The 72,089-nt window shown below is 37.1% G+C and overlaps 5 protein-coding genes across 5 annotated transcripts; 3 read left to right on the forward strand and 2 right to left on the reverse strand.

Annotated features, from left to right (window-relative positions):
• On the forward strand, positions 2,545-5,238 carry LOC109227131 (junctophilin-3-like). Its single transcript, XM_019392164.1, has 3 exons — positions 2,545-3,670; positions 4,415-4,643; positions 4,864-5,238. The coding sequence occupies exons 1-3, from the start codon at positions 2,823-2,825 to the stop codon at positions 5,032-5,034; spliced, it is 1,248 nt and encodes a 415-aa protein (XP_019247709.1). The 5' UTR covers positions 2,545-2,822; the 3' UTR covers positions 5,035-5,238.
• Positions 12,320-22,347, reverse strand: LOC109227132 (putative prolyl-tRNA synthetase associated domain-containing protein 1). Its single transcript, XM_019392165.1, has 13 exons — positions 22,242-22,347; positions 21,496-21,572; positions 21,197-21,256; positions 21,067-21,120; positions 20,871-20,931; positions 20,589-20,665; positions 19,544-19,593; positions 19,355-19,437; positions 17,901-17,971; positions 17,634-17,790; positions 13,219-13,355; positions 13,018-13,116; positions 12,320-12,585 (listed from the first exon to the last, which is right to left on the reverse strand). The coding sequence occupies exons 2-13, from the start codon at positions 21,532-21,534 to the stop codon at positions 12,514-12,516; spliced, it is 960 nt and encodes a 319-aa protein (XP_019247710.1). The 5' UTR covers positions 21,535-21,572; positions 22,242-22,347; the 3' UTR covers positions 12,320-12,513.
• LOC109228301 (transmembrane emp24 domain-containing protein p24delta3-like) lies at positions 24,192-28,245 on the forward strand. The gene is made up of 4 exons (XM_019393454.1): positions 24,192-24,706; positions 26,308-26,520; positions 26,654-26,730; positions 27,817-28,245. Exons 1-4 carry the CDS (start codon positions 24,500-24,502, stop codon positions 27,959-27,961), a joined length of 642 nt encoding a protein of 213 aa, XP_019248999.1. The 5' UTR covers positions 24,192-24,499; the 3' UTR covers positions 27,962-28,245.
• On the reverse strand, positions 40,486-45,854 carry LOC109227134 (uncharacterized protein C57A10.07). The gene is made up of 4 exons (XM_019392166.1): positions 45,527-45,854; positions 44,746-45,356; positions 42,976-43,100; positions 40,486-41,105 (listed from the first exon to the last, which is right to left on the reverse strand). The coding sequence occupies exons 2-4, from the start codon at positions 45,341-45,343 to the stop codon at positions 40,788-40,790; spliced, it is 1,041 nt and encodes a 346-aa protein (XP_019247711.1). The 5' UTR covers positions 45,344-45,356; positions 45,527-45,854; the 3' UTR covers positions 40,486-40,787.
• On the forward strand, positions 48,442-49,211 carry LOC109227927. The gene is made up of 2 exons (XM_019393116.1): positions 48,442-48,564; positions 48,780-49,211. The coding sequence occupies exons 1-2, from the start codon at positions 48,442-48,444 to the stop codon at positions 49,209-49,211; spliced, it is 555 nt and encodes a 184-aa protein (XP_019248661.1).

A 72,089-nucleotide genomic window follows, 5' to 3' on the forward strand; every position in this document is an offset into this window, starting at 1 on the left:
TTCCCCTTCATCATGAGAGGGCATGACCACTAACAACGAAACTGGGTCGGAGGTCCCTTTAGGGTTGGAAGATGCACTAGCCATCTTTTGTTATATATGTGTGAAGAAATTGAAAGTGCAGAAGTGATAATGGCAAGAATTGCTGAAATTGGGAATATAGAAAGAAGAAGAAGAGAAGAAGATATGCAGGTTCAAAAGATTGGAAAGTGTAAAGTTCCGTTCAAAGGGTTTCCCCCCTTTATTTATAGAGAACATGGGCACACGGATCGAGAAATATAACCGTCAAATGCACTGTGATTGAAACGACAAGGACACAGGAAATGATGCAACGTATCGGGAAGATGCCTAATGATGACGCATGGGGCTGTGACATCATTTCTGACCCAACGTCATTAAACGTGGCTCTCAAAATGCCACATCATCAGCTCGGCCGCGATTCTTACTACTCGACCTCCCCATCCGAATCTCTCAAACTGTGACTAACGAAGTCCGCTCATTGAGGTCGACCAAAAGACGACCTCGATAAGCGGAGGGACTAACTGTATGGGTCAAAATTCGATCGAGGAAATCCAGCACGAGGAGGTGATTATCGTGAGAATTGTAACTTATCATGGGCAGTTCGGCCGAGGTCGATCAATGGTGAACAGAACGGGTCGTTGAGTGGCTCATCAGGGCCGAGGTCGAGCAGCAAGGGACAGAAGTAATGGCTAGTACAACTTTGGAACATACGAATGGAATATTCTATTGAATATTCCTTATGTTGTACCTTTTAGGGTTTTTTCAGGAATATCCCATATAAATAGTAGGAGAGATAAGGAAAAGGGTAGGTAATATTCCATTTGATAAGAACACTTTTGAAAAGTAAGCTCTCTAGATAAATACAAAGAATAATTTTCTGAGAGAGATTCGACCTTATATCCAATCCATTGTCACTTCCACCAGATTCGAGAAAGTGTATAATATATTCTCATATTCTTGTCATTCATCATTGTCAGAAGAAGGAATAATTCACCTCTTTTATTATTGGGTGAATCCTCCTCCTTATTTTACATTTAGTGTCATTCATTGTCATTTATTACTTGCTCTCATCACATTAATAACAGCAACATTTATTATATATTGCATTAAATCCACTTCAGTGTGGTCCCACGTTACCCACATAAACCGATTTTAGATCTAGGGTTATTATCTTTAACTAGGATTAATAACCTATTATCCTTTTATTAAATTAGTTTAACAAAGAGTTTCATATTTTTTTGTCAAACATCAACCATACTCCAGTTGCTGTATATGCAAATGGAGTTGGGGATGGACCTTTTGAAATTAGGGTAAGGTGGTTTGTAATTGGATAATTGAATACGATCTTATAGGACTTAATAATAGTTTAATATTGGTTGTTGTTGTATACTGTGTCTTACTTCTAAGAGAGCCAGACGATAATATATGGGTCTTCTTATTTTTATCGTGTTTTCTGCTTTGAGGTGTCACATTACTCTTACTTTTTTCCAAAAGATTCCTCAGATATTAATTCATAGTATTTGGGTATGGATCTTATGAGGGTACAAAATACGTGCATTACTTGAGTCGATTTGAGCAACACTGTGCAGTAGTTGTAGTAAAGGTCTTTTTCTTTTTCATTTCTTGCTTTATTTGATGTTTGGAGTGAACTCGCTCGTTCTTTTAAATAGGTCAAATTGTTGGCTTGACTAATTTTTCAATTCTTGGCAGCTATTTATTGTTGCTCCTTTTCTCGCTAATGAAAGAAAAAAAGAAGGAATAATGTCATTTCACACTAGATTAATGTTTATACAATCTTAAGGTTTCTCGCCCAAAAAAATAAAAAGTAAAAAGTTAGAATATTGTCTCCTGTAACAAGGGGCTGAAAATTCAACAAGTTTGAAAATATTTTATTGCAAATTGAAACAGTGTAACATGTGGCTCATATATTATCAATTCCATTATGCATCATACAATTTCATTACTTTGATTCTTGTAAATTGTTTGTTTTTAGTGTCTATTTAGACGTGAAACTTCAGTCAGGTATTGCAATATAGTAATAGCAGCATCTTCCATTTCTTCTCCTTTTAGTGAATGTATAAGTCCTACAAAAGAGTAAACTTAAAACATACACATACAATTTTTTTCGGTTCCAATGTGGTACCGGACACCGGGTGAAAACCAAAAAAGAAAAAAAATTCCTAGAAGTAGTTTAGTTAAGAAAACACTAAAATAACACAAGTATAAATATGTAAATTTTTGCAAACTAACTGTGTAATAATCATTACTAGAACAGATGGGGAGGAGGAATGTCTTAAAACTAGAAAAGCGAAGATACTTAAGTACATTGGTTGTGGCACGTACAAAATAAAGAGAGAAAACTAGATGCCAATGCCACGACCAAATCTTTCCGTCAAAGTCGGGAACTTGCACAAAGAAAACCACGAGCGCCTAGAAATATTTTCCTCTAAATCCATCCGTCCGAATATAGATCTACGGCTGAAATTAAATCAAGGTGGCTCCACAATTCACATAAAACCCGCTCCACTTTCACCTCTCCCTATTCTTCTCTCTCTCTAATTACACATACACACACACACACACTCTCTCTCTCTCTCTAGAGACAGACGCTCTCTTTTTCTCGTTTTTTTCTACTTCAAAAAACCTGCTTAACCTGCGCACTAGGAACTGCTTAACCTGCGCCCACCGCCGCTGAGAGATGAAGCAGTTATTCGAGTTTGTTATAAGAAGAATATCAAGATACAGGATGGAACAGTGAAGATCCAACGGCTGAGATTACAGATAATCATCGGGACCCACTAACAATGGAGCCGCAGAAAAGCCAGTCGAAGCTGACGAGGACCAAGTCTTCACTTCTCCGGTCGTCTCCTACTCTCCGGTCCTCGTCCCTCCACAGCATATCTGATGATGAACCGGACATTGAAGAGCAGAAGCCCCATAAAACCGGCTCAAATCCGGTTCGACCGGTTTCATATTCCGGTCCGGCCAGGGCAGCTCCTGTTATAACAATTTCCTTGCTCTCTATATACACACTGTTCTATTTCTTCAACAGGGATGGCATGTCCACGTCGGAAAATCTCCTCATCGCACTGATTTTCATTGCCGTTTTGCTGTTCTTCGCCGGAAAAAATAAGAGTTCAATTCATCAATGTCATAACGGTTTAAAAATCATGTGTAATGAGTACGGGAAGAAACTCGGTTTAATATCTAGTAGTAATAATAAGAGTAAAGTGCAATGGTTCATTGGGGAGCGAAAATTAGACGGGAAAGAGAAGCAAATAGTGAGAGAAGGAGTGGAAGTTTACAGCAATGGCGACATGTATGAAGGGGAGTTTCATAAGGGGAAGTGTAACGGGAGTGGTGTCTACACGTTTTTTGTGAAAGGGAGATATGAAGGGGAGTGGATTGATGGAAGGTATGATGGGTATGGGATAGAGAGCTGGGCTAGAGGTAGCAAATATAGAGGGCAGTATAGGCAAGGATTGAGGCATGGCTATGGAGTGTATAAGTTCTATACTGGTGATACTTATGCTGGGGAATGGTGTAATGGGCAGAGTCATGGCATTGGCGTTCAGAGTTGCTCCGATGGGAGCTGTTACATTGGTGAATTTAAACGCGGTGTAAAGCACGGCCTTGGCTGTTACCATTTCAGGTAAACATTATGTACTAATTTCTTTATGGATTTTAATTATATACACCAATGATATAAATGTTAATTGTAACCTGTGATAGTAGGTTAGTTACCATTTTATCATATTATCAAGATAGTTACATGTAATTTACCTAATAATTGATCTGATTATGTAGATTGATTTTTACACTGCATAGAGCTTAAACTCTTTCTTTATTTGGACTTTGTTTGTTATGAAGTATTTTTCTTCAGATCTGGAAATTTCCAGTTGTTATATGACTGGAATCTTTATTTGTTTGTGATAGCTTAGGTACAGTTCATTTTGTCAGATTCCTTTTTAATTGTGAGATTTACAGATAGGATCAGTGATAATTCTTGTGATATGTAGCTCAAGCTTGGTTGCATTCTTGTAGATGTTATATTGACTTTTCTTTTTGGACTGTGGTTTCTTCTTGCATAATGATGGATTTAGGACAGAGTTCTGTAGCAATATTAATGCTTACAATTTTACTGTTTGATGGCATTTTGTGAATTTATTAGCATCAAAATCAAGTCCTGAGTAATTATATAAATTGGATTTTTCTAACATTTCTTTCCATTTAGAGTGAAGTTCTTGTCGCTGTCTGGTTCTTGATTGTTTTAGTATTAAAATGAGTGGGAGTAGGTCATAAGCAACTGGGACAGCTGCTACTAAAATAATTTTTTTAGCAATCTCTTTCTTCATTTGGGATTGACTATGAGCTGTGTATCACTAATTTGGCGCAGGAACGGGGATCGATATGCGGGGGAATATTTTGGAGACAAGATTCATGGTTTTGGTGTGTATCACTTTGCCAATGGGCATTGCTATGAAGGGTCATGGCATGAGGGTCGTAAGCAAGGTTACGGAATGTACACATTTAGAAATGGTGACTCGAGGTGTGGAGAGTGGGCCTCTGGGAATCTCAATACTCCATTGCCCCAACTTACTGATGCCGTCCTCCGAGCCGTTCAGGTAAAATTTATGTTCTGGTCTAAGACGGTCAGTGAGGATTCATATAGTCGACTCCAATTTGCTTTGTGATTGAGACTTGTAGTTGTTGTTGACTTCTCATTTAATACCCTCACCCTCCTCCTCCTTGCAGTTAAGTCTCTCTAGTTATGCAACTGCTCAAACATTGACTTGTTATCATCTTTCTGATTTTTTCTCATGTGGTCTCTGGTTATTGTTGCAGGCAGCTAGAAAGGCAGCAGAGAATGCAATTAACATACGTAGGGTGGATGGCCAAGTGAACAAGGCAGTGATGGCAGCAAACAGAGCTGCCACTGCTGCCAGAGTTGCTGCTATTAAAGCAGTTCAAAACCAAATGCATGGAAAATTCTGTGACACTAACAATTACTACTGAGTCTTTACTGGCGCATTAAAGTTTGGTAAATGTAAATTTACTACTAGTATGCAAAGTATGAATGAATATTCCAAAGCCACCCTGGCTGGCAAAATGCCCGCTGGAGGTTGAGTTTAATGCCTTAACGTTTGGTTGACCACAATTGTAACTTGTATATACACCCTCTCAACCTACATTACATCAAAGAAGATGATTTTTTTCCAATTTTGCACTTCCGTTTTCCTTGCAAGAGTTAACATACTATTTCGCCTTCGCATCCTGTGTTCACACCAAATAATACAATTTAATCTTAGCACTTTAAAATCAAAGTGAGAATAATGGTTTAAGTGATAAATGCGCATATGAAAGACATATGTCTTGCATTTATTAGTTTGATTTAAACGCTGATTTCTTTTGTTTCTGGTTTGTTTAAGAAAAGCTATAAATTTGTTCGACTGCTTTTTGCTAAAAAAAAGGTGAAATTCCAAACCAGCTTAGATTTACATGCGATAATTGAAAAATATTTACAATTTCAAAAGTAATCGAAATTGGCCACTTTTCATGTAAAGATATATTTGAGCAAAAACACAATTCAAAATTTAAAAAATATTCCAGCATAATATACTGGAGTTCAAATTTTTTATATGTGAACTTCCAGTATATGCTGGAAATTCATATACAAGTGCTTCAATCTCCAGTATATTATGCTAGAACTTCCCGTGTTGCAGCAAAATAGTGGTTATTTTTCAGTGACTTCGCAAATGCTGACTATTTTTCAATTATCAGTCCGAAAACTGTTAAAATATCATGGTATAGCCTGTTTTCACACTGGTCAATGAAAAATAGCCAGCGTTTATCAAGTCAATGAAAAATAGCCACTATTTTGCTGCAACAGGGACCGGTCCAGTATAATATACGGGAGTTCTGGTGCATTTGTGTGCGAACTCCAGCATATTATGCTGGACTGGTATACTTTGCTAACTCCTGTAAAATTTGCGGGAGACTGGAGCACCAGTGGTCCAAACTCCAGTATATTATACTTGACAATTATACTTGCTGGAACTCCTGTAAAATTTGCGGGAGACTGGAGCACCAGTGGTCCAAAATAAGTGATTTTTTCAGATTTCAAGAATGAATTAATTGTTTTTTGCCTACACTGTCCTTGGAGTAAATAGTGTTGGAATATGTGTTAGGAGTGTTTATGTGAGATAGTAAAGGTTAATATGGTCAATTTCATTGTTAATTAATGCTAAAAGGTGGATTTCTTAATTTGTGTGAAAACATCCAAAAAATCAATTATTTTGCCGGAGGGAGTATCGTTCTTTCAATAATAGATTCTTGGGACTCTGCATTCTTTAGAGCTGCTTCATTGGATCAGCCTTTTCCAAAAATTTAAGAAAGTGAAAATGTCAGTTTCCTTTTATCACATTCTATATGTTATTTGGAAGTCAAATGTGAGTAAATTTTCCTGAGCATGTCTTTTCTCAAACTGAGGAAATGGCCCATTTACAATATTAAAATTAAGAAAGTCTCCCTTTAAGATGCTTTGTGTGTAAAAAATAAATTTCTTATGTGTAGAGTAAATCTTCCATATATATATAAAAAAATATGATCATAAAATTAAAAGCGCGTCTGCAAAGACCCACAGAACCATTTGTAAAATTGTTGATATGTGCAAATCAAATCAAGATCAATAAGTGATCAGTCCTAATAATGTACTTAGAACACTTTTCTTCTTAATTGTAACAGTAATATCTTTGACTTTCTTTTTATAACGCCAGAGGTTCAGATATGATTTGGAGAAGGTAAGAATTAGGTAGAAATTGAACGACATAGCAGCAATTTCACTAGTATTAAACTACAAATTTTTGACTTTAATGGGATAATTATTTTGCCTGACCATCTTATTTCACATTTTTTTAATTGTATAGTTTGAAATTTGGACATATCAAAAGCTAAAAATTGAACCATACAATATCAGCTAAAATAAAATATCTTTACATAATCAAAAGAGTAATAATAAAGAGTGGAAGCCTCGTGTTAGATCATAATGCATGTTCTCTGGTGGGTAATAAATATGAAAGATTCATTATTGTGCTTTGAATTGCAATTATAAAAGCCTCACTTGTTTTTCACGATACCATCATCACTCAGAACTCGTAATTGCTATTTAGTAAAATAATAATAGTATCTTTGATTTGAATAATTATTCTCAAGTCAAGATTCAAGAAGACTAGACCTCCGTTTGGCCATAGACTTTGGCAAGTTTTTTCAAAAAAAAAAAAATTGGGAAAAGCTGTTTGTCTATCGATTTTATCCATATTCTGAAATTTTTTGAAAACATTCCCAACTCCCAAAACCAGTTCTAGATCCGTTTTTGGTTTATAATTTTATCGTTGGATTTTTTAACAATTTCAAAAATTACCCATTTTTTTTATCTTATAATAAGCCCACCGTCTATTATGACCCAACTAATCCACCAGCTAGTTACTATTATTTTTTTGGGAGTGATGAATTTTATAATATTATTGCAGAATATGGCGCGACTTAGGATTACTGAGGACATGGCCCTTGACAGGGAATTGTGGAGGTCGAGCATTAAAGTTGTAGGTTAGGGGGAAGTTGAGGATATTTCTACAGCGCACTAGAGTGAGACTAGCCAGTTAGGAGTTAATCTTAGGATGCTACTGATCAGCTACTGATGCAGGGCTTTATCTGTTGGATATTAATATACCTCCCATCTTTTTCGTATTTCCTATATTTCTTATATTGATGTTATTTTGTTATTTTATGATATGGTATGTATTTTATGTTATTTTGTGTTATTTTAGTATGAGTCTATTGATAGTACTAATATATCGTCTCTTGTTGCTTTCTTGAGCCGAGGGTCTCCTTGAAACAGCCTCCCTGTCCCTCGGGGTAGGGGTAAGGTCTGCGTACATATTACCCTCCCCAGACCCTACTTGTGGGATTATACTGGGTTGTTGCTGTTGTTGTTGTTGTATTGCAGTTTGACGAATTGTAGTGGTTAGTAATTGTGTTATAGCAGTTGATATTAAAATATTAGGTTTTGATTTTAGGTAAGTGTATTATGTAGTTCATTATAAAAATGATAATTTTGTGCCAAACTTATCTATGTTTAGGACTATGGCCTGGTTTGGGGTAAATTTTGAAAATAGCCAGATTTACAACTGGTCGTTCAAAAATAGCCCAATTTCAAAAGTAATCGAAATTTAGCCACTTTTTATATAAAGATAAATCTGAGCGAAAATACTGTTCAAAACCCGGAAAATACTCCAGTATATTATGCTGGAGTTCCAGCATAAGTATACTTGAACTCCAGCATATTATGCTGGAGTTCTAGCATAAGTACACTAGTACTCCAGCATAATATACTGGAGTTCCAGCAGGTATATTGGTCCAGTATAATATACTGGAGTTTGGAGCACCGGTGCTCCAGTCTCCAGTATATTATACTGGAGCCAGCAAAGTATACCGGTCCAGCATAATATGCTGGAGTTCATACACAAGTGCACCGAACTCCAGTATATTATGCTGGACCGGTCTCTATTGCAGCAAAATAGTGGCTATTTTTCATTGACTTGGTAAACGCTGGCTATTTTTGATTGACCAGTCCGAAAACTGGCTATACCGTGCTATTTTTAACCTGGTTTGCGGTAATGATAATGAATGTCATTGATGCATATACAGGATTAGCAAGTTTGTTTGTTGAATATTGTCAAGTATTTTTTATAGTTTTTAGAACTTATGGGTATAAGTCACGTACTCACGTTTCATGTTTTCTCAACCAAAAAAAAGTGAAATATATTTTGAAAGATTGTTTAACGCAAATTTGAAAATTTATGACCAAACGCTAGCTAGAATGCCATCAAATCAAGGAATTTATAGTAATTCTGGAATTGTTCCACTTATAAATCTTAGCCGTCCTTTAAATAACAAAAGAAATTATTAAAAAAAGATTGTCAAAATGATGTAACTTTTTCAGACTATGATATAAATTTGCAAGAAGAATTTGGTAGTTGAAAAAGGGCATTCTTCAATGAGATCAAATCTTGTAACATAAACAAAAAATTACTTAGTTTAACACAATAATGCTGCAAAACTTTATTTCAATAAAAATTAAGAATAAGAGGGAAATAGTGTAGCGAGAAATACCCCGCACAAATGTACAAGAACACACACTAGGCTGATGTGTTAACACATGTATACCCGAAATTTAAATGATTCATGTATTTTTTCTTTTTTCTTTTTGCCCAACAATTGTATAGTATTATCATATAGCAAACTATAAACAAATTCTAGACAGAATATAGCAGGATATAATATGCATGTATAAGTGTAGCAAGATTATTTCATACTCATCAATTCCCATGCCCATGTTACACACATGCTAGAGATGGCCTATGTTAGAAAATGTGATCGGTAAAATCCGATCTGAATAAAATCAATGTTTACACTAAATTAATGAATATAAATAAAGTATTCGTGCATAAATTTACCACTTAACTCAGTTAATCGTGGTTGAATAATATATATTTGATATTAATAATTAGCTGTTAACATTAAATTATTTGGTTAAATATAAACTTTAGGTACGAATAAATATTTATAAAGGTTCCCATCTGTACATGAAATTATTTTCTTGCTTCTTTATAGTAAAAATAGCACCGGCTAGCTAGTTTTTGGACTGATCATTCAAAAATAGTCAGTGTTTGCAAAGTCATGAAAAAATAGTCACTATTTTGCTACAATACGGAAAGTTCCAGCATAATATACTGGAGATCGATGCACATGTGTATGAACTTCCAGCATATTATGTTGGATCTCTAACACGTGAAAAGTTCCAGCATTATATACTGGAGATTGGAGCACCTGTGTATGAACTTCCAGCATCTTATGCTGGACTGGTATATTATACTGGAACTCCAGTATATTATGTTGGAAGTCCAGTATATTATATACTGGAGTATTTTCCGGATTTTGAACAGTGTTTTCGTTCAGATTTATCTTTACATGAAAAGTGGCTAAACTTCGATTACTTTTAAAACTGTGGCTGATTTTGAATGACCACTTGTAAATCAGGCTATTTTTAAATTTCTCCCTTCTTTATACGACGTTGCAATTTCAATTGGAGATACCAATTGATATTATACGTTATATTTAATCGTTCATTTCAGTAATAAAAACACAATCTGACTAATATTCAGATCAAGATCGAATCACTTACTGTTTGTTTTGTGAAAACCCCTTAATTAAGGATGGACAATCTTATTTTTTAAATTTTATTTTATCATATATTTAGATGTAAGGAAAGAGAATTACAAGATAGAAAATCGAATCCTGATCAATAAGGTCAAAGTTTAGATAGTGAACCAACTACACTACTAAAATCCTGATGGACAATCTATTCTAGTAGTATGTAGGAGAGAAATGGCATCGACTTGAGTCTAAGAGAGTGTTTGGATTGGCTTTTAAGTCGGACAAATCAGCTTTTACGCTCTCTTTTTTAAATCCTTTTACAGTGTTTGCTAAAGTCAAAATAAATAAATTAAAAACTGGTTAAAAGAAGCCAAAAACAAGTAGTTGGGTATGGGCAACCCTAACTTACCAAACGGGCTCTAAGTTATAATAAGTAAACGAAGTTGGAATTATTCTTGAGGAAGCACATGTTAGGGCGGTAGGATGGTGGGGTTCTTTACTGAATTTTTTTTTAACTTTTCATGCATGCTCGATCCACAATCTCTGTTTCTCCTATTTTTTTAAAGACTAAAGTGTTAACAACTTTGTTGTTCTTTTCTAACTTTTACTATTCTTCTCTATGTTGTATACATTTTCCTTTTACTTAAACAAACCATAAGCTCCCTTCACCTTCCTTTTTTTGCCCCTACTTTTCTAGATTTTTCAATCCAATACCCCTTTTTCCTCATGCATCGCACCAAATATCAAATGTGATGAGATGGATGCGATCGCTTAACTCTTAAAGAAATATCTCGGGTTCGAATTTTGAAAAACGAGAAAATTTTAGTAGAGAGAGTGCTAACTATGTGCAGCGTAAATTCAAATTAGTCGGACCAATAGATTTCAGACAGTGAATGCATAAAGCTATAAAAAAAAAAAAAAAAAGGAAAAGAAACTTTTCCAGTTGACGAACCACCCATTCGTACAGTTCCGTAATTGGAAAGTTGCCTACTTCTTATGCAAGAACAACTTAATAAAACCAAAAACTGGTAAGATTGCTAAATAATGCAGTAATACAATGTGATCCGACCAAAAAGAATGAAGCCAAATGCATGAAAACTTGTTAATTTTTATTTAATATGGAATTCATGACTTTCATTGATTAAGCAAAAGTTGTGCTCATTTACTGTTTACGGGTCAATTTGTCTTTACATTAATTTAATAATTATACCTATTTAAGATAAACATTAATCTTTATATCAATACTTGTGCCTAGTTAAATAAGACATGCGATGTTCTCGCGGAACAACTTGCTAAGGGTTACAATTCAAATTGTCCTTATAATTTAAGAGTACAATCTAGTAATCTTTTATGGCTGCAGCTTTCAATTGGATTTCTCTGTCCCTTTGTTAATTATAGTAGTAAAAAAAAAAAAAAAGATATTTACAACATAAATATCATCACTTTTATTAGTGATTGTTATCAAGGGAACGTTATAACAATTTATTGCAAGTGTTATCGTTTGCATATTTAGTGTTACTCTATATATCTCCATGATTTGACTAATCCTTGACAATTGTTTTGGTGGTTTCCATAACATGATTAATCCTTGAAAATAGATTGCTTAAATTATAATCGTCCATAACCCATCCATGTTACTATTTTTTTAGCCAGTTAATTAAACAGACCCTAGCTCCAAGAAAGACATGGAAATACTAATTATGATATATCATTATCAAATGCATAGGACAGAGTAGTCATGCACTAAACGTGTATTCTTGTGCATGTTGATTTTATTTTGAGTGATTATCCATTGTTGATAAGGTACAATTTTTCTTTAAAACGTGTCTAATATTTGTGAGACACACCTGTTCATGAGTAAATAAAAAATGTGTTCAATCTTTATGGAAGACACATGGTATGATATATTATTTTTTTCATTCTCAATATAGAAACCAACCAGAAAATGATGTATTGAGTATCTATAACTTCGTCTGTGGGCTCTTTATTTTTTGATCTGTGGGGGCATATTATGTTGCTATATTAGTTGAATTAAAAGAAAGTAAAAATATGAGAGATATCAAAGGGGCGAAAAACTCCCACCACAAGTAAAAATACTTGAAAGAAACATGAATTTCTCTATAAAATCTCATATGTTATTCCTCTACTGACAACAGGAAGAATGGTTTTGAGTATTTAATACAAGGAGCAAATTGCTCTTTGACAAAACCGCGCTCACTTGAATGGGATAATTGTATCGCTTTTCATAGGACACGTTAAAATGAAGGGCAAAAGTGTGTTTTATGGACGTTTTGCTTGATGGCGAATGCCGGCTTGAAAACCTTCAGAATACGCAGTGTTCTTGAACATCGTCTGCACAAACAAAGCTATGGTGAAAAGAAAATACCATACTCAACCTACTTAGAGGAACTTAACTTTCTCTTTTTACTTCTCCCAGAAAATAGTGGCGAGCTGGAACCTTTTTTTTCTTCAAAAAACCAGCCAACAATTATTCTGATAGTTTTGGCTTCAGAAAGTAAAGCTCAAAATCCCAGTTTGGAAACTGTCCAAAAACTAAAACCATACTGACTACTTCCATTAATATTATGATTTTTGTTTGACTAATATATCTGTCAGAAGTGAAATAAATTCTGTCTAAGTTGGGATAGACTTGCCTACCATTTCATGTGAGATATATTTGCTTTGTTGATGCTCAAGTATAAAGATTTTTGACAACTGCATGAATGTAAAATCATACAAGAAGATTTCATCAAAGTGATTCAGGAAGAGGAAATAGGTACTCACAGCCATGCTCTTGAACTCTGTTGCAAGCTTATTCCTAATTTTATTTGATATGGCTTCACCAAGTTTCTCGCCGTGTTGCTTTACATTCTCCTCTGTTATCTGGATTTTTTTTAAATGAGATAAGTTTTAACTGGATGTTACATTTCCCATATCATCACAATAAATATGTACTTATGAGATAAAAGTGCATCATTTCCTTACCTCTGAAAGAACTAGAGATGATGTCTTCTCTAGAAAGTCTTCAACAAATTTTTCAGGATCAGCAAAGGAGTTCGGTGAGCTAACTCCATTTGATAGTTTCTCCTTCCACATATCAGTTGATGGCTTAACAGCTTTAGCTATTTGAGCAAAAGGAATTATTGAGGTCAGTTTCCTTCATGTCTTCACAACCATATCAAATTCCAAAAAGAAATCCAAAAAGATAAGTTGAAGGTATAATAAAAATAATTGTATGGATTGGCACCAATTCATGGTTGAAGTTATACTAAGCCCCACTTCAAATGATCCTTTAGTTTCTCAGAAATTTTTCGGTATACAACCGAAGACACTATCAAGAACCGACCACTGTCATGTAAAAAAGGAAAGAAATTGAACTCCTATGGAAGGAGACTGTTAAATGGATACCTGAATGCTCTTATCAGCTGGGAAAGTAGAATTAAGGGCCACATTTTGAAATTAACCTTGAACTGAAAAGCTCCTGAATGCTCTTATCAGCTGGGAAAGTAGAATTAAGGGCCACATTTTGAAATTAACCTTGAACTGAAAAGCTCCAAATTTCAAATCTGACATCCACTAACAGCTGAGAATACCAGCCTAATGTTACTAATCGTTCTCCAATAAATTAGGCTGTAGATTCAGTAAATTATTCTGAAAAATTAGGGATCGGATTTTTTGTCTGATCTTATTATAATCGGAAAAGGTCCATTTATGCCAGTAAACTATACGAAATTGTACACATTTGCCCGTCGTTAAAAGGTGGACTCAATCCATATATGCCTTTTTTTTCAACAGACCTCACTAGTAAAATATTTAGCACCAGATTTTGACACGCGTCACAATCTGGTACATTCCATCTATGCCCTGATTTAAATAATAAACCAACCCGGCCCATCACCCTTACTTTATTACACTGACGTGACCTGGTATTCTATTTTAATAAACCCCAATCTTATTTTATTATCCCACTCTCTCACCTCACTTACTTCTCCCAATTTCTTCTCTCACCATTTTCTTTAGTGCAGACTGCCAGAATTTTTTGATTTTATAGGGTTTAAGCCAAAACCCTAAAACAAGCTGAGATGGAGTCTTCTTCTCCGACTGCAGGGGAAAGGAAGCAACCGGAGGAGGAGAACTCCGATATGGACTCAGAAGCTAAATTCATCCTCCTCAAAGAGGGTCACTTTAGCACGAACCTGCTTCTACGAGGTAGCAGTTCCAACTAACTAGACTTCAACCAACGACGAAACAATCCATGGAACCCTCTCAAACCCTTCGTATAACGGCGAAATGGCAAAAACCTACCCCTTCAAGCTCGACCCATTTCAGGTAGTATCTGTTGCGTGCTTGGAACGTAAAGAATCAGTTCTTGTATCGGCACATACCTCCCCTGGAAAAACAGCAGTCGCTGAATACGTAATCGCAATGGCATTTAGGGATAAGCAAAGGGTTATTTACACTTCACCTTTAAAAGCATTGAGCAATCAGAAGTACAGGGAATTAAGCCACGAGTTTTCTGATGTTGGGAAAAAAACCGTAATGGAGCAGCTATGGTGAGAGGAGAAATTGGGGGAAGAAAGCGAGGTGAGAAAGTGGGGTAATAAAATAAGATTGGGGTTTATTAAAATAGAATACCGGGTCGGGTCGGTTTAATAAAATAAGGATGATGGGGTTGGTTTATTATTTAAATCAGGGTATAGATGGAATGCACCAGATTGTGACACGTGTCAAAATCTGGTGTTAAATATTTTATTAGCGAGGTTTGTTAAAAAAAAAAAGGCATATGTGACCCACCTTATACACGGCAAGGGCAGGATTGAGTCCACCTTTTAACGACGGGCAAATGTGTACAATTTCGTATAGTTTACTGGTATAAATGGACCTTTTCCGTATTATAATTTGTTCCCACCTCCCAAGAAAAAATTTAATGGAGAAATCCCCAGTGACGTACGATTCCAAACTCCGTGGATACAAGTCATTTTGAAAGAAATTAAGTTTTCTTTCTTTAAAGCTTAATAAAAAGTTTTTGGTAATTAAAGGAATTATTTCTTATACGATGTTTTAATAATGAAGTTGAGGGGGCTATGCGTAAGATGAGCAGGGGCAAAGCGACCGGGCCGGATGAAATCCCGGTGGAGTTTTGGAAGAGTGCGGGCAAGGCAGGCTTGGAGTGGCTCACTAGGTTATTTAATGTCATTTTTAGAACGAAGAAGATGTTCGAAGAGTGGAGGTGGAGCACGATGGTTCCTGTATACAAGAACAAGGGTGATATCTAAAATAGCAATAACTATCGAGGTATCAAGCTGCTTAGCCATACTATGAAAGTCTGGGAGCGAGTGGTAGAGCTAAGGGTGAGGAGCAGGGTGTCTATTTCCGAGAACCAGTTTGGGTTTATGCCCGGGTGTTCGACTACAGAAACCATCCCCCTTGTTAAGAGATTGATGGAGCAGTATAGGGAGAGGAAGGACTTGCATATGGTGTTCATCGACTTAGAAAGGGCGTACGATAAAGTTCCGAGGGAGGTTTTGTGGAGATGTTTGGAGGCTAGAGGTGTACTTGTTGCCTATGTTAGGTTGATTAAGGACATGTATGATGGAGTAAAGACCCGACTGAGGACGGTGGGTGGGGACTCAGACCATTTTCCGGTTATGATGGGGCTGCATCAGGGGTCGACACTCAGCCCTTTTTTGTTTGCTCTGGTGATGGACGTGCTGACGCGCCACATCCAAGGGGAGGTGCCGTGGTGCATGCTATTTGCAGATGATATTGTATTAATTGACGAGACGTGAGACGGTGTGAACGCATAATTAGAGGTATGGAGGCAGACCCTGGAATCTAAAGGTTTCAAGTTGAGCAGGACCAAGACAGAATACTTGGGGTGTAAGTTCAGTGGCGAGACTCAAGGGGCGGAAGGGGAGGTGAGGCTGGACTCGCAGGTCATCCCTAGGAGAGGGAGTTTTAAGTACCTTGGGTCTATTATTCAGGGGATGGGGAGATTGATGAAGATGTCACACATCGTATTGGGGCGGGATGGATGAAATGGAGACTCGCTTACGATGTTTTGTGTGATAAGAAGGTGCCACCAAAACTCAAGGGTAAGTTCTACAGAGTGGTGGTCAGACCAACGATGTTGTATGGGGCAGAGCATTGGCCAGACAAAATCGCTCATGTCCAGAAGGTGAAGGTAGCAGAGATGAGGATGTTGAGATGGATGTGCGGGCACACCAAGTTAGATAGGATCAGAAATGAGGTTATTCGCGACAAGGTGGGTGTGGCACCTATTGAGGATAAGATGCGGGAAGCGCAGCTTAGGTGCTTTGGTCATGTGAGGAACAGGAGCACAGACGCCCCGGTGAAGAGGTGTGAGAGGTTGACAATGGAGGGCCTACGGAGAGGTAGAGGTAGGCCAAAGAAGAGGTGGGGAAAGGTGATTAGGCAAGACATGACGCAACTTCAGCTTACCGAGGACATGACCCTTGATAGGAAGGTATGGAGGTCAAGAATTAGGGTAGTAGAGTAGGTAGTCTAGAGTGTTCATAACAGTAGTATTGGCACGCAATCTCGCTTTCTGTGGGTAGTAGGTTTTTATGACTAACCGTTGTTTTCTTTCATTATTGATTACCTTACTATCTTGTTGTTTTTATTCTGCTTTTATATGGCTTTTGGTACTGTCCCTTCTTGTCTATATTTTCATTAATGTGGTGCTTATACTTTCTTGAGCCGAGGGACTATTGGAAACAGCCTCTCTATCCTCCCAATGTAAGGGTAAGGTCTGCGTACACACTACCCTTCCCAGACCCCACGATGTGGGATAATACTGGGTATGTTGTTGTTGTTGTAATGTTTTAATAATGTTTGCAGTCAATGACTGACCAACAGTTATGCTCAAAAAGAAGTAATGAAAAAGAATAAAGAAATGGATAGTTTTTTTTACAAGGTAGCTGAAATGTCATTAAAGGCATCAAGAAGATGCAAAGAAGAATAAAGAAATGGATAGTAGTAGTTTTGGTTAAATTAAAAGATCAAAATATTGGATTAGCATTATATATAACGGGAACAATGTCAGTTACCACACATTTCTTATGTCAACTTGCTTCACTAATATTGACAATCAAATAGTATCATGTTTGTACGTAATGGAATCTTAGAGTGCTTATTTGCAGTGTCATTATGTATTCATTACAGCACAAGCATTTTGATTATTGTACCTTACATCTTTGGTAACATACACAGATGGATGTGGAAACTCCGGTGAATCTAATTTGTGGAGATTGGATTCCCACAAGGTAGGGTACACAAAGGACAAATAGTTTGCTGACCTTCAACGTATTATAATATGCACAACTCATGTTGAATGCAACAGCATAATCAGTAAAGTATTAACATTGCCAAAAGTGTACCTGACACTCCAGTTGACTTGTTACTGACAGGGGCATGATTCGTGTCAGAAACTTGCACAGGAGTTGTTTTGTCTGGTTGTCCTGGTAGGACAATTGTATCAGACGGAACAAGAGAGGCTAGATCAGGAGGTTGATCCTTTCCTACTGGAGGATTAGCCTTAGAAGTGAGACAAAAAAGGTTATGTAAGAAACAGGAGCATAATCAATTTTCAGACAATTCATTGATCAAGCATATGAATTCAGCCAAGCAACTAGATATGAGATCACCTCCAGGTCAACATAGAACGGTTGCTTTCCTATGGAACTCAGGAATTTGTCGAGATCACGAGCATTAAGAGCTGCAAGAAGTATCTCAGCCACATAATCACAACCAGACACTCAAGAATATAAATGCAGAATTCTGTATTAAGCTTGAACTGGTAATCCCCAATATTGTAGTTCTGGAAAAACTCAAATCTATGTCTCTCATTAAATACCACTTGCACTTTTTTTTTTTTTTTTTGAGAATGGTTACCACATGCACTAATTTCCTAATCTCCGGTTGATTTTCATCAACACTTATGCAGCAACATGGAAAGGTATCATTCTCCAAGTAAATGTGAAAAGAAAATTGAAGGATACACTACCTTGCACAAAATGAACTAGGACGTGGAGAGTATTAAAGGGCAATATACATCAACTGTTGGTTAAAAAATTTAACAATAAAATGCACTTGGTGATCAAAGGTAAAAGCTACCCTTCGATATTTGAGATTAAAGTGCAATACTATAAAAGTTCTAAGATTTAATACCCACTTGTGACTTCTGAGCATAATTTATTAGCCAGACTAGACAAAATAACATATAGTGACAACTTAGAAAATCACCCCCACTAAAGTTCAAAAATTATGTGTGAAATAAGATAAACCGGAGAAAAGCTTGAGAAAATGCATCAAGACAAATGTCTTAGCCTGCGCTGTCTGTATTCAAACTTTTTAATGTATATTAGTACATGTGGACATCTATATACACTTCTACACAATCTAACATCCCTCTTAAGCTGGTGCATACAAAGTTATGTGCCGAGCTTGTTAAATACATAACTAACTTGGGGACCAACCAGAGACTTGGTGTGTGTGTGTGTAAATTGGCCATCTTTTACAATTTTTATGAAATTATCGCCTGAGATTATCTTTCCGCTTGGTCCTCTCATGAAAAACTGGATTTGATGCAATGTGAAGTACGACTTGACTATCACACACAAGTTTCATCTGATTAAACTCTTCAAACCTCATTTTTTGAATAGTTGTTATAAGTTCCCAAGTAGCAATCACCGCGGCACTTGCTGATTCCATTTCCTAGTTTCTATTTATTTTAATAATCGGTAATGGTGTTCTTAAGGTGAAGGTATTTTTGCAAGACGAAAACAATTTTGGGATTAAATAGTAACTAACGAAACTTAAGATGAGTGAAGAAGTACTTTTTTCAGATTTTTTTAAAGTGTAATGACACCTACTGCGCTGACATAGGTCCGTGTCATGCACTTTAAAGTTTAAAAGTGGATCAAGGTGAAATTTGGGGGGGGGGGGGGTAGGGGGGGAGTATGTATTAAGCCTTTACTAAATGTCAAAGATCTGCTCTACCATTAGGGAAAGAGGGAATAAATTATTGTTTAGCTAAGAAGTCATGGAAGAATATATGAGGACAATGAAAGTAAAATCTACACAAATCGGACTGTCTTACCAATTGTAGTATCATTAGAGAGTGGGTGGAAGAAGCAGCATTCCTGACTTTTAAATCCCTGATCTAACAACAAGGAAACATGCCTTGGAAAAGGAATAGCAGGTTATCACCTTAAGAATCATTGACACATAGGATCAATGAAAACATCAGAAATTTCACTATAGCTTAATAAAAGAGTGAAATGAGTACCTTGCTGAATCATTTACAAGTGCAAAAGGAGTGACACAACCTAGCGGCACCTTACATAGCAATGAAGAAGAAAATATTAGAGGAGTTGCCAGCAAATTAAAGTCATCAACAAAAGATGTAAGAAAGATGATTCGGATCTCTCTACAGCATACATTTTAGTCAAGCCAACATTCTATAAGTCACTCATTAAAAAAAAGAGATCTATAAATTTGATGTAGAAGAGCATCACCAGATTTAAAAATTTCCTCAACATATCTCAGCATCAAACTAGCTATCAAAAAGCAAGGAACTATCTCTTGTGAAGGAGGTTCTTATCATCAATGGTTTCAAGAACGACCACAAGAAAATTTCAAGTAGGAAATTACATTTATAAGAAATATGTGTTAAATATAAAGGTTAAGCCAGAGAAATTCAAGCTCTGTCGAAAGAGGAGTTGAGCTTATTACTAGCCAGCTGATCTTTTCATTGACCGGCCAACAAGTTATCATGAGATAGCTCATGGTCAACTTCTCTTTTGAAAGAGCAATACTATTTCCAACAGAAAAAATAGAAATCCCTAAAAGGATAATCAGCTCATTTCACTTTGCACACCTTCAAGCACTTGGCGAGGAGGATTTTTGGAAAATCACAGATCTAGCATGCCATGTTCAATTACACCACCTATGTCATAGGGACTTGGTATCACAATGAATAATAAAGGTGTCATGTTAGTCTAAGTCTAGATTATAATATGAAAGGTTTAAAGATAGAAAAGTTTTATCCTCCCTTCTTCAAAATTTATTTGTACTATTTTCTCTTTTTTTCTGTTCCAGTTCGACTCCTTTAAAATGACAAAATATTCCATCTTCAGAAAGTAACCTAATATAGACTAATAGTGCTTTGTTTCTGATGGCATGTTACAGTTGTACAAAAGGCTCTTTAGGGCTTAACAACTAACAGCAAAACACAGGGAGGGGGAAGAAACAGCAAAGTAGGGATACCATCATCTTAATCAACACAATATGGAAAAGAAAAGGAAAGGATAACACATTATAAATTGACAAACCTGAAGTACTTCCGCAAGTGCTTCTTCAGGAGCCATTCTTAACCCTCCTTTTCCCAAACCAAGCCTCTGAGACAAAACTGCTCAGTTTCAACAGAATGCATAGTATCCATTAAAATCAAAATACTTCACATTTACAAAAAAGGGAGACAAGGCATGTAGTACAACAGCAGTCTCTACTGGTATGTAAAATGTGATCATAGATATTTTCTTCCCATACACCACTCTATACACGATCAATTTTATGCCTTTATCCCAAAGTAATGGAAACTAAAGAATGAATACCTTTCAAATCTACATTGGTTTTCGCCATTGCAGAAACAACGTAGAACCTATGTTTCTTATCCTGCATCAGAAGTAAGGTGTGCCCATTATATTAAGTACATGAGCTTGAATGGATTTAAGTTGGACTTACTAACTTCTACTGAAGAAAGGTAAAACAAGCTAACATACAAATATTACCACAAGAAGTCTGTCATACCTTCAAGAATAAGTTTTTACTCAATGCACCCTTCAGATGCCCAACATGTTTTGCCTGATGAAAATGAGAACGTAAAAAACGTCATCATAAATGGAAGACCAATTATACAGGATTCGACAAGTTTACTTACCTGTGCTTCAACTGTCAAAACCACAGGGTGTTCTTGTTTGGTGAAATCAATTTGAAGTTCCTGAAAGAACCCAGAATATTGATTAATTACAGTAATATTCTTGCTAGCATGACATCTCATCCTCAAAGATGTTATGAATGATAGAAACATATTCAATTTCACTGATAAACAAGACAAGATAAGCTATTGATTTGCAGCAACTTTAACATTATTTTGAATGAGACCCTCTTGGTCTGGAATTAAGAGTTTTCCAATACATATATCAAAGCAACCGAGAGATCTGTGGATGTAGAAGGAACCTGTAAACGGGTAAGCAATTGCTCCTTTGTGCAACCCATTTTGTCTTTTGTAGAAATCTTCTGTGCAGGTCCACTCTCTGCAAATAACACAAGAATTATTGGATACATCAGTTTCCAATAACCTTAAGGACACCCGGGATTCCCTTTAAGTCAGAGATTCTTTGAACGCCTTTCGCTAACATTACAGCAGAATCAATGGCATCAGCTTCATTAGCTGCGGATGCATCGGAATTCATTCTTCATGTAGCCACACAGCGAGAAAATGCAACTTTGGGGATATTGAGATCGGCGGTATAAATGCTTCTTAGCCAGGTGCTGACAACTCATAGTGATAATACTTAATTTTTTATAGTCTTATTCTCTTTATCCTTTTCTCTGGTAAAATACAATGTTTTAGATTTTTCAAAATTAGATTTGTACACCTCTCAATTTTGTCGCAAACAAGAGTGTTTACTCTCACCAAAGATGAAAATATCTGTACAGTATAAGTTTCTAGGAAACAAACAGCAAAACTCAGAGGCAGAGTAGTACACAACTTCGGAGCTATTATTACATGGAAGCAAATAAAAAAACGCATATTCTCATAAAATACGAATACAAATCGGAGCTGAATTTTGGCAAAGCATTTCCTTCGATTCACATTTGGTAGTTTACCATAACAAAATAATTAGAACAAGGGTTAGAGTTATCGTCGGGAATGTAGAGATAGGGAGGGGGAGTGCGTGGCAAAAGAAGGTGGAACTTACAACTGGATTTCGCCGCAGAAAGAGATGGAAGGAGGCGGACCGCGGCTGAGAAGACTTCCTTTGTCTTTGGATTGCTGTTTCTTATTCATTTTGACCCAAATAGTTCCTGAAGTTCCAGTTTTGCTCTAACCTGGTCCTGTAAGTATAACACCGAGCAAAAAATATTCTCTAAGTTTATAGTTTTGGTGTACTTTTGGTCCTCAAATGACGGATAGACGGGGTTAGTATATCTTAATGGAATTTCTTGCAAAATATGACCCGTATAGGGTGTGTTTGGTACGACGAAAAATGTTTTCCGTGGAAAATATTTTTCAAGAAAATATTTTCTTGAAAAACAAGTAGTAATTTTATTCACTTTCCGGTGTTTGGTACGCAAATTAAGGAAAATGACTTTTCAAAAGTATTCATAAATAATTTAGATATAATAAACATGAAGCCATAAACTTTCAAACACCATCCGAACCCACATTTTTCATAAACTTCGAACCGTTAAACTTTCAAAACCGCGAAATTTCTAACCCGTAAACTTTATAATTTCTAAACCCGTAAACTTCCAAACACATAAACCTCCGAACTCAGAACTTTGGAACTTGTAAAATCTTGAACCTTTAAACCGCTAAATAAAAAAACTAAAACTAAAAAATATATTAAAAAATATTTTTTTTCGGGGGGAGGTGCAGGGACGGGGGGAAGCAGTTTTGGGGGATGCAGAAAACGAAAAGATAGAAATTTGAAATTGCAATAAAAAAATATTTTTTGCGGGAGGGAGTGGGGGTGGGGGTGTGTGGGGTGGAGGGGTAGTAGGGTGGGTGGTAACGGAAAAACTGAAATTTAGAAAAAAAAAAACCTTTTTTGGAGAGAGGGGGTGGGTGGGTTTGGTGAGGGTATGGAAGGTTGAGAAGGAGTTTTGGAAAATGTTTTCCCTTCTCTTGATAAGGAAAATATTTTCCTCCAATTGGAGGAAAATGAGTTCATAAGGAAAATGTTTTCCAAAACATTTAAGCCAACCAAACATGAGAAAATTAGAAAATATTTTCCGAAAAATATTTCCTTCATACCGAACACACCCATAGTCTTTTTAAGTTTAACAATTGGTTCAATTTTGATATTTGAACTTGACGATTCAATAAATTAGTGGCTCAAAGCAAAACTTTAGTTAGAGATCTTAAATATATTTTATAAAGTTAATTTATATTTTTATTTGAAGTAAGAGTTTGTGATAAAATTAAGGAAGGATAAAAAAGAGTACACAATTTAACCTATTCAATATCCTTGTTGTTTGGCATGATGGACATATGATTATGATGAAAGGGGTAAAAGAGAACTTGCTTTTTATAGCGTTCAAAGATTGAATAATTGAATGTTGCAAATTTTGCCTATTTGCATAACTCACATACTTGAATTTCTCCCAATTAATATGAAATTAAATTGCTTAGTCTGTTAATAATAATAATAAATTGTAAAAATTTGATTTTACTACATATAACATTACTAATAAGGCCTCAATTTTATTGCGGCCTAAAGTAACTACTTGATTTGCTTGGGATTGAGCTAACTATCACGCTAGAATATCTTAATTTGTATATGTAATACAAGTGAACCATGTGAAAATTTTATTCTTCAATTGAGGAAACCAAGGGGAATCTGATAAGTTAATAGAATTTGCAAGTAACCAACACAAAAGAGAAACCCCTTTACTTTTGTGTTGGTCATCTACAGATTATGTTAACTTGCCAAATTCCACCTAATTTAGTGGCTAAAAATGCATGAAAATGGTAGACTTCCAACATATCTTTTGCTCAATTTTTTATATTTAGAAGACAAAGTTAAACCAATCCTTAAACATAAAGGAGGATTTGGGTAAAAATTTCGCCTTTTACGTCCTAACTTAGAGTTCTACCCTTACAAATCCGATTTGAATTGGTCATTCTTTAAATCGAAAAAAAGAAAAAAAACAGCGTGGCGCCAAGCTCAATCTCCCTCGGCAACGCACCCTTCAATATCCACCCGCGTAAACGAGCGTGCTGAAACATCTTTCCTCCAAAACCAATCACGAAGCGCGTACACAAACCACAGTCTCCTTGCATAAAGAATGCATGTCTCACCTAAATTCAAACTACTCAGAATACTGTTCTTACCAAACGTGAAGATTCTGCAAATCCGGCTTACTTAAATATACACGATTATCCTGTAGTCCGAGAGGTTTTTTTTTTTGTATGTGATTACACAGAAATAAGGGGAGTGAAAAAGTGGGAAGGATGAAGTTGGCGGAGGTATTAAAAGTACTTCTGGTGGCGGCTATGGTGATGACGACGGCGAAAGCGATATGGCTAGAAATGCCGGCTACAGGGATTAAGTGTGTGTATGAGGAAATCCATAATAACGTCGTTGTTTTGGCTGATTACGCTGTCATCGGTGACGAGGAGCATGCCCAAGCTAATATTCTTCCCACTATTTCCGTTAAGGTAATCAAACGCATATCTGGTTTTGCAAACCTTGATTCAGTATCTACTGTATTTTTTATGAATTACAGATATTGGTTAACATGTTGAAGCTATTGAATTTACAGTCATAAGGAGTACTAAATCCAGTAATTTAGCAGAAGAAATTTTGCATTCTTCTATAAAGTATCGCAAATCATAGGAGTGGGTTCAGAGCATATAATTGAAACTAATTCAACAAAGGAAAAAAATCCTACTACTCTGGTTAGGACTTTTTAGGAAATGACATTTATGAGGGAAGAGTTAGTGAAGGATTTTCTTCCTTCAGTAAGGTAATAGATTGTATAAAAGCAGCTTCAGTCACAGTAATAACCCCCTCCCTTATCTGGTGTTTAGTCTTTTAGAGAGTAGTAATAAGTTTTCAGAATTTGATGTTAAACCAATTTCCGCCACACATAACTGAGACCACACTGTCATTAGATATCACTGGGGTTTCCCTCACGGATTATCCTGTTTGACCAAAAAGTATTAGGCCTTTTTGTTAAACTAATTAAATAAGAAGATAGAGGGTAAATCGTAGTTAAAGATAATTAATTCTAGATTTGAGATGGATAACTTGAATAAAAAAATATAGTTGAGTACAAATGTTGGCAGTAGTTATGGCCGAAAGACCATGCAGTAAATAACATTAAATGGCAATAAAATGTAAATAAAGGAGAAGATTCACCCAAAGTTAAGTGAGGCGGATCCTCTTTCATTTGATAAAGATGAATGATATACAAATACAAGAATCTTAGGACCCTTTTCGGATCTAATGGGGAGTGTGGGATAATAGATCATTTAATATGTTTAGAGAGATGTGTTTTTATTTTGTCGAGAGATAGAGGGTCTGCTTTTTTTAGAGAAGTCCCCCCTCTTTTCTTTCCTCATTCTTCCTATTTATAAAGATATCCCTATAAAACCCTAAAAAAGTATAATTACAGGGAATATTTAGTAGAATATTCCCTTTGAAGATTCCAAAGCAAAACTAGCCGTTACTTCTATCTGTATTGCTCGATCTCGGCCTTGTTGATGATCACTGCTCGACCTCGGCCTTATTGATCACTGCTCGACCTCGGCCAGACAGCTCAATTCGATTCGCAGGTTACTCATGACAATTGTCTCCGCATGTCGAATTTCTCTGATTTGATTTTGACCCATACATATACCATGTTTCATATCCCGATAGAATAATCCTATTAGGAGTAGTACTTTTCTCCTTATAGGACATGTGTACATAAAAAAAAATTAACTTAGCGAAGGGGGAAACTGGAGAGTTCAATTCAAGAATGCAAGGGTTGAAATTACGGGACTAGTTCTAGTCTTCCTTTATGCGAGAGAATAATTGATTATGATATCAATTCATGGTGCAAATATGGGGCAAACGTATCTGCAAAGATCAAGTTTTTAGACAACGTGTAGGTGTTGTAAACACAATTGGAGCATTTTAAATCAAATTGCATTGCATGAATTACTCTTAAGCTTGTTGATTTTATTGATCGTGAATTCAGATGAGAAAATAACTTCTGATTTTACACCTTTTCTATTCATGAGTTACATAAACATTATCTGAACATTATTTTCAGGTTACATCACCATTTGGAAACAATCTCCATCATGAAGAAAACGTCACGTATGGTCAATTTGCTTTTACAACCACCGAGGCTGGAAACTACATGGCGTGCTTTCGGATGAATAGCCATGCCCCAGGTAGTAAAGGTGTAACAATTGGTATTGACTGGAAAACTGGTATTGCTGCCAAGGATTGGGATTCAATTGCACGGAAAGAAAAGATCAAAGTAAGTTTATGATTATATCACTTTACTCCTGGTGCCAGTCTGGATTGGGATTCAGTTGCACGGAAGAGGAGAGCACTCTGTTCTTTCTTTTATTTTTAATTTTGTATTCTTTTACTCTTCCTTTCCCTTTCAGGACGTTGAACTTGTGCTGATGATATTGCAAGATAGGGTGCAAGCCATACATGAAAAGTTAGTCAATCTGAAAAAGAGGTAATTTCCAGGTTTGAATTTGCTGAAGTTTGCTTCTTTTTAACCCCAGATTATATGCTTTTGCTATTCCTTTTAATGCCACCATCTTCTCTTGCTTCATGTTTCATTTTGAGTGGCCAAAAGTGTAGAAGAGTTTGAACATCTAAACAAAAAAATTTAAGGCTATGGGTAAAGTAGCCCCAAAAATCATAAATTCCTTTGGAATTCTTTACAGAACTAATGTTGTGCAGGTTTATCTTTTTAGCACACTCCTCACATGCATAGTTCTAAGTTTTCAATGTGGAAGAGACATCCTTTTCTGGTTTTTTCTTTGAAAAGACTGCAGTAACTGAAAAATGGGCCTGGAGTATTCCAGGAGCAGAGTTAATGGCTTGGTGGCTGAATTGAGAGAGAGAAGTCCAGAAAGGATCAATGAGATGAGTTGAAAGATAGAAAACTCCGAGTGATAGAATAGGTAGTGAGAAAAAGATTGTAAAAACAGGTTCACTAAAATTTGGTACTGATACCATGTGAAAATATTGGAGCATCCAACCTAAACTTTAAGGTTATGGAGGCAGTAGCCCAAGGTATCATAAACCCCTTTGATTAGTTTACACAACCAATGTGAGATAGGTTTATTCTTTAACATAAAGAGGTTATGTATATTGTCAAACAATATCTTCTGTATAAGATATTACTTTCTTCATTCTTCTTGTTGTGTTTTTACAGTTTTTACCTAAATCTTGTTTCATGTAAAGGAAAAAAGTTCCATAAATCCAGGAAGGATTCTACACATAATTGGAAACAAAGATGGTGAAATTTTAAGGAACAAGTAGAGGGTCCATAGTAACTTATCATGGTATAGCAATGGCTTATGGATTTGGAGTACTTGGCAGAAAATGCCATGTTTTGATTGGTATAATAGTGGCTTATGAATTTGGAATACTTGACAGAGAATGTCATGCTGTTTACTGCCACTTCACATAACCATGAACATTTAAAACTTGATTTAATTCAAACACGCATATTATCCAACAATGTTTAGTTTTTATAAAATTATGGATACTACATTATAACTAATGTATTTCTCATCGTTTAACCATGCAGGGAAGAAGAAATGAGAGAAGTGAGTGAGAAAACTAATGCCGAAGTGGCATGGTTCAGTATATTGTCCCTTAGCGTCTGCATATTGGCTGCAGCTATGCAAGTATGGTATTTGAAGCGCTTCTTTAGGAAGAAAAAACTCATATAATTTTATGAGTATGATAGCTTTTCCTCTTGTGGGGAACCATAGCTCACAGAAAATTAGCAACGACGAAATTCTTTCCCTTTGTACCATGAGAGCATCTTCCATTCTTTTCTCTAGGCTTATATTGTTGTGTAGTTCTGAGATTTGACTGGAGTTGGAATCTAAGTTAGCAATAGTGACAGATATCATCTCTTATGGCAATGTAAGTTGTAACTAGGTAAGTTGAGGAAACAGTTTTGCACTTAAATGTGCTTGTCTTCTGTTAATGGAATGTGTCCGAAACTACATATCCACATCCCAGTTGCTCGCAGCAGCAAAATTAGAATTGGCTAAGACATTTGAGAACTGGCTTTCCACGGTGATCCTCTTCAATAGGGTCAGCCTGGAGGACATAGATTCAGTATAATTCTTGAGCTATCAAGGGCTACTCGAATGTCTTCCAAGTTCTCTGTATATGTCAATGTGCAGAGAAATTGTTACTTTGTGCATTGTCTGAACTGGCATAACACAAGAAATACGACCAACTCGGTCGAGTATCTTCTGCCGATGTGTTGAGACTCAATCTTGATCACTTGGTCCTTATCTAATGATTGTTGTAAATGTGGTGCGGTCTAGTAAATACAGAAGTGATTTCCTATAGATATATTTCTTGAAAAATGATTTTGGCTGAAACGAATTTCTCCCTTATTCATATAACTAGTCTTAGGGTACCCCATGTCATGAATATATAAACTTTTAAGTGGAAGTTTTTGAAAAAGGTAAATGTTGATTCCATTTAGTTATCTCAATAAAGGAAGAAATCTTTTTCCACATAAATCCTCAAATGCCTTATTATGATTTCTAAAGACTTCTGGGAATATCTTATGAAATTTATTGTTATTTTTGTGACTAATACTGAACGATATGTGCTTTGACGTATTTCCCAAGTCAATGAGTAAATAATTTTAAAAAATAAGTCAAAATGTGGACTGCACTTTTAATGACAGAGGCATATTTTACAGGAAAACAGTTATAAAATATTGATGTATATATAATAGTTTATATATCTAAATAGTTATACATGAGATTTTCCTTTGAAAAAGGATTCATGCAATGAAGTAAATATAATTAATTACCTCTGGCAAGATTAATATCCCTCTATGCGGCAATAGTTGATCAACCCAATCATTAAAGAATTAAATGAGGCAACAAAAATACTTATATAGAAGTAATTGGTCAAAATATTTAAGTCTTTGTGGGATTGGTACGTGTACGTCTTTGGAACTTTAAGAATAAATAGAATATTTGAGTATTTGACGCTTTTTTATTTTTCAAATATACTGTTAAGCCTTTAGTGTTCACTAAATTTTAACTTGGACACTCCAATTGCTTAGTATTTGTTCTAAATCAAAACCTAAATAAATTATCGAACAAATCACAAAAATAAATATGCACCAACTAATAAACAAACCAAACCTAAACAAATTACAAACAAAATTAATTGTGATAAATTTTTTACGCTAAATAAAAAATATTTTTGAAGGAAAAAATTCGGTCCACATTCCGTTCTGGAGTTTCTCATTTTTACAATAGTATAGATAATATAGATAGATCATGTAAATAAAAAATTGTTATGCGAAATCAAAAGTGAATCATATCACTCAATAGCAATCAAACAACAAGTATAGCAATTCGGAAGATGAATTTGTAGGCGACTATTGAAAAGTTAAAATCATTAGTGGAAGAAACTCATACAAACCTGCTCCTTTATTGCCCCTACTCACAGCACATATGGATATGGAAGGCCCTATTACACTGGTTGGATTTTAACAGATAAATTGAAAAATGAAATGTTGAGATCACATGGTTATCAGCTCAGGTGAGAAACAGCAGACCAAGAAGAGCTATATTATTATGTACCACATCCGATTAGAAAGGAATAGCAAATTCAGTCAGAAAGCACAAAATTACAAGATGAAATAGTCTTGCAGTTGCATATTGTAGGACCAAAAAAGTATAAATGGTCTAAAAATCTTGATAGACTCAAGAGTTATCCAATTGTGTAGGAGTAGTTTCTAACAAAATATGTTCTTCATTTTGTTAGAGTTTTTTATGGGTCTGTTTGATGATCTAGCTCAGGAGTTGTACATATGGTTAAATATAATTTTTCGTTTGACGAAAAACCAATACTAGGCGAAAGTTTAATAATGAAGAACATGGAATAATGACTTCTTTTATCTATACTATATTAAAGTCTTTTCTTATAACCAATACTAATATAATTATTAGTTAAAGTCTTTTCTTATTGGTATTATATACCTCAACTATAGGAAAAAAAGAAAAGAAGAAGCCGGCATTATTTATAGTTTTATTTTTTATGCTCTAATTCAGTAACAAACTTTATTTGTTGTTGCTTACTATTTTAAAATAAAATAACTAAACTATGAACATAACACAGAAACTCCTAAAATTTAGAGCAACAATTCTCAATGACGGTAGATTGAAATTAATATCTCAGATTTCGTTTAAAGAATTTTTGTGGGTCCTTCTTTCATAATAATTGTTAAGTTATAAGTTTAAATGAAAATAATTTATATAAGGTCAAATTTGAATTTATTTAAGGGAAATAATTTAATTACTATTCCTAAATAGTAGGATATTAATTAAAAGAATATTCCTAAATAGTAGTAAATTGTTATAAATAGAATTTCATTTATGGTGAATGTCTATATTTTGAGAGATTCTAGGGTTCATTGCTTGGTGGCTAAGTCACCCTCTCCCTATAAATAGAGGGTTCTATTCTATTGTAATTCATCCCAAATCAATAAGAATTCCCTCTCTCTACTTTTCTCTGCATATTCTTCTTCTTCTTTTATTGTTCATAACACATTATCAGCACGAGACTCTAACCAATTGAGTAGAAGATTTGGGATTGAGCATAATGATTGTCAATTATTCCATGAACTTCCTTCATGATTAAATTCTGAATTTAAGGTAAGTATTTTACTGTATTTTTCTCTTTTATTCTATACTTTGATTTTAAATAAAAGCAAAGACAACAAAGTTTGATTATAACCCTAATGGAGTTTGTAAGAAATTATAACCACCTGAAGTGGTAAAAATTTCTATGTCTTGCCATGATCAAATTCATGTATGATTATGGGCACAAAAAGTGGAAACCCGTCCCATTGAATTTGCTCCATTCTCATTCCTCTAAGAGAATGTGATAGCAGTATGTGATAAGTCTGAAAGAAGACAAAATTATGACTATGAATGTATCAATGGATGTGGACGTGGCAATAGACGAAATTATAATCGTCATCATTGTGATAATGAGAATAATAAGGATTCTCAAAATAATCCCCCACTTTGTGAAAATATTTGTCATCGATTTGACATGAGATTTTATAAAGCACATATAGATGATTATGGTCAATTCATGATGTGAATGTGACAACATGTGATTTATGAATACATATTCATTCTTCAAAGAATATGAACGTGCTAGTGGTAGTGAATATACCGCACTCACCTCTAAAATGAGGTTTGAGATGATATAAGAAATAATGTCATTATTATGGCATGAATGGTCATTGGTCACGTACCTATTGTACGCCAAAATATTTTGGCATTGTGATTATTAAAAGACAACGGTAATGCAAGAAACAGATCTTGCATATAATTTTGACCATAACCATAATGGTATAACTTTCTCTTTAAAAGAGATATTCACCATATGGGTGTTGATGAATATGTGGTACTACAAAATTAATTGAGAACTCTGCAACAGCCAATTATACTATTTTGGAGAAACACAATTAATTACCCATAAGGTATTGTGTTGTAGTAAGTCTCAAAGAAACTTATTCAGTTTCCAAAGTATTCGCGAAAGCGGTTGGTCATACTGAGACTATAAATAAAGGAAAGATTTAATATCTTCTATTACTACAACTTGTAGCGGGGTAATATGTATGTGAAAAGCTACCCGCTTTATTCTCCAATTTGTACTGCATAAACAAAAGAATACCACAATGAAGTGGATATTTATTGATATAAAAACCCATATCTATAACAAACATCATAATAAACTTGGAGTTTATTCATAATTGCACATCATGGGTAAACCTGAAGTTTATCAATGTTGATAATTTATCCAGTTGGCATAATTGGTTTAGCCATGTTAATTCAAGTATGATGTGCAAAAATAAAAGAGAATTCACATGGGTAAATATTAAAGAACTAGAAAGTTCTTTATGGATTCTCTTACATTGCTTGTTCTCATTAATTAATAGACCAATTAAAATTGGGATTGAATCCCATGAATGCTGGAAATATCAAAGGTGAATATGGGCTCATTCACCTGCCATGTATACCACATAAGATGCATTTATGAGATGGTTACATGTGCGATTATTATTAACCTGCAACATGGTGTTTGCGAGGTAACTTGCTCAATAATTTAATTTAGAGCATATTCCAGATTTTCTATTCAAGAAGTTCATCTTGATAAGTTGGTCTACATCACAGCTGGTTTAGCAAAATGATTTATTGAGTGTCTCCACTTAATAGCTAAACAATTGCTTATGAGAACAAAGTTTTATATACTAGTTTGATATACGTTATATACGAAAGTATATTAATTTCTCCCCTCATAGGTGGTTCATGATCAGGAACCAAATAATTCCACCTTATTATTATTGATGTGCGGTGTATATTTTGATTAACACCATAACGCACAAAGATGAGTTCTCAAAGTTGAGAAACAAGTTAGTTTTTCTAACATGAGGGGGAGACATGATAAACAGTTGAGAAAATGTTACGTGGAATGAATTATCATTTATACATCTAGATCCTCGAACTAAGATAATATGAACTTGAAGTTCATAAAAAGATAATTCATGTGCAATATATTGCAAAGCATGCCAGACGCATTTGCTGACCCAAAGAAAGTAACTATATTCTCATTGCAAATGCTCTTATTAAGTCCTAGAAGGACAAAGTCTATGGTACGCTTAAAGCGTATAGACAAATCGGTTTCAAATAAACTTCTTGATAAAGAAGATGAGCAAATGATCAAAATGATCATAATAAAGGAGGCAAGTGATCTAGAAGATCACATGACATAACACTTCATAAAATCTCATGAGAGATTCAGGTACCTGAAATATGACTGAAGAGATCTCTATGTTATGTCTTTATAAAAATAAGGAGGTTGGAACCGATATAAAATATTCGTCGACGACATCTATGATACCGCTAAATATATATGAGGATCTTAAGTCTGGTGAAACAATTCGAATAGAATTGGTTTCATATGAAAGACATGTAGTTTTGAACATTGTAGTTCAAACACTTGAAAGTATAAAGTCAATGGTATGTGCAATCAGTTTTCGATATCTTATATGTCTAGCATGACATGAAAACTTGATATGCATCTAATTAAAGTCTATTATATGACTTATATGACTTAACTAATACAATCCTTGAAGGATTTAAATTGCTTGAAGCATATACAATTCTTGATCTTGAAGTACTACTTCCTCAGTGCAATTTGTGCACAAATGTATCTTGCTATAACTATAGGCATGATAATATGATACCAAGAGTTTTCACCTCTATGTGAAGATATTGAACTGACGATTCCAACAAGATCATATGAAGACAATTCATCTCTATCAAGAATGATGATTTCAAGGTGCAATATATTCATTCAAGTTAATATGCCTGATTTGTTTATCAAATATCTACCAAAGATCTTTTGAAGATGGTGCACAAGATTGGAATGCAAATGCTTAAGAATGTGAAGTGATGCTCTCATGAGGGGGAGTTAATATGCGTTGTACTCTTTTTCCCTTACAAGGTTTTGTCTCACTGGGTTTTCCTTGCAAGGTTTTTAACGAGGCAACCAAAAGGCGTATTGTAGATATGTGTACTCTTTTTCCTTCTCTAGAATTTTTTTCCCACTGGGTTTTATTTTAGTTAAGGTTTTAACGTGGCACATTATCTGTTGAATAGACATTCAAGGGGGAGTGTTATAAATAGAATTTTATTTATGGTGAATGTCTATATTTTGAAAGATTCTAGGGTTCATTGCTTGGTGGCTAAGTCACCCTCTCCCTATAAATAGAGGGTTTTATTCTATTGTAATTCATCCCAAATCAATAAGAATTCTCTTTTCTCTGCATATTCTTCTTCTTCTTTTATTGTTCATAGCAGAAATTAATTAAATGACTATTCCTAAATATTAGAAAACTAATCAAATGACTAGTTTGTCTAGTGTGAACTCTATTTTTAAAGGGTAAAAAAGACGAACGACATTTCGCTAAGGGCCTTCGTGCTTTTAATATAGTATAGATAGATAATTATGTATTTCAAAAAATAACTGGTCATAGTGCTATTTTTACTCAAAGTTTGCTACTTCAGGTATTTTAACCGAAATACACCAAGCTGTAATTATTAGTACTTACTCTTTAAAATTTATCTCCTATAGCAAACTATTACACCCTATTTTATATAAATCAAAACAATTTCAAAATATTATTTATAGCTACCTTTTTTATTATATAACAAAATAGGCATTTGTTTATACCTACCACCGAGGCATGAAATATGCCAATTATTTTCTTTCTCTCTCTCTCTCTTTCTTCTCTCTATCAGCAAGATTCTCAATCCTCTCTCTTCTCTATCAAATCAGCAGAATCGTCGGCGTCAGAATCGTCGTTGGTGTCAGAATCGTCGTTGGTGTCAGAATCGTCGTTGGTGTCAGAATCGTCGGTATCATCATCCACTATTGGCTCATCCTCTTAGGCGAACAGATCTGGACATGGCTACATCGGAGAAGGTTTGAGGGTCGGGTTTTTGTTCGTCTCCATTTTTAGTTTTAATACAATGTATATAGTATTTTGCTTGGCCGAAAAACGCCATCTCCGACGAACTTTCTTCTCTTCTTTGCTATTTTAATCACATACAATGATACAAGTATATTATATTCTGTATAAATACACTCAAATATATTGTATTTTTTATATAAATATATTATTTTTTTGCCTGTACTTATATATTTCGAAGGTTTGTATTTTTTTTAATACAACCGAATATCACTGTATTTTGTGATTTTTTATTGTTTGAGTATAGTCGAATTGAATACAATGTATAATAGTGAATAACGAATATTTGTGAATTGAATACAGTGTATACAATCGAATTGAATAGAACTGTATAACCCTATTTTTTGATTACCTCACTGTATTTATAAATACAGTCGCGCGAATACATGGAATACATCACAATATCAACAAAATTTATGTAGAATTAATTTTGTTGAGTTAAATTAAGAGTGATACAAGCTAATTTATATATTCATGAATACAGTAGCGCGAGTACAATCACACAACTGGACTCCCCTTTTTTTAGGAGAATTCCGCTACTGTATTCATGAATACAGTAGCGTGAATACAACCGCGTAGCAACGTAATTTATGTAGAATTGATTTTGTTGAGTTAAATTAGGAGTGCTACACGTTAATTGGCACAACTGGACTCCCCTATTTTTTAGACGAATTCCGCTACTGTGTTCATGAATACAGTAATACAGCCGCGTAACAACCAAATAGTAACTATAGGAAGTAATTATGTACTGTATATGGTAGCTATAGGAAGTAGGGTTGCTTATCGGGCGGATCGTGTGGATATTTATGCTTAACGATTCAGCTTATCGGTTATCGGTTTTTAGATGTACTAATCCGTTAGCCAACCGATAAGATATCGGGCGATTCGATATAGAATTAGCAACTATTGGGCGGTTTATCGGCCAAATTAAAGACACAATGAGAATAAAATCAATATACTCTACTTATAATCAAACAATGCAATTACTTCCTTCCCAAATATAAGATGACAACATTGAAATACTTCTGGCCATCGCTTAGTGTGGATGTCTGGAGAACATGGCTGCAAGAAATGTGAAGAAAAGTACTAGCTAACAGATCATTGTTCTTTTCTTACTTTGATAGTTTTGGATACTCCAAATGTTAGTGAAATTCAATCACAATGATACTAATTGGTAATTGTGAAAAAAAAAAAAATCATTCAAGGAAAGGAGGAAGAATAGCCCAATAGTAAGTTGATTTTGGAGATCACCAGTACAGTATCCAGTGAAGTAGAAATATCGAGGAGTGGGCTATGGAGGTCTGCTTCTGTACGTCTTTGAACTGAGTTCTCGTTTTATTTCCTAAGAAGTGAATGGTGCTTTAGCCTTTAGGGTTTCTAAATTCTAATAGATACTTAATATACATAGAGATAGAAATATAAATATAGTAATTCTTAACGGTTTATCTGATAAGATTAACCCGCTCCCACACCATTAAAGCGATAATTATAAAATTTCAGTCCATTCACCAACCGTTAATCCTATAGCCCGATGCCAATAAGCCGATAAGTCAATTTTGCGGTTGGCTTATCGGTTACGGTTCAGTTTTAAACAACCCTAGCAGCAAGTTAATAGCCACTAAACAAATAATTCACCTAAATATAATGATATTGGGCTATGCAGCCCTTTTAAGTGGATCATTATTATCAGTAGCCCTTCTAATGTTACAAAAGTATTTTCATGTTGCAATTGGTCTCCTTTTTCTTTTCCCTTCCAAATAATTTAGAAACTTTATTAGAACAAAAATTTGAAAACTGTTATAAAATATAATTATAGTGGATGTCCATAACCACCAAATGAGTAATACCCACTACTCTTCTCCATTATCTCCATAACTCTCACTACTCTAATACTTATGGAGTTATGGTTGTAACTCTCATACCTCCCCATGATCTTCCACCATGATCTCAAATGCTTAATGACATATTTATGGAATTCTTTTGGTATACTTCTATGTAGTACTATAAATAAAGGATGAGAAGTCATTTTGTAACACACATGAATATATGAAAGAAATAAGAATCTCTCATCTCTTGCTCCCCACATTTTTGTCTGTTTTCTTGTTTTATATTATTACTTTGAGCAAAATTTTTTAACAAAAACTAAGGATCTTGAAATTGAATTGAGGTTTTTATGTTCAGTTTGCTCAATAGAGTAAAGTTGGAGGCGAGTTGATGGTAACCTCAGTTAGAAGCAATTGGAGTTAAGTGTAATGAAGTAAAACGAGTGGTGTTAAAATGTACTTTTCATTTTTTAATATTGTAATATTGTGAAGTGAGGCGAACAAGATGGTAATCTCACACGATTAGGGTTTCTACGCTTCGTTTCTAGCCTTATAAAGCGAGCGCAGTAGCTACATTCAGATCTTAACCTCATTTCTCTTTATCTCCCTACCCCCGCCTCCACACACACACGTAGAGTTTTATTTATCGTTTTCTCAATAAGTTTTCGTATATTTAGTTTAAGAGCTGTGATGAGATTTGGAGATAGTCATGCACCACTCTTACAAAATTTATTTTTTGAGTGATGATAAATTTCTCATACCCATTTTGCTTCTGAGCTCTTATACATGCTTTTTGATTTTACTGTAATGTTGCTTTTTAAACACCCAATGGATGATTTTTGAGCTTCAAATAATTTATTTTTCATAGGAAATGTTTTAAGATTTACCAATAAATAATTTTTCCTTCATAGGAGGAGCCGCGTGATGCGATCGAAAGATCGAACCATGATGCGGACCGTACAACAGCCTAAAGCTTTTGGGGATGAACTTTGGTTTCTGATGGCTCCTTGTTATTTTTTCAATTTTACTTAAACTATGGTTTCTGATTTACTTTTATTTGTTAATCCTTTACTCCCTTGAGAGAAGGAAATATGGATTTATTTTTCCCTTTCCTGATGCTCCTCCCATTGCAAGATCAATTGCATATTGATTAGGTCGAGGTCGTTTGGTATAATGGATAATCAAAAATGATTATTTACTACTGCCTTATCCCTTGTTTGGTTACTTATCTTGGTATAATTTATACATTCTATCTATATGATGGAATAATAATCTCATGATAAAGTTATAAAATTTACCATCCCAGAATTAATACAACATATTAAATTCCAGCACAATTAATTCCAGTTTTTATGATATAACTAAGTTCACTTACCACTAAGGTTCACTGGATGGATTGATTAGCAGACAATAGGGTTTGATCAAATTGCCACATCAAGAAGGCTACATTTGGGTTCCGATTAGATCTAAGGTTTGAACTAAAATTCAATAATTGTTCTACAGATCTATATAAGGGATCTGGAGAGCTTGTTTTGGTGGACTTCAAATCCAACTTCATACCTCCTCGTAATTAACTTATTGGAAATTTAAAATGTCAAATCTTTATAATCCTGTTAGCAATCTAACTTAGTCAATTTTCACCTCAAGATAAATTCAGAACCTAATCATGTACTAATCTTGTGTAAAGATTATGACCTCGTGAATTAATCAATAGGCATTTGGACTATGGGTAGTTGATGAAACAGTAATTATAGACAACTCCTCTCCCCTCACTTTCAAATGTCATATTGGCTTTCAGGCATCCAAAACTTTAACGTGGTGGCTTTACAAGTGCTCATCAGAGAAAATGAGGTTAAGAACACATCCTCGATATGAAGCACTCAATTGCAATTGTAAAAACTGTCAAAGATCTCTAAGAAAAGAATTTTGTAATGTTAAAGTATATGAGGCATTTTAAGAGTTTTACCAGCAGAATGACTCAGGTCGCAACAATTACCCGTCCAAGTTTTGTATATTACTTGCCCTAAACAAGTTTTTCTTACAATCTATATACAATCCATTATTAGCGCCTTAAACGGGATTCAGTTACACTTTTTTTTTTTTTTTTCCTCTCCTATCCTCTTTTCTTATCCTCTAACCAACCAGTAGTGATTGTAACTTTGGTACTAATTTCTATATTAAAGTTCAACCAAATTGTTCCAATCAAACCCCACATTCTGATATCTAATTAATCTAAATACTCAACAGAAAAAGCATATCTCGAACTAGACAAGGCAGAGTCACCCGGTACATGAGAGATAGCAAATATGCAGTTAGATAATCAAAGTGTGTGTAAACTATGACATCAGTTGTATTTTTTTTTTATTTAAAAAAACAGCTTCTAAAGCTTGGGAAAATTGAAAAAAATTTAATACTTCTACTTGAGAGTAGCAGAGATAAAAAAATGTATAACACTGATATCAGCCGAATAGTTTTAACATTTCAAAAAGTCTCAATTGCAACTATAGGTGATGGACTCAGATGAGCAATTTGGAAAGTAATGCGCAGTTTATATGTATATACAATATAAAACCTATACAATAATCTGGGTGGAATGTAAAGGTAATTTTCTGTATTTCTATAAGAATCGCTACATTTGATGGAGGAGCGAGACAGAGGAAGATAAAAGGTTTGTGTAATGTGGTATGTCCATCTTTATGATACATCTACAACAATATATTATAAACTAAAAATAAATTTCGTACAAGTAATTATACAGTATACAATTTATTTACAACTTTCATATATCATTCTTACCCAAGTAAATACAACTACGACATCATACAACTTAAATATAATATTTATATAAATTTTATACAGTATGTCTTTTGTCTGTATTTTATATATGATTTGTATATATTTTGTAAGTGGTATGTTCTTCCTCTCTGAATTCCAATCAAAACTTCTTATCTTAAAACAATTTTGATACATATCAACAACTTTATGTAAAAAGATAGTATTTATAACTTAAATACAAATTTCATACAACGATTCATACGTTACACAACTATTTTCAACTTTCATACAACATTCAAATAAAAAAATACGTAATTACAACAGAATACAACTTAAATACAATTTACATACAGCTTTAATACAATTTCGTAATATATTGTATGTCGGTATATTGTATGTCGTGTGTTCTTTTTCTTCTTCTTCTTCTTCGAGTTTCAATATGAAATTCAATTAAAATTCAGCCAAAGTCAAATCTAATCTTCATCAAACACCCTCAAAATTGAGATATAAACTCCAAAGAATATTCCCAATTGTTTGCAACAACACCCAATCCAAACAAACAATAGTTTTTGAAAACTCAAATTCGAATTCAAAGCTTTGAAGCTTTTTAATGGCTGTTAATGGTGGAGAATCAAACACCTTCAAAATTTATTGTTTGACCAATTGTGCAACATGAAAGAAAATTACTAAAAAAAGAGAGGATAAAAAGCGGAGAAAAAAGAAGGAAGAAAATTAGGGAAAGAACAAAGAAGGATAGAAAGAGAGAGAGAGAGACGGAGAGAGAGAAAGAGAGACGGGGAGAGAGAGAGAGAGAAGGGATGGGAAATAAATAAATCCCTATTCAATTCCTAGTATAAAGGGATACTCATTAATACAATACTAATTGTATATAATTGATTAATTGTGTATACCCATGTAATTAAGCAAAAACTTGATTAGGAAGGGTAATAAAGTTTCATATGTAGTATAGGAAGGTAAAAATCCCATATTAGTATTGTCTTCTAATACTGAATAACAAGCCCACAAGAACATTGGCAACAGAAATCAATGACAAGAACCGACATATTGGTAGAGGAGGTATCTTATATATATACATGCTCCTTAACCTGAGTAAAGTGACACCAGGTAGCATGCTGCATTTTTTGAATAATCGACAGTATCTATAATATCTTTTAAACCAGACTGAACTTGCCGTTTTATTCTCTACACTAGCAGACAAGTTAGTTGCTTGCTATTCCAATATAAAAAATACAAGAAAGAAAAGGTAGTAAGTACATAGGAACAAATAATAGAAGAAGCTACCTATATTTTATGACATTGGCTTTTAATTGCTATCTTCTAATTTTTCAGAACTATGAAATTCTATTAGGCCCAAGGTAGGGAACCTGAATATGGAGCTGTTCCACAATATCTGAACAAACCCTCAATTTCAGGACACCCATTAGGATAAGGGATTGAACGATGAAAAGGATCACGACCAAGTTTCTTGCGACGAAGAGAGCCTTTACAGCCGTAAGGATCTTCTTGAAACTGTGTTCTCACCAGTGCTTCTCCTTTTAAAGCTGCTTCCCTTGAAGTTTGGGAAGATGATGTCCCTGAATAAAAGAATCTTGTTTCTGGAAATCCAATTGCATACCGATGCAGATGCTTAAATCTCTTCTCCTTGAAATCATATCCTACAACCTACACAGTAGTGGAACAAGTTTATTAAGACCTTGCTACTCCTTTCCTTGCAGAGGAACTCACTTAGCATCTCCATTAAAAATACAATTCGAGAGACGGACAAACAAATATTAAAGAATTGCTGATCATGACCATCATATGTGAGCTCACTACTAAGATCTTGCTACTTCTTCCGCCGTATAAGAGCTCACTAAGCATTGCCACCACAAATACGAACAGAGAGACACAGACATGCAGAAAATTAGAAATTGCTGATCATAGCCATCAAATGTTAAGTACTTAATTTGGAGACCATAGACAAATGAAGATCCGTGTACAAACAACTACTACGCCTCAGTCCCGAACAAGTTGGGGGTCGGCTATATGAATACACCTCTGTTATCTATGTTCACCTTGCCAGTTGCAAGCCCAGATAAAGAAGATTTCTGATAGGCTGGCAGCCAATGTAAAACTAGCCAAATTATGATGAATCCACACCGTACAAAATGAAAAGTCATGTAGCCACATAAATTTTAAAATACACCAAAACATAAATAATATTACATGGAATAAAGATGATATGGGAGAAACAAATTTTCTCAATACTTGTGCAACAGATATCATCAAAGCTGCTAAAATGAATACTTGCGTTGTTAGATCGGAACCAAGTGAAAATTTAATTGAGAAGAGATTAAAGAATTGCCGGATATAGAGAACACAATAACAATAAGCAATAAGCAGGACCACTAAGGCATTGAGCATACACCAATACATCTTCCACTACATGATTAATATAAGAGTCTGAAAAGTCTTCAGTAGATACAAAGGGCATTATTTAGATTCTTGAGACAGAGCTCTTGCTATATAATACCTGGACCTAGTACTGCCCTGTTGAGATTATTATATCAGCATCATTTGGATCTTCCCTAATGTGCTGGCAACGGGGAAAGCCCAAAGGCTATTTCCGTAACCCAACAAACAGTGGCGGAGCCAGAATTTTCGTTAAGGGGTGTCAAATATATAAAAGTAAACATACCAAAAGATTAAGGGGAGTCAATACATAGTATATATATATATATATATATATATATATATATATATATATATATATATATATATTTTTTTTTTTTTTTTTTTTTTCATTCTCTTCAGCGATTCNCTATCTACACAGTGTATTTTTCTCGCGAAGGGGTGCCATTTGACACCCCTTCCTATAAGGTGGCTCCGCCACTGCCAACACACATGGCAACCATCTGTCCTTTCTATAACCACATCAATGATTGAACGTTCAACTTCTCATTATAAGCTAAGGAAAATGTCATCTCTCTTCTATTACATCCTAACTCCTGAGTTCCATTGCACAGGAGTATATTTTTGGAAGTAGTATACAAAATACAAACAGCTCCATAGGTTCTACCACTAGACATAATTTTATTTGGGGTATCACGCTGAAAAGAAAAAAATCCAAAGCTGTAACAACAATACTAGGATCCTTTGAATTTATGTTTGTAAGTTTATTTAGCAGAAAAGTTGGCAACAGCTTATGGAAACAGCTTATGGAGGTATACTGCTTTGATTGCTACGTGCTGAACGTTTGTTGGGCAAAACACAAGGGAGTAATCACTGCCTTCAACACATATGTGGAATACTCAGATGCAAAGGCATCAAATGCAAATCTCTTCATGTTTGTTTTAGATGTGCTGATCAAAAGCTAGGCATTTTCTTACTTAAATATATCGCCTTTGGTTCATTTTTTATGCATATTATCGGTATTTGTGATTGCAGAAATTGCCACTGATAAACAGTTCAATAATGAAAATCTTGGGCATTCCTTTATATATTTTATACATGACATTAGATTTTTAGCTATAGAAGGTAATAAATGGCTTACAGTTATATTATGTGGATAAGTGCCAGTAAGCTCCCTGAACCGACAAACACTAAAGAGAAGATTCTCAAAACTGTCCCTCGCATGCTCTTCAGTGAGTGCCCTCCCTCTTACACTTTCTTGCTTGCCTGCATACAAAGTGGACAAATAGCAATGTTATTATGGTCATGTATCGGGAAAGAAATTATGGTCATGTATCTATGATACTAGATTTTATCATTACAAATGAATTAGAGGCCACAAAAAAGAGACGAAGTGAGAGAGACGTTAATAACTTCGTTGAAGGAACGGATTATAATTTACGAATTTGTGAATCGTTTGGTCAATGCTTCTCAGTTCCAAAAATTTCTTTCATGAGGGTGCCGATCATGTGAATTGTGAAGAGGAACAATTATTTTTGAAATGGGAAAATCCAGTGAAAATATTTCAATAAAATGGCTGAGCAATTGGACTTAGATCTTACAACTGTGTAACTGGAGAATGAACCTATTTGCAAGCTAGACGCGCTATCCTGGTGATATATGAAAAGATGAAAAGCCAGTTCTACTGAACAAGATATAAAGAAATCACAGGCATATTAAGGGCCACCAAATATGAGAGGTATGTACCAGATGGAAGTTCACATGACAAATTGAAATTAATCTTAGATATGACACTCAATGCTTTTGTTCTCTTGTTGACCGGGAAAAGATGGCAAAAATTAAGCATTTCAAACATCCAGATTATCTCATAACATAGAGCTCCCATCATCTAACAAAAGACAATCGCTTTGCATCATGCATACTCCAGCACCTTTCAGCACAGATGGGATTACATGAATCACAAGTCCAGTGAAAAGAAACACTTCTACCTAGTAATGATGCTCCGACGACCAACACAAAAAAGGGAACATAAAATTTATTAATATAGCCCAAATTTAGTATCTAGCTTTGACCTCCACCTCCAATTAACTAAACAGAAATGCAGCCATGGATCACCATATCTGATGGAGTTACATCACTAAATTCTTGCCTTGTCACCACTCTTAGTTGAAGGAACGAACTACAGTTATGAACTTGCGAATCTTTTGGTCAATGCTTCTAAGGTCTGAAAATTACTAGCATGAGGGTGCTAATCATGTGAAGTGGAACATTTATTTTTGAAAATGGGAAGAATTGGAATTTCAGAAAAATGACTGAAATAATCACGACTTAGGTCTTAAAACTATGTATCGGGAGGATGAACCTTCTGCAAGCTAGACGCTCTATCATGGTGATATCTGAAAAGATGAAATGCCTGTTCTAGTGGATAACATATAACCAAATCTCAAACATAGAGCCACACAAAATGTGAGAGGCATGTTTAAGATTGTAGTTCATATTACAAATTGACATCAACCTTAGATATGACAAATTGAAACTAACCTTAGATATTCCACATGCTTCAGATATCTCAGCTTATTTCAACAATGAAGTATAATACAAGGGTTTGGAAGTCTAAAAATACGATAACACAGTCGAACTTCCGCAAACGAGCAGCGGACTATAGCTCTTCAGTTGGTTTATTTGCTCTAGTCAATTTAGTTTACTATGCACAGAAATGATAATCCTGGAAACAGCCTCTCTGCCCTTTTCGGGGCGGGGGTAAGGTCTGCGTACACTCTACTCTCCCCAGACCCCACTAGTGGGATTTTACTGGGTATGTTGTATGCACAGAAATGATAATGTTATACAATTTCAGTTCGATATGAAGCATGTGGGCTACTAACCAGAAGCCAGGGAAACAAGAACTCACCAAACCACCCTTTAGATTCAGCAACAGTCCAGTAACTTTGAGCTTCACTTCGCGGCCCAGCATCTTTCCTCGTCTCTCCACCACTGAAGAGGAGCAATGCATCATTGTCATCCGCTGTAATTTCAACCCCCTTCTGTATATGTTGCACAAAGGTTGCAGCTTGACCAAGGTGCTTCTGATAAGACTCTAAAAACCAAGAATCCTCCTTATCAACTTTCTCACAACTACTACTTGTATAAACTGAATGTCCAGCAACCATAACAAGATTCCTAAACTTAGAAAATGGATATGCAGCATCCACACCCTTATCAAATCTTGCATAATTACCATTCATCCGAAATCGCCTTTCAGAAACAGATAATACAATAAGAATAATGACCCCAATTGACAAGGATATCATAAACAACATAGCTGGGTGAAGCTTGTAATAACTATGAATTCGTTTTCCAAATGATTTAAGCATTTTGATGGGGTAAAAATTTGAACTTTTTACCTTTCTTGATCTTTTAAGGTTCCCAGATTCCAAGTCAAAATCACCCCTTGGATATGCCTTGTAAGATTTGGGGCTACTAGACCCAAATGAATAGTTTAACTTCATAGAATGAATCCAGCTTCAAAAGCATACCCAAGAAACAACATTTAGTCAATAAATCAGTGGAAGCATGAATTACCAATGCAAGCAAAATTGTTATTCTCTAGCAGCATCCAATCAACAGGAAAACAAAACAAAATTCTCTATGTCCACCTTCAAATCAGGGCAAAAATTGAGGGAAGAACTCACTCGGTAGAGAATTTTCAACAGAGCATCGAGAGATCAAAACGAACTGTCGATCAGATCGGAAAAGTCAGCTTCACTAGATGAATGATTATAAGGTTTTGTTTGTTTAGTAATTTTAAGTTAAGGTTGTTGCTGGGTTTCGGACAGAATCATAATAAAAAGGGAAAAAAAAAAAGGATGCGAAGAGAGATCTCTGTAAATATTTTATAAGCAACTATAGTTGCCTTAATTTCACTTTAATCCTAAAGTTTTGAGTAATATTTACACAAAAATATCCAATAGTTACGGAACCTTCTTTTTCTTTTTCTTTGGTCCCTAAAGGACAGGTGAAAAACTAAGTTTTAAAAATAAAATTTTGAAATCTTGAGAAGGAAACCTCCATCCCAATCTGTTGTATCATTTCCTTCAATTATGAGTTGTCCTTCCCCGACGAATGGTTTAAAATATCTCTGCAGTTTACGATATGTATAAATATTACTCTATCCGATCCACAATAAGTGACCAATTTGCTTTGGCACGCCCATTAAGAAAATACTAAATTCTATACAAAAATACTTAGTATGACTAAACTACCCTTTATTAAATATTTAATGTGAGTAGTAAGAAAACTTTTTGGGGATATGTACATAAGGGTAATTTTGTAAAAACAATTTGAATTCTTTCTTGATTATATAAGGGAAAATTTCACATTAAAACAAGTGGGCTGCATCCTTTTCAACTTTATAGCCCATATTTAACTTTACAATTGAGTAGCCCACAAATTAGAGGCCCATATCTGAAAAGAGGGCGTTATTTCCGATATTTTGAGACTACCAAACGCGATTTTCTCTCATTCAGCTGGATTTTCTCAGATTCTTTCCAATCTTCTTCCCCCAAATACTTCAAAAACGAGATCCTGCGATAAATGCAGGTACGAAAACCCTAGCATTTCTTCTTCATCTAGAATTTATTCAATTTTTTTGCTACGAAGCAGCGCAATTCTCCTTTTTGCTGCAATTTTGATTTCAATTTTTTGTTAGATGGAGATTTTTCCTGTTTACCTTCTTCATAGTGGTGAATGGGAAGAAAACAAGTTTGTGAATTTCGTCAGTGATTGTGTAATAATCGAGTCCACATTCAACTACAACAATTTAGTTGCAGCTATTTCGGAACAGATTAGGATCGATAGTGATTTAAACACAATAGAGATTAACTTTGTCCCAAATGTTGGTTTGCCACCGATCATGATTTACAACGATACAGGAGTTAAGGTGTATATAGAATTAAAGAAGAAAAACTTGAATTTCACTGAATATCCCCTGTTTGTGACAGTGAAAGAGATTTATGAAAATCATTTGGTTGTTACAAGTTCTGTGGTTGCTTCAAGTTCCAGTTGTTTGGTTGCTACAAATTCAAATTCTAGAGATGTATCAACAACTGATAGCACTGAGATTATTGATATTGAATTGATTGAAAACACGAAATTTAGTGAAAATACGGGTATAATAGATAATATGTTGAACGAATTTGTTGAGGAGGATCAAGTTTATAAGGATAAAGAGACACTTATGAATGTGATGAAGAACTTGGCTGTACGCGAGAGGTTCCAATTCAAGGTGAAGAGATCAAGCGCAACAAGGTATGTCATTAATTGTATATTCTGTTGTATAAATATGTATAAAGTAGTATATATTTGTATACAGGTATTAAAATTAGTATATATGCAGTTTGTATACAAGTGTATTTAGAAGTTGAATGATGTATAATACTAGGTATCACCTTACATGTCTGGATGACAATTGTGCTTGGAGTTTCAAATCTTCTGCCGTTTTCAAGGCAAACATATTCAAAGTGAGAAGTTACAATAATAATCACACATGCGGCTATGGTGAAAGATACTTAACACAACGTCAAGCTACTTCGGGTATAATTGCTAGTATAGTCAAGGACAAGTATGTTAATCCAAAAAAAGTTTACACCGCAAATGATATAATAGAGGACATACAAAAGCAACACGGGATTGAAGTGAGCTACATGAAAGCATGGAGAGCTAAAGAAATAGCAATGGCAATGATAAGAGGGAGTCCGAGTGATTCATATAAGGAGTTGCCGAAGTATTTTTATATATTGGAGCAAACAAATCCAGGAACGGTTACAAAGTTGCACAAATCAGAAGATGGATGCTTTCTTTATGCATATGTTTCGCTATATGCATCTATCAAGGGCTGGGAGCATTGCAGACCGATAATGGTTGTTGACGGAAGCTTCCTTAAAGCAGCATATAAGGGTACCATATTGACTGCTTGCACACAAGATGGAGCTGGTGAGTTGACTGCATCTACGTTGTTTCTGCAGTTTGTATAATGTTTTAGTTTCATGTATAAAAGTGTATAGGATTTCACAGCTGCTGTTTTTATAAAATTTGCAGTTGGTATAAATCTGTATAATTGTGTATAAGATTTGTATAAAATTTGCAGTTGGTATCTGCAGACTAATTTGCAGTCTGAATCCTAATATCTATTTTTGTATAAACAGGAAAAATCCTTCCACTTGCGTATGCAATTGTGGATTCAGAGAATAACAAATCTTGGGAGTGGTTCTTTGTCCAGATAAAGGGTACTTTTGGAGTTAGGGAAGGGATGTGTATAGTTTCAGATAGAAATGAAAGCATCTTCAATGCCACAAAAGCTGTGTACCCAGAAGTACCACATTGTATTTGCATGTTTCACTTGTAGCAGAATGTAAAGCGCACATTCAAGAAACATCACAAACAATTGAAGGATATCTTCTTTGCTTTGGCAAGAGCTTACACGATAGAGAAGTTTGAGTACCATATGACAGAGTTGTGCAAAATTGATCCAAGGGTGCAGCCTTACTTGTTCGAAATTGGGTACGAAAGGTGGTCTAGAGCATATTCCAAGGTGAAAAGGTCGATGGTAATGACTTCCAATATTGCAGAGTCAATTAATGCAGCTAACAAGGATGCTAGAGAGTTACCAGTAATGCGATTGCTGGAGTACATGACAAATTTGCTACAACAGTGGAACAACAAAAACGAAAAAGTGCAATGGAGACATCTACAGAGCTTGGCGAAAAGTACAACAAACTCCTTCGGGAAAATCTGATTGCATCGGAGCAAATGACGGTAAAATGAATCAAATATAATGAATCTTGGCACTTCTGACTTGCATTTTACTGCTTGTATAAGGATGTATAACCTTGTATAATAATGTATAATGTTCTTTAATTTTTTTTTTAAAAAAAAAAACTTTTGCAGGTGAGGCCTGCTACGGATCAGTTATATACTGTGCTTGAAGGGGTAAGGAGAAACATAGTGTGCCTTGAAGAGGGAACATGCAGTTGCGGAAAATTTCAAATGGATGAACTTCCATGTCCGCATGCTTGGGCGGTTTTGAAGAACCAGCAACTGAAACCTGGCCAGTATTGCTCTTTTTACTACAAGAAGGATAAACTCCTTAGCACTTATGAATTTCCAGTGAATCCGATGCCAGATGAGAGTTTATGGGTAATCCCAACAGAGGTGATGGAAGATGTGGTCCTACCACCTAAAGGGAGAAGGAATGCAGGAAGGCCAAGAAAGGAAAGACTCAAGCCTGCTTCAGAGAAAGAGTCTAAGAGGGCATTTTCGTGTTCTGTGTGTGGACAAGGTGGTCACAATAGGAAAACATGTAGGAATCGACCAAAATAAATAGTTGGAAACAAAACGCTTCCTATTACATTTGTTGTCATGTTGAGTAGTTAAGTTTCACAAACAATAGAGTTACAAATGTTGATTAGTTAAGTTTCACAAGCAATTGACATGTTTCATTATACATGTTTTGCTTATCCAATAATAGTGTCTTCCTGTTTTTAATGGTACTAAATATATTGATAGATTGTAGAAATACAAAACAGGACTGCAAACAATCACTGGTATTACATGTATACAGATGTATAAATGAGAGTATAAGTTTGTATAAATTTGTATAACTATGTATATTATTGTATACATATGTNAATAAGTTGATTTTGAATTTTAAATTGAGGGAGGTCCAGGAAGTACCCAAAACAACTAGCACGGAACATTTGAAGATGCGTGTCAGCCAAACATTGCTTCAAAATGTTCACAATATCAGGCTCGGTATGGGAACTAATCCTGTTGTGGAAATAATCAACTGGTTGTATATAGAAGTCCCCAACCTTGGATATAGGAAAATAACAAGAAATAGATCAAGAACAAAAAATATACTAAAACATTTTATAAGACTGTATATACAAGTATAGCAGTGCTTGTATAAAGATGTATAAACAGATGTATAACTTTGTATAAAACTGTATAAGCATGTATAAATAAATAGCAAAACAGGGAATACCTTCAACTTAGCTTTTCTCTTATTCAATTTCAAGCGAATAACGACCCTTTGTTCTCTCGATTGTAAATCAAGGCAACTCTCACCATCATCCTTCATCTTTCTCCTTTTCCGTTTAACATTGCGGACTACATCATCTTCATTAAACAAATCATCTTTCAGCTTATCTGTTGATTTTGCAGGTCTGCCGCATTTCTTACTCCTTAGTCTAACGATGTTAACCAGAGTAGGACTATTACTTGTTTGGGAACGAGTCATTCGACTGCTCCCTTGTTGCAACATTTTTGGAGGAGGAGGAGACTCAAAATCATCATCATCGGGAGCCTGCACATGCTTATTCGCTTCAGAAGAAGAGGGTGAGGGCAAGTCACTCGAAGATTTAACTGGAGTGGGAGTATTTCTCATTTGAGAACGAGTCATCCGACTGCTCTCTGGTTGCAAGTTTTTAGGAGGAGCAGCAGAATCAAAATCATCAACTTCTGGCGCCGGGGCATTTACATTAGATTCTGAATCAGGGCTTGAGGGAAACTCCCTCAATCGTTTCGCATAATCTAACCTAACGCCTTTTCCGTCAATCTTCAGTTTGCTTTTAGAAGCAGACATTTTTGAACGCATTTTCTACAATAAACCAAACAAACAAAGCTTTAACAAAACAAACACAAAAGTTAAAGCAAACACAAAACTCACACTGTAACAAAACTCAAAAGTTAACCCAAAATGCCATAAACACAAAGCAGAGGCCAAAACAAAGCTTTAACAAAAGTGAAGACAACTGAAGGAAAACAAACAAATAAAACTGTAACAAAACTCAAAATCTAAACAAAAATAAAAGTCATAAACTCAACGCAGAGGCCAATTTTCCCAAATTTTAACAAAACTCAAAAAACCAAAAATTCTACCCTAAAAGTCGAAATAACAAACCATGCATTTCGTTTCATCAAGTTTAAGTCTCGAACGCAGAAACAAGGAACACAAAATCATCTGAAAAAACACAGCAACATTGAAAAAAATTGGCGTAATCAGAAAAAGCAAAAAGAAAATAAAAAAAAAAACACAAAATTCAAAACCAACACTGTAGGAAAAGCATAAAATGAAACGAAAATTACCTCAAACTAAGATTGAAACCTCGAAAAGCAACTTGCACACAACAATGGAGTCGGTTATGGTCTGAGAAAATCGAGAGGAAGAGAGAGTGAGAAAAGCGTGAGGAAGAGAGCAACAGAGAAATTAAAATTTAAAATATTAAAACGGTTATGTTAAGGTGTGGGCTACTGAGTGAAAATAAAATTTCATAAGTTAGCCAACATGGGCTATGCCAGGTAAAGGCCTCAAAATATGGGCTATTTTTGAGTGGGCTGTATGGCCCAAGTGACATAGAGTGTAATTTCTTCATTATATAAATGGACACTTATTTTGGACCAAAATATAAAAGTAAATTGGTCATTTATTGTGGACCGGAGGGAGTAGTTAATTTGCTCAAACTTCACGACACAACGTCCTAAAGTTTAAATCTCAAGGTTCAAATTTCAGGACATCATATCCTAAAAGTTTGAATATTGTGTCCACAAATTAGAATTTTTATGTCCAGAATTTTAAATTAGTAGTTTAGAAATTGAGGACGCTTAGTCCTGAATTTCAAATTAACAACTCAAAATTTAGGACACTAAGTCCTGATTTTCAAATTAGCAGCGCAAAAATATAGGATACTTAATCTTGAAGTTTAAGCGAATTGGCTAATCTTTAAATACATTGTAAATTGTGAATATATTTTAAATAGTAGGCTTAAAAGTGGCTACTAGTGCACCTCGCCCCTCATATGATATTAAGTAAAAATTGCACGGGGCGCCCTATTTGGTCGCCCCCATTTAACCTATACCCATTTTTTAAAAAAGTTTTAACTTGTACTCACTTTTTAAACAACTTCATCCCCCTTTCTCCTCCTCCTTCTCCTCCTTCGCTTTCTTCTTCTTCTTCTTCTTTCTTCTGCTGCTCTTGGTGCTGCTATGAAACTTCAGTTCATGGGATGATTGCCATAAGTATGTTTATCCAATTATTTAAAAATAAAATATAAATAATTACATAAGTTAGTAGACAATAATTTGTGAATATTTCCACGTACGAGAAGTTTAAGGTCACACTTAGTGATTTTTTTCATGATAATTCTGTTCTTTTCACGTTTATTTGTTTCCAAAATTTTATGATTTAGATACTGTTGGCAATCTGATTATTTTATAGTAGTCTGATTATAACAAAACTAATGAATCTAGGACAAAAAAATTTCAGCTTATTTAGTGCTGAATTTTTACAAATGAACTAAATAACTTCAACATCTTCTGCTGAAGTTTTTGAACAAGCTTTATGACAAAACTAATGAATCCAGGACAAAAAAACTTCAGCTTATTTAGTGCTGAAGTTTTTACAAATGAACTAAATAACTTCAGCATCTTCTACTGAAGTTTTTGAAAAAGCTTATCCAGGACAAAAAAACTTCAGCTTATTTAGTGTTGAAGTTTTTATAAATGAACTAAATAACTTCAGCATCTTCTGCTGATGTTTTTGAAAAAGCTTAATGACAAAAGTAATGAATCCAGGACAAAAAATTTAGCTTATTTAGTGCAATTACAAATAAAAACTTCAGCAAATAGAGAACAAAACTTCAGCAACTATGCTTAAGTTCAGCAATTACAAACAAAAACTTCAGCAAATAGAGAACAAAACTTCAGCTACTATGCTTAAGTTCAGCAATTACAAATAAAAACTTCAGCACACTTGCTACTTCAGGCCCGTATACTAGAATGCTGAAGTTTTGCGTGATTGCCTTTGCTACTTCAGCCTCGTATGCTGAAGTTACGCGAAAAAGTGGGTAGGCTTGCAATTTTTTTTGCAAAGCGGGCACAAGTTAAAACGTGACCCAAAAAGCAGGTATAGATGCAAACCCGCATGATATTAAAAGGAATTGGGCCATTGCGACCTTCTGTGAGTACTGGGTTGTGAGCTCTTCAGCCCATAACAAACAAGCAAGATGGCCTCTCCAATTCTGAATCAATTAGGGCCATGGATAATCTTGACATTAGTATGGAGTTGCTCTGTGGCTTTACTAGTCCAATCTTGAGATCTTTTTTTTAACGTTATTAAATGGTTATCAGACATTATACGATGATATATATTTTTATTAGAACTAGAAAATGCTATAACATGTGTTTGTGATGCATTTGTTGTGAGTTCAAGAGTAATTGAGTGATGTTTTGTTTGACGGAGTGAACTCAGCCAAGTGTTAATTAATGTTAGAGTAATTTTCAGAAACCACTATTATTTAGTGGCTATTTGTCACGATCCAATCCTTCCTCCGTGAGATATCGTGACGACACTTAGTCTCTACGACTAGGTAAGCCTAACATTTGCGAAATAACGAAAATGAAAGCAAAACTTTAACAACTAACTGCAACAGATAATTAAATAACTGATAAAAATACCGCTCGGCATGTACAATAACCAACACTCGAATATACACAGTATTCCCAAAATACGGAACATCATAAGTCACAAGATACAGAAGAAACTAGTATCTCTATACACCAGAGTCTAAGAAAAAAAGTACAGAAAGGTAAATGACATAGGAGGGACTAGAGGGGGACTCCGAGGTCTGCGGACGCGGCAGATATACCTTGAAGTCTCCAAGGTCTCACTGCTCACTGATGACGAAGCTGATACAAAGTACCTGGATCTGCACATAAACATGTGCAGAAGAGTAGCATGAGCACACCACAAAGGTACCCAGTAAGTGCCAAGCCTAACCTCGGTCGAGTAGTGACGAGGTCAGGTCAGGGCCCTACTGGTATATATAATAAATAAGGCAAAAAATATTGCAGTGTAATAAGAGACTGGAATTTAACAAAGAGGAAACCACAGAAAAATAGCAGTACAACACACAAGGATAAAACAGCAGGGGATCTCCAGAGATACCGTCTTGTAGTCCCAAAAGTAAATATGCAAGGAGATTCCCCGAGCTACGGCCTTGTAGTCTCAAAAGTAAATGTGCAAGGAGATCTCCCGAGGTACCGCCTCGTAGTCTCAAAAGTAAATGTGCTGGGGGATCTCCCGAGGTACCGCCTCATAGTCCCAAAAGTAAACACACAACTCAAACCGATAAATACAGCAATTAACAACAAGAATTCTACAGTTAAGACTGATACAGATCAAGGAAAAATAGGAAATCAACTAGGCATGCTGCACAGAGTTCAAATAAGCATTTAAAGCACCTAGACATGCGATATTAGACTAAACAGGATTACCACACATGCTGGAATAACTCAATTAAGATGAAAACAGGTTACTACTCAGTAAAAACAGAATTTAACAATAATTAGCACTCGTCACCTCGCGTACACGGTGCTCACATAACACAACATTACCAAATCCTAAGGGGATTTCTCCCACACAAGTTTAGGCAAGCCACTTACCTCGAACCAAGCTCAATCAATCAGTAAAAATGCCTTTTCCATGATTTTCCCTCCGAATGACCCAAATCTAGCCAAAAGCAATTACATACCATAAATATAACTATAAGAAACTAATCTAATTAATGAAATCAACGCTGAAGCAAGAAATTAGACAATCGCCCCAAAAAGTCGACCCAGGCGCACATCTCGGAATCGGGTAAAAGTCACAAAATACGAACACCCATTTAGTCACGAGTTCACTTGTACCAAAACTATCCAAATCTGATATGAAAATCCCTATCAAAACTCAAATTTGGTTGAAGAACTTTTTCCCATTTTTCCAATTTTCTCAACCCAAATCCGAAATTAAAGGATGGAATCAACTATAGATTAATGGAATAGAATCATAAATGAGTCAAGAATCATTACCCAATAGCTTTCTCTGAAAATCCCCCAAAATTTCCTCAAAATCCGAGCTCTCTATCTCAAGTTTTGATAAAAATAGATAGACCCTCGTTTTTAAAATGTTTATAATTGCCCAGCGATCCCTTCTTCGCGAATGCGGAAGAACCCTCGCGTTCGCGAAGCACAATCTTGCTTCAGCCCAAAATTACTCATCGTGAACGCGATGACCTAATCGCGAATGCAAAACTTACTCAGCTCGACCCTACGCGAACGCGAGACCAACATCGCGAACGCATAGGCAAAATGGTCTGGAGACTCAGTTGACCAGCTTCCTGTATGCAAACGCGGGACCCTCATCGCGAGCGTAGACCGGTTACCTCAGAGCTTCGCGAACGCGAGAGCTTCATCGCAAACACGAAGCACAAATCCTCTCCTGCCTCCAATTCTTCTTCGCGAACGCGGAACTCCCCTTGCGAACGCGAAGAAGGAAACCGGCAACTAGAAACACCAGAAATTCTGCAACTTCAACAAGTCCAAATTGATCCGTTAACCACCCAAAATCAACTCGACGCCCCCGGGACCTCAACAAAACATACCTACAAGACCTAAAACACCATACGAACTTACTCGAGCCCTCAAAACACATCAAACAACAACCAAAATACGAATCACCCTCCGATCCAAACTTAATAAACTTTGAACTTCAAACCTCTACAACCGATGCCGAAACCTATCAAATCACGTCCGATTAACCTCAAATTTTGCACACAAGTCATATTCGACATTACGAACCTACTCCAACTTCCGAAACTGAAATCCGACCCCAATATCAAAAAGTCCACTTCCGGTCAAACTTCCCGAAAATTCAACTTTTGCCATTTCAAGCCTAATTCAACTATAGACCTCCAAAACACAATCGGACACGCTTCTAAGTCCAAAATCACCCAACGGAGCTAACGGAACCAATGAAACTCCATTTCGGAGCCGTCTTCACACGGTTCCAACTACGGTCAAAATTCTAGAACTTAAGCTTCCGTTTAGGGACTAAGTGTCCCAAAACACTCCGAAACCAAAAACAGAACCTCCTAGCAAGTCACATAAGCAGAAAAAGATACGGGGAAAGCAGTAAATAGGGGATTGGGGCTAATACTCTCAAAATGACTGGTCGGGTCGTTACATCCTCCTCCTTTTAAAACAATCGTTCATCCTCGAACGAGTATAGAGACATACCTGAAGTGGTGAAAAGATGAGGATAATGGCTGCGCATATCATGCTCGGTCTCCCAAGTCGCCTCCTCGACTCCGCTGAACCTTAACTGAAGCAATGTTTTTTGACCTCAACTTTCAAACCTGCCTGTCCAAAATAGCCACCGGCTCCTCAACATAAGATAGATCCTTGTCCAACTGGATTGAGCTGAAATCCAACACATGAGACTGATCACCGTGATACATCCGGGGCATAGAAACATGGAATACTGGATGAACTCCTGCTAGACTGGGAGGCAAGGCAAGCTCATAAGCAACCTCTCCAACTCGCCACAACACCTCGAATGGGCCAATAAACCTTGGGCTCAGCTTGCCCTTCTTTCCAAACCTCATAACGCCCTTCATTGGTGAAACTCGGAGCAAGACCCGCTCTCCAACCATGAATGCAACATCGCGAACCTTCCGATCCGTATAACTCTTCTGTATGGACTGTGATATGCGAAGTCGATCCTAAATCACCTTAACCTTCTCCAAAGCATCCTGAACCAAGTCTTTACCCAATATCTAGCCTCGCCCGGCTCGAACCAACCCACTGGAGACCCACACTGCCTACCATAGAGAGCCTCATACGGTGCCATCTGAATGCTCGACTGATAACTATTGTTGTAGGCAAACTTCGCAAATGGCAAAAACTGATCCCAAGAACCTCCAAACTCCATCACACACGCACGGTGCATATCCTCTAGTATTTGAATAGTGCACTCCAACTGTCCGTCCGTCTGAGGGTGAAATGCTGTGTTCAACTCAACCCGAGTACCTAACTCATGCTGTACGGCCCTACAGAACCATGATGTAAATTGCATACCCTGGTCAGAGATGATAGATACCGGTTCGCCATGAAGCCTGAGTTCGTGGAAGCCCAACAACAAAATCCATAGTGATTCGCTCCCATTCCCACTCCGGAATCTCTAACTTCTGAAGCAACCTACCTGGCTGCTGATGCTCATACTTCACCTGCTGGAAATTTAGACACCGAGCTATATATTCCACTATGTCCTTCTTCATTCTCCTCCACCAATAATGCTGCCTCAAGTTCTGATACATCTTCGCGGCACCCGGATGAATGGAGCACCGTGAACTATGAGCCTCCTAGAGAATCAACTTACGCAAACCATCTACATTGGGCACACATAGCCTGCCCTTCATCCTTAATGCACCATCATCTCCAAAGTGACCTCCTTAGCATCACCGTGCTGGACCGGGTCCTTAAGGATAAGCAAATGGGGGTCATCATACTAACGCTCCCTGATACGATCATAAAGAGAAGACTAGGAGACCATACAAGCCAAAACTCGACTCGGCTCAAAAATATCCAATCTAACTAAGTGGTTGGCTAATGCCTGAACAACCAATGCCAATGGCCTCTCTGTTGCTGGTAGATATGCTAAACTCCCCAAACTCTCTGCCCTACGACTTAAGGCATCGGCCACCATATTGGCCTTCCCTGGAAGGTATCGAATGGTGATATCATAAGCCTTCTAACCACCTCCGCTGATGCAAGTTAAGATCCTTCTTCTTGAACAGATGCTACAAAACTCCGGTGATCAGTGTAGATCTTACAATGGACACCGTACACATAGTGCCGTCAAATCTTCAAGGCGTGAACAATAGCTGCTAACTCAAGGTCGTGAATAGGATAGTTCTTTTCACGTACCTTCAGTTGTCTAGACGCGTAGGCAATCACCCTGCGGTCCTTCATCAACACCACGCCGAGACCAACCCACGACGCATCATAATATACAGTATAAGACCCTGAAACTGTAGGCAATACCAATACTGGGGCTGTAGTCAAAGCTGTATTGAGCTTTTGAAAGCTCTCTCACACTCCTCTGTCCACCTGAACGGAGCACCCTTCTGGGTCAGCCTGGTCATAGGTGCTGCAATAGTTGAGAAACCCTCAATAAATCGATGGTAGTACCCCGCCAAACCAAGAAAACTCCGGATCTCCATACTTGAGGACGGTCTAGGCCAACTCTGCACCGCTTCAACCTTCTTCAGATCCATCTTGATCCCCTCACTCGACACTATGTGACCCAAAAATTCCACTGAGTCTAAATAGAACTCACACTTTGAGAATTTGGCATATAACTTCTTTTCTCTCAAGGTCTGAAGCACAGTCCTCAGGTGCTGCTATGATCCTCCTGACTCTGGGAGTACACCAAAATGTCGTCAATAAATACAATGACGAATGAGTTAAGATTAAGGCCAAAATACACTATGCATCAAATGCATAAATGCTGCCGGGGCATTGGCCAGCCTAAATGACATCACAAGGAACTCGTAGTGACCATACCGAGTCCTGAAAGCAGTCTTCAAGATATCTGGCTCCCGAATCATCAACTGATGATAACCTGAACGCAAATCAATCTTGGAAAACACTCTGGCACCTTGTAATTGATCAAATAGGTCATCAATAAGAGGCAATGAATACCTATTCTTCACTGTGAATTTGTTCAACTGGCGATAATCAATGCACATACGCATAGAACCATCCTTATTCTTCACAAACAAGACTGAGGCACTCTAAGGTGACACACTGGGTCGAATGAAGCCCTTATCAAGAAATTCCTATAATTGTACTTTCAACTCCTTCAACTCAGGATGAGCCATACGATATGGAGGAATAGAGATGGGTTGAGTGTCCGACAACAAATCAATACCAAAGCCGATATCTCTGTCAGGCGGCATGCCCGGAAGATCAGCTGGAAATACATCGGGATAGTCCCTCACTACTAGAACTGACTCAACTGTAGGGGTATCAATACTGACATCTCTCACATAAGCTAGATACGCATCACACCCCTTCTCAACCATTCGTTGAGCTTTAAGAAATAAAATAACTCTGCTGGAAGTATAATCTAAGGTATCTCTCCACTCTAACTACGGTAATCTTGGTATAGCCAGCGTCACGGTCTTAGCATGAAAATCAAGAATAGCATAATGGGGCGACAACCAGTTCATGCCCATAATAATATCAAAGTCTACCATACTGAGCAATAATAAATCGGCTCTGGTCTCAAAACCACTAAGAACAACCAAACACGATCGATACACACGATCAACAATAATAGAATTTCCCACAGGTGTAGACAAATAAGCCGGAGAACTCAATGAATCACGAGATACGCCCAAATACGAGGCAAAATAAGAGGACACATAGGAATAAGTGGAGCCTAGATCAAATAAAACTGACGCATCTCTATGACAGACCAGAACAATACCTGTAATGACAGAGTCAAAAGTAACTGCCTCTATACGAGTAGGAAGAGCATAATATCTGGCCTGGCCTCCCCCTCTAGGGAGACTGATAAGTAGGGACTTTGACTTCTTATTTGCTCTCTTTTACTTATGTTTTAGCTTAAAAATGCTTAAAGGTATTCCCGAGAACTAATGAAATGTGCTTTGTTGCAGGAATATTGGGAAACGAGCCAAAGAAGTGAAAATCAACTCAAAAAGGAGCAAAAATTGGACAAGGACCAAAACAAGGCAATGAGGGCCACAGTGCGGACCACACAATATTGTGTGCGGCCGTATACTCTGAAGGAGCACTGATGGAATTTCCTCACAAAGTGCGGACCATACACTTATTGTGCGGCCGCAGAAAACAAGCTTCAGAGAACTTGCATGTTGGAAGATTGAAGATGTGCGGACCGCACTATTATTGTGCGGCCGCTTTAGGACAAAATATGGCCGCACTCATAAATGTGCGGTCCGCATAATGAAGTCCAGCTCCAGTCTAAGTTCAAGTGTGCGGTCGCACTCAAAAATGTGCGGTTTGCACAATTAAATGAAGTGCAGCCGCATTCCATATTTATGTGACCGCAGAAAGCCTAATTGACCAGTCAATATCAACATGCGGACCGCACAGAGAATTGTGCGGCTGCACAACCTCCGCAGGGAAAATTTTGTCAGATATTTTTAGCTTAGTATAAATAGAACTTTTTGTCATTTTTAGGACGAGTTTTGTAAGTTGGGAGCACCTGAGCCGTTTTTATTTACTGTATTGGGTAACATTGTACTAGATTAGCTTTTAAACATTAGATTTTCTTACCTTAATCAAGTATTATGAATTCTCTTTCTTAGTTTCTTCTTTAATTTCTTCATTTTGTATGAGTAGCTAAATTTCTAGCTAGGGTTCTGACCCAACCATAGTGTGGGTATTTAATGGGTGTTTGATTTAGGGCTTGTTTGTGTTTGGGTTAGTGATATTTAGCCTAGTTCTTGCTTGAATTCAAGAATTAATGGTTGCAAACATTGATTCATGCCTAATTGACCTAGTCTCTACTTGAGAAAGAGAGACTAAGTCTAGGAAAACTTGGCTAACAAGGAATTGGGGTGAACTCAAGAAATTGATAGCCCAAATTAAAGGGTTGAATCTAGAGATAGTAAGACCCGACTTGAGCATTTATCACTCGTTTTGTGCAATACCCATTTGTACTTGAGAAAGCCAAATTGGGCAAAATCACTCTAACTACCAAGAGGTATTGAGTGGGTAATTGCGTGTGATTGCTATGTTACAATCCCGACTAATCAAACTTGCCCTAGAGTTTACAATCCGTTAGGTAACCACCTAGGTGGAAGTCACGACCCTAGATCTTTCATAACTTGAAAAACAACTAAAACCAAAAATATTGTCTCTTAGCTCTACAATTACAATCAATAGCTTAAAAGTAGAAGTAGAAATAACAATTGAAAATGTGGAAGTGTAATTTGGGGCACATCATACAGTCACACCTGGTGTATACCTAATCTAAAAGTTAACTCCCTATGGATTCGACCCCGACTTGCGTTAGGTTTTTATTATAGATTCGACCGCCTCACAACCTATATTTGTGGTGTGAGTTTGGGCGATATTAATTTTTGGCGCCGTTGCCGGGGAGTTAAACAGATTTAGCTATATATGTAGGTTTTTGTGTGATATTTCTTCTTTTCCTTCTGAGTCACTAACTTTGTTTTTGAATTGATTATAGGTACGAGAATGGATCTCAACAACGAGCCCATTGGGAATTTGCCATTGGGGGATGAAGTCGACGATGATCAAGGAGATGAGGTTCTTCCTGAACCTCAAGCAAATAGGCGAGGCCGACCGCCTCATGATAATGTTCCCATCCCTCCCCCACCCCCACCAAGAGTGGCAGCGCACCGGGTATTGCCGAACGAGGGTTATACAAGTGCTATAGTCCCGCCCCGCATTAGGGCGGGCAACTTCCAAAGCACCAATGTGATTCTTACACTACTTGAGCAACGGGGATTCTTCACCACGGCTCTGAGTAAAAATGCTTACAAGCATCTAAAGGGTTCGTCGATACTTGTTGGGGGAGCAGGCAAACCAATGCTGCCGAGGACGTACTGCGGTTGAGTCTATTTCCCTTTTCTCTACGGGGAAAGGCATTGGACTGGTTAGAGAGATTGCCCAATCATTCAATCCATACATAGGATGAGTTGGCGAAAAAAATCATTGCCAAATTCTTGTCTCCGGGGCATATGGCTACACTTCGGGATGAGATTCTTGCGTTCAGGCAAGAGCCCAATGAGCCATTGCACGATATTTGGGAAAGATATCGTACCATGGTTAAAGAGTGCCCGAATAATGATATGATCGAGGCCATGATCCAACAAACCTTCTATAGGGGGATCAACACAACAAATCAATGTGTGGTAAATCAACTCGCCGGTGGGAACTTCATGAACACGCCTTATGCCGAAGCTTGTGAAATTTTGGATGAGATGGCGGTACCTCATCGGAATGGCAAAGTAGAGCCAATGTTCCTCAAGGTGACCCAAATGTGATTCACCTACACAAGGAACTACATGATCATGGGCAAACTATTGCCGAGTTGACAACCACAATTAATCAATTGGCCAAAGCTCAACTTCAACAAGTTCAATGGCCGAAACAAGTGAATGCGATGGAAGGTGTGAATATGATGATGAACAAGAGACGACAAAAAGGTCAACAAATACAAAGCCGTTTGGAACAATTCATGCAAGATGACAGTGGGTATGACGAAGGTGATTCGTTCAATGAGCAAGAAAAAGAAGTGCAATATATCAACAATTATCAAGGCCAAAGAAACAATGCTCAAGGACAAAGTCAACAACAATGGCAACCACAAAGAAATCAAGGAAGTTGGAATTCAAGCAATCAAGGTGGTTGGAACAATCAAAACAACCAAGGCAATTGGAAAAATCAAGGCAGTCAAGGAAATTGGGATGGTCAAAATAACTAAGACAACCGGAGTGGCAATAATCAAGGCTATTGGGGAGGTAATAACCAAGGAGGGTGGAACAACAACAACCGGGGTTCGGGTTTTCAAAGGCCCCTGATGTTCCAACAACCAAGCAACCCACCCCCTTATCCTTCCTAAGGTCCGAGTTCTTCTAACAATGAAATGGGCCGAATAGAGAACATGTTTAAACAAATGATGAAGAAGAACGCTGACTCCGATGCTCAATTAGCCTCTCACAACACTTCTATTCACAATTTGGAAGTTCAATTGGGCCAAATCTCGCAAGCATTAAACACTCGTACTAAGGGGGCACTACCTAGTGATACAGTGGTGAACCCGAAGGGTGGGAACAACACGGGACATGCCATGGCTGTAACCACGAGGAGCGGAAGAGGTGGAGATGCAACTACCTCAAATCAAAGAAGAATTGTGGATGCTGATGTGTTGGTGCAAGAAGATGAGACTCCAAGTAATGTAGTTCAAGATAATGAAGAAGTGAGAATTGACATTGATGAAAATATGGAGGAGACCCAAGAAGAAGTGAACCCGTCTAGGCAACACGTAATTGACATGCCGGAACCAGTAGTGCCAAAGGCTAAGGCACCAATGCCAAGACCTCCTCCTCCATACCATCAAAGGCTAGCAAAGAAAAATAGTGAGAACCAATTCAAAAAGTTTATTGACATGATGAAGAGTTTTTCTATCAATGTATCATTGGTTGAGGCTTTAGAGCAAATGCCGGGTTATCCAAAGTTCATGAAGGACTTGGTGACCAAGAAACGATCAATGAATTGTGAGACTATCAAGATAACACATTAAGTGAGTTCTATTGTGCACTCAATGGCACTGAAATTGGAAGATCCGGGCGCTTTCACAATCTCTTCCGCTATTGGGAGCGCCGATTTTGCCAAAGCTCTATGTGATCTAGGGGCGAGTATCAACTTGATGCCCTACTCAATGTTCAAAACTTTGGGGATTGGGCAACCCACATCCATGAGGTTGAAAATGGCGGATCGTAAAATGAAGAGGCCTTTGGGTATTATTGATGATGTGTTGGTTCGTGTTGACAAGTTCATCCTCCCGGCGGACTTTGTGATTCTTGATTGTGAAGTGGACTATGAGGTGACTATTATTTTGGGTAGACCTTTCCTTGCTACGAGGAAGACTCTTGTTGATGTGGAAGCCGGTGAGCTCACTTCCGGGTGGGTGATGAAAAGGTGGTTTTCCATGTGTGCAAATCTATGAGGCAATCGAATAGCAATGAAGTTTGTTCGTTCGTGGATTTGGTGACTGATGTGATTATTGGTGATACTATTGCCACAATGAATGTTGAGGATAAATTGGAAGCCGTTTTGCTCAACCTTGATGATGATGAGGAGAATGATGGCTATGTGAAGTGTGTGAATGCATTGCACGGAATGGGGTTGTACAATTATGAACCCTGCTAGTTATCTTTGGATCTTGAAAACTGGAAGACTCCTCCAACAAAGCCCTCAATCGAGGAGCCTCCCACTTTGGAGTTAAAGCCATTGCCTCCGCATCTCTATTATGAATTCCTTGGCCTTTCTTCTACTTTACCGGTTACTCTTTCCTCTTCGTTGACTAACATGTAGGTAGAGTCCACATTGGAGGTGCTACAAAGGAGGAAGAGAGCAATTGGATGGACATTGGCGGACATCCAGGGTATAAGCCCCGCCTTTTGCATGCAAAAAATTATTTTGGGAGGAGGGTTCAAACCCTCTGTTAAACATCAAAGAAGGCTAAATAAAGCAATGCAAGAGGTGGTCAAGAAGGAGATAATCAAGTGGTTGGATGCCGGGGTTGTTTACCCCTTTTTCGATAGTTCATGGACTTCTCCGGTGCATGTGTCCCAAAGAAAGGGGCATGACTGTGGTTACTAATGATAAGAACGAGATTCCTACAAGAACAGTGACCGGGTGGAGAGTGTGTATGGACTATCGCAAGCTTAACAAAGTTACAAGAAAGGATCATTTCCCACTTCCCTTCCTTGATCAAATGCTAGATAGGTTGGCCGACCGTGCTTTCTATTATTTACTTGATGGATATTCCGGCTACACTCCAATTCTCATTGCTACGGAGGACCAAGAGAAGACTACTTTCACATGTCCTTATGGTACCTTCTCATTCTCGAGGATGACATTTGGGTTATGCAATGCACCGACGACTTTTCAACGGTGTATGATGGCAGTTTTCACCGACATAGTGGAGGATATTCTTGAGGTCTTCATGGATGACTTTTCTGTGGTTGGGAATTCTTTTGACGATTGCTTGAACAATTTGGATAAGGTCTTGGCAAGATGTGACAAGACGAACTTGGTATTGCATTGGGAGAAATGGCACTTCATGGTCGAGGAAGGCATTGTCCTTGGCCATAAAATTTCAAAGAATGGTATTGAGGTCAACAAGGCAAAAATAGAAGTGATTTCTAGACTTCCTCCCCCGAGATCCGCGAAGGGAGTAAGGATTTTCTTGGGTCATGCGGGTTTCTATTTCCGATTCATCAAGGATTTTTCCAAAGTGGTGAACCCTTTGTGTAAGCTTTTGGAGAAGGATGCCAAATTCCATTTTAACGAAGATTGTATGAAGGCATTCGAATTGCTCAAATTCCAGTTGACTACTAATCCTATTATCACCGTACTGGATTGGATCTTACCTTTTGAGCTCATGTGTGACGCTAGTGATGTGGCGATCAGAGCGGTATTGGGGCAACATATCAACAAAACTTCCATCCGGTCTACTATGCTAGCAAGACCACGAATGATGCCCAAGAAAATTATGCAGTGACCGAAAAAGAGCTACTTGCTATTGTCTTTTCTATGGAGAAGTTCCGCCCGCATTTGATGGGTACAAAGGTGATTGTTCACATCGACTATGCGGCGCTTCGGTACTTGATGAGCAAGAAAGATTCTAAGGCAAGATTAATGCGGTGGGTGCTTCTATTGCAAGATTTTGATCTAGAGATTCAAGACCGCAAGGGTAGTGAAAACCAAGTGGCGGACCACTTGTCTCGTTTGGAGGAGGAGGGGAGGCCACATGATGGCCTAGAGATCAATGATTCCTTCCCTGATGAGCAGTTGCTAGCCATTTCAATAACCGGGATGCCATGGTTCGCCAACTTAGCAAATTATCTTATGAGTGGCATTGTACCGAATGAGTTCTATTCAAACCAAAGGAAGAAGCTCAAACGGGATTGCCTTAACTATTATTGAGATGAGCCATACCTCTTTCAAATTTGTACCGATGGTGTGATTCGACGATGTGTGCCGGAGGAGGAACAAGTGGGTATTCTTGACATGCCACTCTTCACCGTATGGTGGCCACCATGGTGGAGCTATAACAACAACAAAAGTGTTGAGTTGTGGATTCTATTGGCCTACTCCCTACAAGGACGCTAGTGATCTAGTCAAGTGTGTCATGAATGTCAAAGGGTCGGTGAGATTTCTAAGAAGAATGAGATGCCCCTCACCACCATCTTGGAAATTGACATCTTTGATGTGTGGGGTATTGATTTCATGGGTCCGTTTGTTAGCTCTTGTGGGAACACCTACATTCTAGTCGCGGTTGATTATATGTATAAGTGGGTCGACGCTGTTGCTTTACCCAACAATGAAGCGAGGAGTGTGGTGGCATTCTTGAAGAAGAGCATCTTTACAAGATTCGGTACTCCAAGGGCCATAATAAGTGACGGGGGTTCGCATTTTTGCAACAAGGCTTTTGATACCTTACTCACAAAGTATGGTGTCACTCATAAAGTATCGATCCCTTATCACCCTCAAGCAAGCGGACAAGTTGAAGTCCCCAACCGGGAGATCAAGAGTATTTTGTTAAAGACAGTGAATGCCAACCGGAAGGATTGGTCAAGGAAACTTGATGATTCTCTTTGGGCTTATAGGACGGCCTACAAAACACCGATCGAGAAGTCTCCATACCGGTTGGTGTTCAGGAAGGCGTGCCATCTTCCGTTGGAACTTGAGCATAAGGCTATGTGGGCGTTGAAGAAGTTGAACCTTGAGTGGGATGTCGCCGCAAACTTAAGGATGGCACAATTGAATGAGCTAGATGAATTCCGGTATCATGCCTACACAAGATCGTCCCTATACAAGGAGAAATGAAGTACCTCCATGACAAGTACATCCATAACAAGGAGTTTAAAGAAGGTGATCATGTGCTATTGTTCAATTCCCGGTTACGGATGTTTCCGGGCAAGTTGAAGTAAAAATGGAGTGGCCCGTTTGAAGTGGTGAATGTAACCCCCTTTGGTGCTCTAGATTTGAAAAATAAGAATGATGAGGTGTTTAGAGTCATTGGGCACCGGGTTAAACATTATCTTGGCAAGGTTGATGATGGCCACATTGTGGCGGTTCTTCAAGTCAAATGATTGGTAATCTGCGTCGTGCCGCGACGTTAAATCAGGCGCTTAGTGGGAGGCAACCCATGTGTCTTTTTCTTTTTCTTTTTCTCCTTCATTAGATAGGCTTTATTTTGTGCTAACTAGTTTTGAAGTGTATGCAGGAATGGGTGCATTGCAGGGACTATACCTGGAAAATTTGGCCAAGTGTTGAAATTATGCGGACCGCACTAAAATATTGCAACCAGAAAAAGGGTCTGCTGCCGCACAACTGGAGATCCAAAATCACAAACTCTCTGAAGTTGGAATTTGCAGGAAAGTGGCCAAAATGCGGCCGCACACAAAAGTATGCGGACCGCACAAGGATATGCGGCCGCACTCATTTTTTGTGCGAACCGTAGAGCTCAATTAGTTAAAGTATAAATAAGGCTTTTCACCACTATTCACACTTTACACTCTCTAAAGCCCCAAGCCCTAGAAAACACTGTGCATCCCAAAAATAGTTCACAAATCACACTTAATTCATCAAGTTAGATTCTCACCTGCATCATTCACTACTGGTATGTTCAATCCTTGTGAGATCTTTTTTCATTTTTCATAATTTTTTTTTGTTTTAATTTATTAGTTTAGTTATTTTTAGGCCAAAAATGTCAAATGTGCTTAATATGTGCTTCAAAATCATGTGGGCAGCTTCATATATGTTCATTAGGGACTAGGTAAACCACTAATCTTGTCAATTTGTGCACACCATGTTTAATTTATGAAAATATTGCAAGAACCCAAAGTGTAGTGCCGTTACTGTTTGAATTGTGCGGCCGTACACATTTTTGTGCGGTCTGAATAGCTATTAAATAGGGTAAAATTTGTTCTTGCAATGTACGGACCACACTCACAATTTTGCGTTTCGCAGAAAAATTGTGCGGCCGCATAAAAATGTGTGCGACCGCACTTTTGAACTTCAGAGAATCAGAAACTCATGTTTGGACTTGTGCAACCGCACTCAAAATTCTGCGATCCACACTTGAGGATATGCGGCCGCACTCACAATTATGCGGTCCGCACTTCAGGATGTGCGATGGCACTTCAGAATTGTGTGGTCCATACTATCTCTTTGATGACTTTGTTATGCAATTGTTCTGTAAATGCTTTAATTGTTTTAAACTCAACTGACCTATGTTTTTTGTGTTGCAGACAATGGTTAGATCACGTGGCAGAGTTGATACATCAAAAGGGAGGGGTGAACCCTCCCGAGGCCGAGGCCGAGGCCGAGGCAAGAGTAACCTACCACTAGCCATTTAGAGAGCAATAAACAAGAAGTCTACGGCCAACAGAGTCCCATAATCTCGAGACACCAGTGAATATGCCCCATATAGAGAGGCTTCAGAGGGAAACTCTGTGCAAGCACAGCCGGAAGCCCAATCACAGCGAGTTCAAGGGAGATACTAACTCCGTGATGAATCCTCCACCTCAGCAAGTTCTTCTAAGGGTTCAGATGCTGGTATCCAGGGTTCAGAGCCCTCCTCTACACACACTCCTCCTGCACCGATTGATTTAGATGATGATGATGATGGTAGAGGAGGTTACACTCTAGTGGGCGGCCTTGAAAGGTCGAAGAAGAAGGAAATATGGGAGGATCGGTTTGTGAGTTTGACTGCCTTCACGAGGTTCAGAGAGTGGTGGCCCCAGAGATCGCTCACACTTGAGCGATAGTTCTTATTGAAGGATTTGGACATTATCAATCTAAATGTCCTTAGACAGTTCCGGGAGTGAAAGGGATGGAAATGGCTCGCCCAAAGTGTCATTGATGCAAATGAGCACTTGGTTAAAGAATTTTATGCCAATGTGGCTCACATAAAGAAGGGTACTAAGATAACAAAGGTGATAAAATCTGAAAGTCCGATTCGACTCCTGCGCTTTGATCTCTTATGTGGGATTTGAAGAAGTAGAAGTAGTCCAGTATTTGAAAAAGCTTGCTATCAGTGATGCCGCTCGCCCGTGGCTAGCTGAGATTTGGCTGCTCGAGGACCACCACCCCCATGGCTTACAGCAGGGGTTCCAATAGTCCGTGCCACCCTAAATTTTGAAGCTAAAGGGTGGCAGACCTTTATGTGCTGCCGTATTGACCCGTGTCTAAATGAGAACAACCTCCCACTTCCCCGAGCAGTTCTGGTGGATTTTGTTATGGCTGGGTACCCGATCAATGTGGGTGCCATAATGTCAACCAACATCATATTAGCTGTCCAAAAAGGTGAAAGATCCTACCCTTATCCAAACTTCCTCACAGAGTATTTCAATGATAGAAAGGTGGAGCCGAGGACATTTGATACAAAAGTAAAGGCCAAGAAGCCTTTCTCATGGTACCACCTGTAGGGTGCTGACAACCCTAAGTTTAAGGGTAAGGCAACTACCTCCGCTGGCCAGTCTGAGGAGCCAACGGTAGTAGTTACTGATTCAGCTGCTGAGCCTTCCACAGTAGCCGGTCCTTCCACCGAGACAGCTAACATGCCACCACCTCCCACCTGCTAGACCATCTACATCAGTGCTAGTGCCTTCCTCTTCCACATATCCACTCACTGCGCTGCGAGTCTCCCAAACATTGGCGAGTCTCAACAACTGGATGCAGGTAGCTACCTCAAAGTTGTATCACATATCCGGTGTTGTTGCATCACAGTCTTCTACCCTAGCAGCACCACAGGTACCTCCGTCAGTGGAGGAAACATTGAAGAAGATTCTGGAAAACTAGGAGACTATCATGGCTACAGTGGTGGTACACGGGAAAACTATTGAGGATTTGGGCAAATAGGTTAAGAAGATGAGGAAATCTCAGGCATCAAAGAAGTCAATGGACAGATTGAGCAAACAGGTAGCCAAGCTTGCATTAGTTGGAGATATCCCTCTTGACCTTCTTATGGAGACAGCCCCAGCAGCACCAGCAGTACCCGAGGCATCAGAGGCAGCAGCCGGCCTGTCTGAGGAGCCGGACCTTACTGCCCACACCTCTGAGGAGATGCTCCAGATGCTCAGCAACCCTGTTGTCCCTCAGCCAGGTGATGATGAGACACCGTTGGAGGAGACCGAGGGTGCTGAGGATGCCATGTAGACTGAGACCACATAGGGAGTTCTCTTAAGTCTCTACCTTTCCTTGTTATTATTTTTGTTAAGCATTGAGGACAATGCTTATTTTTATTCAGGGGGTGGTCTATTTTGGATGATTCATTGTTACATTGACATTTGTCCTGTAATAACTCTTATACTCTTTTTCTTTTATCTTTATTTTCACTTTGGTTATTTATATATTCTTCCCTTTTATTTGATGTATATATTCATTTCCCTTCGGTTTGTATATTCATTTGTCTTACTTTCCGTAGTTTATCTCATAGCTTCTTTAGTTTATTTTTCTTAGTAGTATAACTTTAGTAGATTCTTTTTGATTTGGTAGCTTCTTGTTATGTTTAGGTGAGCAATAAGCCTTTGGTTTTCTTAATGCCATGGTTCTTTCCAAAGGTGGGTTTTGTGTGAACCGGGTGGCTCTTCCCAATGATGGATGACGTGACAACCTTCTTAAGGGATTGAGTCCGCTTTCTTTCTTTTATGTTTAGGCAAAAATAGTAGTAATGAATAAAAGGGTCTAAAGCATGCTTCACTTGGTACCAACACATTTACCTACGACTTTATGGTTAAATACAAGTTGTTGGAGAAAATAGCTCTAGTTGTGACCTTTTGACTCTTGTGTTGACTTAAGCAGTCATCGAGTGGTTCAATCGAGCCATTTGTGATTCTCAATCTTAACTAGGGTTTTTGTGGGCCCTCGACTCCGTTCTCTTTAGCAATCCAGCAGCGTGAGAGGTGAGATATTAGTTGCAAGTCCATGTACCCATGTTAATAGTCTAGAACTTTCCCCGAATGTTTTTCTAGGCGAAAATCTAAGTGTAGCTTGGCTTGAGAAATGATTGTAGGCTCTCCTTGATCCAATTTGAAATCTACCATAGCCTACCAATGTGATATCCCTAGTCAACCCATTTGAGCCTAAGCCATTTTTCATTCAATAACCACGTTACTTTATCCGTTTTGTAATGACCCTCTCTTGGCGCCCAATCTTTCCTTAGCATTCTTGAGAAACAATTGGCTAAAGCATAAGTTTCAGAAAAGACGAGGAGTTTGAAAGTGATATAAAGGTAAAAAGAAGAGGATAGAAATAAAGAAAAGGGAAGGCAAAGAAAATAAAGAAAGAACAAAAAGAAAAATGCCAAAAAGAAAGTGAATAAAGCAAAGAGTTGAAGGGATTCAAAGACAAGCAAAGATGAAAGGTATGGAGTAAACAAAGAAGGAGAAAATGAGTATCATGACCAAGAAAGAGTGACTTTAAGTCTCTCTAGTTCCCCCGAGGAAAAAAAAATGACTCAAAGAGTCGACAAAGTATGAGCCAAAAAGAGAAAACGGAGTGCTTAAGGAAAGATGAACCCATTCTATTCCAATAAATCATACCTTAGTCCAAAAGCCTTCATTACATCCCGAAAAATCCCTACATAATTTCAAGTTGAGTGAGCTTACATTAGTGGTGATTTGCATGAGGGGCAAGCATATGGTACTTAAAGCCGTACTTGTGACATTCTTTTGAGAGAGATGAGCGAACTTTTCACAATCCTTGAATTGAGTGTTACATTCTAAAGTGAGATATGCTAACGGAGAGTAGAGGAGGAGGAGTTTGGGATCCACAATGACCTACATGAAAGAGCGAGATTCCTTGATGAATAAAGTCAACTCTTGATGCTCTAGTGTCACATTAGAACTATTGTACTCAAAAAGTCAAATAATTGCATTGTTGATAATTCATACGTGTTGTGGGTAATTGATGGTCCCAATTGATGTGTGTTTGATTCACCTTAGGTCAGCTGAAATAGTTCTTTTATTGTGGAGGTAGGAATTACCTTATTTGCTTGAGGACAAGCAAAATCTTAAGTTTGGGGGAGTTGATAAGTAGGGACTTTGACTGCTTATTTGTTCTCTTTTACTTGCGTTTTATCTCAAAAACGCTTAAAGGTATTCCCGAGAACTAATGAAATGTGCTTTGTCGTAGGAATATCAGGAAATGAGCCAAAGAAGTGAAAATCAACTCAAAAAGGAGCAAAAATTGGACAAGGACCAAAACAAGGCAAAAAGGGCCACAGTGCGGACCGCACAATATTGTTTGCGGCCGCAAACTCTGAAGGAGCACTGATGGAATTTCCTCACAAAGTGCGGACCGCACACTTATCATGCGGCTGCAGAAAACAAGCTTCAGAGAACTTGCATGTTGGAAGATTGAAGATGTGCGGACCGCACTATTATTTTGCGGCTGCAGTAGGCCAAAATGCGGCCGCACTCATAAACGTGCGGTCTGCATAATGAAGGCCAGCTCTAGTCCAAGTTCAAGTGTGCGGCTGCACTAAAAAATGTGAGGTCTGCACAATTAAATGAAGTGCGGCCGCATTCCATATTTATGCAACCGCAAAAAGCCTAATTGACCAGT

The sequence above is a fragment of the Nicotiana attenuata genome, chromosome 6 (genome assembly GCF_001879085.1).
Source record: "Nicotiana attenuata strain UT chromosome 6, NIATTr2, whole genome shotgun sequence".
Taxonomy (NCBI): Eukaryota; Viridiplantae; Streptophyta; class Magnoliopsida; order Solanales; family Solanaceae; genus Nicotiana; species Nicotiana attenuata.

What these genes read in the sequence shown, in the direction of transcription:
- LOC109228301 (XM_019393454.1), top strand. Translation starts at nt 24,500, where the DNA reads ATGAAGTTGGCGGAGGTATTAAAAGTACTTCTGGTGGCGGCTATGGTG. An exon ending in TTCCCACTATTTCCGTTAAG is followed by an intron (nt 24,707 to 26,307) that starts GTAATCAAACGC and finishes CATTATTTTCAG; the next exon opens with GTTACATCACCATTTGGAAA. An exon ending in TTAGTCAATCTGAAAAAGAG is followed by an intron (nt 26,731 to 27,816) that starts GTAATTTCCAGG and finishes TTAACCATGCAG; the next exon opens with GGAAGAAGAAATGAGAGAAG.
- LOC109227132 (XM_019392165.1), bottom strand. Translation starts at nt 21,534, where the DNA reads ATGGGTTGCACAAAGGAGCAATTGCTTACCCGTTTACAG. An exon ending in AACCAATGTAGATTTGAAAG is followed by an intron (nt 20,666 to 20,870) that starts GTATTCATTCTT and finishes GAAACTGAGCAG; the next exon opens with TTTTGTCTCAGAGGCTTGGT. An exon ending in CAAGTCAACTGGAGTGTCAG is followed by an intron (nt 13,356 to 17,633) that starts GTACACTTTTGG and finishes TTGCTCAAATAG; the next exon opens with CTAAAGCTGTTAAGCCATCA.
- LOC109227134 (XM_019392166.1), bottom strand. Translation starts at nt 45,343, where the DNA reads ATGAAGTTAAACTATTCATTTGGGTCTAGTAGCCCCAAATCTTACAAG. An exon ending in TGAATCTAAAGGGTGGTTTG is followed by an intron (nt 43,101 to 44,745) that starts GTGAGTTCTTGT and finishes CTTTGTATGCAG; the next exon opens with GCAAGCAAGAAAGTGTAAGA. An exon ending in CTTATCCACATAATATAACT is followed by an intron (nt 41,106 to 42,975) that starts GTAAGCCATTTA and finishes ACTACTGTGTAG; the next exon opens with GTTGTAGGATATGATTTCAA.
- LOC109227131 (XM_019392164.1), top strand. Translation starts at nt 2,823, where the DNA reads ATGGAGCCGCAGAAAAGCCAGTCGAAGCTGACGAGGACCAAGTCTTCA. An exon ending in CTTGGCTGTTACCATTTCAG is followed by an intron (nt 3,671 to 4,414) that starts GTAAACATTATG and finishes AATTTGGCGCAG; the next exon opens with GAACGGGGATCGATATGCGG. An exon ending in CCGTCCTCCGAGCCGTTCAG is followed by an intron (nt 4,644 to 4,863) that starts GTAAAATTTATG and finishes TTATTGTTGCAG; the next exon opens with GCAGCTAGAAAGGCAGCAGA.
- LOC109227927 (XM_019393116.1), top strand. Translation starts at nt 48,442, where the DNA reads ATGACTTCCAATATTGCAGAGTCAATTAATGCAGCTAACAAGGATGCT. An exon ending in GGAACAACAAAAACGAAAAA is followed by an intron (nt 48,565 to 48,779) that starts GTGCAATGGAGA and finishes AAACTTTTGCAG; the next exon opens with GTGAGGCCTGCTACGGATCA.